The 72,089-nt window shown below is 42.2% G+C and overlaps 1 protein-coding gene and 1 long non-coding RNA gene across 4 annotated transcripts; one reads left to right on the forward strand and one right to left on the reverse strand.

Moving 5' to 3' along the window:
- Positions 13,980 to 44,780, forward strand: ADTRP (androgen dependent TFPI regulating protein). The gene is made up of 6 exons (XM_021388355.1): positions 13,980 to 14,295; positions 21,451 to 21,585; positions 22,894 to 22,995; positions 33,493 to 33,608; positions 38,322 to 38,473; positions 43,645 to 44,780. Exons 1-6 carry the CDS (start codon positions 14,143 to 14,145, stop codon positions 43,686 to 43,688), a joined length of 702 nt encoding a protein of 233 aa, XP_021244030.1. The 5' UTR covers positions 13,980 to 14,142; the 3' UTR covers positions 43,689 to 44,780.
- LOC110394475 lies at positions 17,988 to 43,651 on the reverse strand. 3 transcript variants are annotated; one of them, XR_002435646.1, is made up of 9 exons: positions 43,446 to 43,651; positions 40,730 to 40,847; positions 31,285 to 31,574; positions 26,408 to 26,508; positions 22,545 to 22,607; positions 22,366 to 22,456; positions 21,446 to 21,596; positions 21,086 to 21,239; positions 17,988 to 20,593 (listed from the first exon to the last, which is right to left on the reverse strand). It is a non-coding gene; the product is annotated as an uncharacterized LOC110394475 (long non-coding RNA). The 3 variants fall into 3 exon arrangements; XR_002435645.1 differs by having other exon boundaries at positions 21,446 to 22,456; XR_002435647.1 differs by lacking the exon at positions 31,285 to 31,574 and having other exon boundaries at positions 21,446 to 22,456.

Here is a 72,089-nt window from a genome sequence, read left to right on the forward strand (position 1 = left end):
TGCTAGGTGATCTTGTCTTGTGTTACACTTTTGTTTGCCCCATACTTAATTCTTCATTGAAAAGACAGCGCAAGTTTAACAGCCCAAAATAAATGTGCTTGCTCAGTCTGAAAACCGAAAACCCTATTAATAAAGAAAAAATATTAAGCAAAATGTGTTTGACTGATGCCATCTTATACTTTTCATTTCTTGCACCTTTCTCAAACTGGATAATTAAGTTAATTTCATCTTTGTTCATGGTTCAGTTTCACAGATTCAATTGCAAAGGCAGAAACAGGGAGGGGACAGAGCTGTGGATGAAAAACAGCTGCTGACAATGGAACTTCTTAAAAAAAAATAGGAGACATTTTCTGCAATTCTTTCCCTATCATTGCCTAATTTGTGGCAAATCAGAAACACATTCCGGGGGATGAAGATGATGACAGTGTCAGAAAATTCTCATTGTTCTAGAGGTCACAGGAAGATGATAATGATAGCAATGGGAGAGACCAGGGTCTCTCTACAAAAGGATTTCTAGTTTGTTGGGATTTATTATTATTATTATTTTAGGATTTGTCCTTAATAAAAACCTTGAGTGAAATTTAGTTTGATAAAATCTACTTCAATTTAATATTTTGGCAAATATACTGTATATGTTATTAATTCCTACCATATACATTTAATTGCTGTGTCAGGCTGTTTTGAGGTTCTTTCCACAATTACAAATTGTGCCAAAATAAGAAAGCCTTAATTAGCCACGCGGGCTATTGTGTAAGCAGTCCAAGCCCAAAACACAATATTAGTCTTTTCCTTAACCCTATAAAATTCATTAGAAAGTCTGAATTTGCATGTTTCAAGCTAGCTCATGCTCCCATGGAGTTTGGGCTGTAATATGTTGGCACCAAATACAAGATGACCCTTTCTGCATGATGCCACCCCACAAAGGGGCACAGGCTAACAAAACAACCACCACCCATAAACAAGAAGGAAATAGCATCAACAGCCAGCTGGGAGCCCCACACATTCAAGAGGCATCTTCTTCCAGTGAGAGCACAGACATGACCTGTACCAATCATATCTCAGTAGTGCTAAGGTGCTTCCCTCCAAGGCACACCCAGAACTTTTCAGTGAGAGAAGGCTCCCTCGTGGACGTACATCAACAGGCATTGCAGAAAAGCTAAGAACTGTAGACCTCACAATCAAGCTCAGAAATGAATAAACCGTTCTTAGGAAACTATTGCCTGTATTCCTTCACACCCGCCTCAGTTGCAGATTGCCCACCAGCAGACGCCAACCTCTGGATATATGCTGTTGAAATAATTAATCAGATAACTATCTGCATGATTTGACATGTAGATCAGTTGTGAACAGATTCCATAAGCATCTAATATTCAAAATTCAGACTGTGCTGATTAGTCTTGATTGAACACAAATCGAGCAGTCTTGCATTATTTGAATGATTAACTCCAGTTTTTGGGGAAAAAAATGCTTATGTTTATTATTAATTCAGAATTTGCTTTTTGGGGACACTACTGTGTGACATTTGCCTTTTCTTTTTTTTTAAAAAAAATCCACAGCACTCTCACCAATAAGTCAATTTATGGAAAGTAGACAGAAAAGGTAGATGTACTCCAGTAGCTTCTTGCAGAAATTGGATTTTTTTTTTTTTTTAACAAAAGTTTTCTGCAATGCTTGCTCTGACCTCTGGTTCTTCAGACAAGTAATGAGTCCATGCTGATGAGCTGTGGACAATTTGCTGACACAGAAAGTCACAGTGTTCTGAAGTGAACTTTTTTGGTCTGTCTTGCCTAAGATCAGATCAATGGATACAAAAAGCTACAGACTTGGGGTCTTCCATTTAGCTATTTTCAGAAGAATATCTTGAAGATGTCCTCTCTGTTTCTTAAGATGAAAAGCCTTTTGAACTCCATTGTCACTTCAGTGGCAGTAATGAGATCAAAATGAAGGGTTTCTTGCTTGTTATACCTCCAACCAGTGTAAGCCTGGAGGCATATCAGAGACTGTCTGATATTCTCCATTCCCTTTGTTTTCCCTGGTGGCAGATATCCTCTTCACCCTCGGACACTGCTGTCCTCTGAAGTATTTGTAAACCCAGTGCCAAGGAAGAATGCTCTAGAAAAGAAACCTGCTAGATTGCAAGCAACAGCTTAAATATCCTATCACTAGCCAAATTTGTAGCCAACTGCACTGTATCATAACAGCAAAACACACATCAGATCCCACTGATGTTGAAAGTATCCACTGTAGGAAAACCACCATGGGGAGAGCATGAGATCCCTTGGAAAATGGCATTCCAGCAAAATCAAAGCAGAACAAAGTCATGTCAAGATGTCAACATTCACTCATCATTTCTTTTGGAAATAACGTCGGCATTGACAATGTTGGCTTTCTAAGAAGAGACCTGACTGTATTTTATGGTTTCCTTTTGCTCAAACAGCATTGGTGTTCTCTCTTCAAAACAATCTCTGCTTCGCTTTTCAGTGTTGCAATCCCTATCTACACCCACAAGAAAAAGAGTGGGATGGAAATGCCTGGGCCATTTTTGTTATTATCTCAGTTAATAATTGTGCAATTTGGGTACGTTATTCCAAACAAGCAGGAACCATTCAGAGTAACATCCCCAGAAATGTTGGTGGGTATGTGGGAGAGGGATAAGCAAACAGGGCAGCTGCTTCTGGGGAGAGGGCTGATGTCTCCTACCATGGCCTCTGCAAGGGATTCTCCAGCAGCTGTAGCACCACTCCAAACAGAGGAAAGGGGACACAGGAAAATGTTGGCAAATTGACGCTGGGAGGATCTGCTCTGGTTTCTGCTTCAGATAGGGAAACCAACTGAAGCTCTTCTGCTTCTGCTCTTCAAGCAGCTGTGCTCCATATATACACACTCTGTGTGTATTTCATTTCACGTGTCCAGGAGGAGGACAGGGAAAGAGGAACATACCACTTACAGATATACAAAGCCTGTGTTTTCTTCACGAGAAGAGCGAGACAAAGTCAGGCAAGGAAAAGAACAACAACAAAAAAACAAAATTGGCAGAGCAGAAGGACAGCACCATGTGAGCACGCTCCCACTCACCAAAACACAGCTGGCCAGAGTTATTTTTAGGCTTGTTCCAACAGGGTCCCTTTAAATTTCACTGGCTTTTGTCAGCCTGGACCACAGAGCTAGCATTGTTTAAGGGCGGTGTATTATTTTTGGCCACGAATCACAGCACTCACTCAGGAGCCTTTTCACGCAAGCCATCAAGAGGCTCTGTTTTCATGGCAGCAGATTATTGCTGAAAAGCTAATCACCAGGTACGGCCACGGGCTTCAAGACCTGCACGTCAGGAGTAAGCTATCAAATGGCTTCCTGGAGCTGTCAGCCGTGCAACCTCATTGCTGCTAATGAGAGTTTATGCTGCTAAATCATCTCTTTTCTATAGGTGTACATGTATACAAGCACAGTGCAGTGCCTTGCATCTGCAGGCTGACACAGGCTGGGCTGCTTTGTGCCACGTGGGGTGTCCCTGGTGGTACACTGCTAAACACGGGCATCCCTGGGGAACGGCAGCAGTAATCGCGGGCTGCGGCTGGGAGGGAGATGCTGGCAGAGGAGCTGCGGGAGCATCGCGAGGGAGGGCGAAGCACCAGGGGACTGCTAAGCAGGAGGGGAAAAAAAAATGAAAGGAGAGCAGTTTGTTTTTCAGCTGTATTCCCAAGGACGCCCGCTCTCTAAAGACAAATTGCCTCGTCCTGAACAGCTGTGAGCATCCCCAGGCCTGGATGGGCTTACCTATAAGGCAGCCCTGGAGCACCGCAACCCCTGGGACTGAGCACCTTGCAACACTTGGAGAAGCAAAGAAAAGCCATGCTCAGCATTGGCTGGGGATGGGTTTAGGAGATGATTTGCAGTTGTTGCACAAGAGCAGGAACCTCTGCAGGCACCAGCCCCTTCCAAGCACCCAGAGGAGGGGAAGACAAAGCCCCGAGGAGGGCCTGGCTCTGTGAAACCAAATCCTCACGCTGAGCAGTCCCCATCGTCTTTGGCTTCCCTCAGTTGTGCACACTCAAGAACAGCCATTGCAGAACCACAGGAATACCCAAACCATGACATATGTATGAAAATGAAACAAATGCAGAGGGTTTTTTTTGTTTGTTTTTATTGGGTCTGGGGATTCTCCTTTGCTCTGAGTAAAAACAGAGAAGTGAAAGGGGAAAAAAAAGTACATGGCCTGTTTTTCTGATGTTGGCATAAAGTGACGCATTTGCTCATTCTCACTGGGGAACTCCATGCTCTTCCTCTTTCTGCAGGATCAACCCTAATGTCACAACGCCTCCAGATACAGCTCCTCTCCATATGCCTTGTGGGCTGACAACATCACCCGAGCATCCCCAACCCAAAAGTCCCAAGAGATGGGGCAGGAAGCAAGCAGCATGACCAGCACCAGGCTCCAAATGCCATCAGCTCTAGGAGGGAAGCCCAGCAGGTGCTTGAGGAGGACTCAAAGCTAAAGCAGAGAGAGGTCAGATGGTTGTTACTTTCTCTGGTGCAAAGATTTCTGCATTGTTCACCCCCTCATGACACTTCTTCACCCACTGCAGCATCCTCTCTTTAAAATTTATCATCTTCTGGGACCTCTGGATAGCTGACCCACTTAAAAACTTATACTGCATGTAACTACCACTAAGTCAATAAGGAACATTCTCTCCAAAATAAACACAACAGGCCGATAAGCTTTGAGCAGCTTCCAAGCAAGGTTTACCAAAACTCAAATGAAATCCATGTGAAAAAATATGCCTATCTTCTGCTTTTCCCACTTCACCACTGCAGGAAAAAAAAAAAAAAAAGGGTTTGTACTCAATGGAAGATTCCACCAGAAGCAAGGAGAGATAGGATTACATTGAGAGAACAAAGACTCATTCATTAGGGGCAACAAAGTGATTTGTATAAAGAGAGAGGAAGAGCTTGATTACCATTAACTGCTAATTCACCTCAACAGTTGAGCAAGGAGAGTCATGAGTTTGCCATTGAGGGCTGTGACTGGGGAAAAAGGAATAAGTGCATTAATGCAAAGCAAGACTCCTCATGGTAGCTGGTAGGACAGCCTGATTTGGAGGAAGGACAGGACATGATAGGACAACAGTGACTCTCACAGCAGTTCTTTATAGCATGTTGTATCCCCAAGGAGCCCAGATCTCTTCCCCTAGTGCTTCACTCAAATCTAAAGCTGCTGGGCTATGCCTCTCTGCTCACTCACAGCAGATGAACACCACTGGAAACAACTTCCCCTACCTCTAAAAACCTAACTGGGTGGAAAATGAACAAGGCAAGAGGAAAGAAAGGTCTGCTAATGATCTCCCACGACTTTCTGACCAAGTCTGCACCGCTGATGCTTTGTGATTTTCATGGAAGACATACCAGTTATAAACACAGGTACTAAGCAGCACACTGGAGGTATGCTGGACTTACTCAACATTTGCATTCATCCTGCTTTAGGCAGTGCCAGAAATCTAAAATAAGCAACCTGCAAATTAAATGCAACTTGAGCCTGAAGAGTCCAATACCAGGGTCTCATATCAAAGTACAATTCAGAGAAACTCCTTCTTCCACCATAGATCTACTCTGTTGGAAAAGAAGCAACCCAGGTAAAGTCCATCAGCAGGTGGACAAAATAATACATGTATATACGTACATGTACTTAAATATTGGGATTTCAGAAGCCAGAATTCCCCTCCCTACTTCACCAAACCATTCTTTGATTCTAAACCAGCAACATTCACTGCATATCCTCCTTTAGGGAGAGCGCACCCAAAGGCAACAAGGCACTCATAACTGCTGCTGCTGACAGCTACCTGCTTGCACACATCAGCTGCTACGTTTGAAAAGCAGGACAGCTGGAAGAATCATACTCCAGCTTCCTGAAAGAAGCTGTGTGCTTTCTCTTCTTTCCATTCCTTCCTGTCTCTTTTCATCTGCATACCTTCTTCCCGCAGATTGTAGGATATTTTTCATTCCTCGCCTGCTAAACTTCTCTCCATGGCCTAAATGCAAAGCTAACCATTGAAGCTCACAAAGTGAAGGCGAATTCAGTGAGATCAATTAGAATGGAGGGCTTTTTTTTTTTTTTTTTGCCTCCACTGCAGAGATACATTCCAAATACATTTTTAAAAGTCTGCATGTGTCCCACAGACTGAGGTGGCCAGCCAGATTTGCAGCAGCAATCCCCAAAACCATCATTTAAAGATGCTAGGTCACTGCGCTACTGAAACAGTTCAAAGAGCTCACTTACATTTTTGTTCTCCCATGTTTTCACAGTGTTTGACTTTTTTTCCCCCTCACTATATATCTAGAACAAAGCACAAATAAGTAATCAGGGTATCCCATTTTCTGTGGGCTGTACACATTCAGAGTAGCCATACACTGAAGCACAAGGGTCCTGCTGCAGCCCTAAAGAAGGCCTTCTGTTCTCAGAGCTTGCCTGCTGCTTCCCACTGCACGAGGCTTGCCAGTGAGGGCTGTTGCCATACCTCTGCAAGCTGGAGGTGCTGCTGGAATGGCTTCTGCAAGTCCAATGTCAAAACAAGTGTTGTTGAGACACTGGCAAGCCACAGAGGTGAATTTTGAGGAAGAAACAGTTCTGGAATTTTAACGCCGCTCAGCTCAGCTTTTTTGATAACAGATTGCTCCACATTGATAACATTCCCAGTCAACTACAGCAAAGCCCTTGCATGCACTGGCTTTTCCATCCCTTCCTTGAATGAATAACCAAATAGCAAATGCAGCTGGTTATCATGCCTTCCTACAGCTGCCTGTGTTCTCCTCTGCTCAGTTCTTGGTTTCACCATGAAGCATGCACAAAGCAGGGTCTGATTTCATAAAGCAGAGCCCGCTCAGCTGAGAATGTCTCCTTTTCTTGAAGCCACAGTAGACTGAACCAGGATGCTTCACTCCACAGTGACTGCACATTTAACAGAAAAGCAACAGCATCTTGATTCACATCTATCGTACGACCCCCTCCACAGAGAGGAGGAAAGAAGCAGAGACATGCTTATGAACACCTGCACAAATAAGAGCTTCTGCCACCAAAGCCAGGGGAATCATGCCAAACGGAGCCCAAGAGCACAGGCAAGCTCCTGGCTTTGAGTATCAGTGCGCTCCACCTACGTTTTCCACTGTGCTTTCTGTACACATGCTGGGCTGAACTCCAGGGATTAATTTACCACCCACTACGCAGTTTTGCAGAGGAGGAAGGGATCAAAGGCTCGTTCAGCAGCATGAGGCTGTCACTAATGACGCAGAAGCCGATATTTCCTCTTGGCAGCCCAGGGCATAGAGAGAAGTGGCACTGGTGCCTCATTAGGTGGCACCAGCACTCCTCTCTGTGGGAGCTGGCACTGCCCAGCTTCAGCCTCAGCCAAATCCCAGCTGGGTTCAGACAAGGCTGGTGCTGATGGTACCCAGCAACAGTCTCCTCCAGGTCTGGGGGCCTCTTGAATTCATCGCCTGTTTCCTCCACCAGCTGTGGCCATCACCAGCAAGACACAACCACCTGCACCACCACTCACTCACGTGAATATAGGCAATGGCACTACAGCGGGGCATGGTTTGGCGAGAAAAGACAACTCAAAACTGTTGTCTTTTCACCAATTTCCACCTATTACTTTGGGATCAGAACTCCTGAACGGTTTGCCCAGGAGCTCAGGTTTCCTTCAAAGCAGGAGTCACAATGCTTCCCCCTTTTAAAGGGCTTCACAATGTGCAAGCAGAAAGCATTGCTGTGGATCACTCCCAAGTCTTAAATTAAACAACAGCAGAACACTTCTGATGAAAACAAGGAGGAAGCTCTGTCCTGCAGGCTGCAGATGAACTCAAACTCATTGCCAAATCCAGGAAGTTTTTAGCTACGTGAATGGCAAACAGTAGAATGAGCTGATAACCAGGATCTCAAATTTGGCAGAGGCAGGTTTCTTGATTTCTTCTCCACCCCACTTTCAGGAAGGAAGAATGCAAGAAAATTTCAAGTGTATGAAACAGGAAGCCAGCAGCAAACACCTTTGCCTCCCAACAGCTGGTCCAGGAGACAAAAATCTATGGACAACCTCAGTTTTCATTAGGAATCTAGAGCACATGGACCAAGAAATCCCAGGTCCCTCAAAAGCTGTCAGAGGACAGCAAGAAGAGTCATATCAGTACAAGAGTTTTGTAGCAAAGGGCCCTATCCCAAGCTCAGATTACTCACAGTTACATCTGATTATCTGACCAGTAACCAAGCAAAGTGTTGCAAAAGCTGGAGGCACTTTTACTCAGCCCTGAAAATAGCCATAAGGAACGGAAGCATGCCAATGTGTTCCATCTAACAAAGCCAACAGCAGCAACAACAAACACCTTAACAAAAAAGTTAAGGTGTTTTTTGTCAGTAAGGATGAATATGTATATATATATATATATTTGGTTTGTTTTCCCTCCTTTTCCCTAAACCAAGTCCATTCCGACATGAAATAACCTTAAAAAGTTATGGCAACAGCCTTGTTAGCAGCAACAGCAAGGTGCTCTTTGAGAAGCCACCCCTGCATTGACTCAATCTGCAGGACTGTAACACAGTGCAAGCAGCAGGCAGGTCCAGGCAGAAAGAGCTAAGTCCAGCTGTTCCCTCCTTCCCAAAGCTTGCTATCAGAGAGAGCAGGATTGAGGAGGGAGACTGCTATGGCAGTGTCACCCCAGCCACCTGTAGCATGGCTAACACCTATTCAGATCCTATGTCAAAACGTGGTACTGCCTATGACAACTATGTGGATAATGCAGGTTTTAACAGAGTATTTGGAGGAGGTAGGAAAAGCAACCCAGAGAGGAAGATGTGTGCAAATTAAAAACTACAGAGAGCAGCAGTATGTATGAGAGAGGAAGCTCAGGAAAGAGCTTCAGAAAGCCCCAGCATCTTCATTTGGGGTCAGTCCTGGAGAACAGGACAAGAAGAATCGTGGAAACATCTAGACTGGAGAGGACCCCCAACCCAAGTGCAATACCTTGCAGTTGGCCTTACAGTGGAAGGGATTTTAATCCCCTAACTCCTACCTAGAGGTTCCAAAACACGAGAGGAGTTGGAAGCCTGGCTGCCAGTGAAGACTGAGGCAAACAACTCATGGAGTACCTCAGCCTTCTCCATGTCTGTTGAAGCTAGTTCTCCCTTCTTATCTTTGCTGGAAATATTTCACTTTAATATCATAATTTTAATTCATTTAACATTGTCAGAAGTGTCAAGTTAGTTATTGTCATGCAGGAAGTTTTGTTCTGTATCACAGTGACATTTCGTTGAGCGTGAATAAATGCACAGTTTAAACACCAGTGCAGCTCACTGCGGGGCACAGACTGAAATCCACACAAATATGCCCACCTGCTGCTCCTGCCAGCACACCAATTGTCACCGCAGGACTGAAAAACCCCTCTGGACTTTGACAACTTAGAACAAGTTTTTGAAAACCATTCAGAAGAAGCCTATCAAGATGAGATAAATCACTTCTCGTCTTGGCCTTAAACTTCCATGTAAATAAAATCTCTCAGAAGATAAGGATGAGAGGCCCATGCAGCAGGATGCATGAGACGTCTTTCAGCAGTTGAACTTTTCTGCTTTCTATGAGCAGCAAGTAGCAGTTGCAGCACTCACCAAATTCGCAGAACGAGCAAAGTCTCAGGGCATTTTCTTTGTTTTTTTATTGGTTGTAGCTATCACTGCCGTGCAGCAAGGCAAAGCTCTTGGCCTGTATTAGCAGTGAGAGCATTTTTACATTTGTCACTCACACAGCTGCAAGGAAGAGCTGGAAAACTCAGACCCCTAGAAGCTACTAAAGCCCAAGACAAATAAAATCAGAAAGAATTAAGTCTCGTGAATTACACTAACCACATGATTTCTGGGAGCTTGCCTCAGGATTTGAGGATGCTTGGAGCAAACTACACCAGGCTTGCAATTTTGTCAATTATGCTTCATTTTGAATGTCAGAACAGTCACAGAATTGTTTCTGTAACCGTTATTACAAACATCCCCAAGGATATAAAGCTCAGGCAGAGTACTTCTACATGCTAAAAAGCTTTCTTGGCTAATGTTCATCAGACGGTGTATCTTTACACAAACCCCTACATCACCAGCAGCTACCAGAACGCAGTTGAGATATGCTCTATTAGCTCTGGAAATGCTCACCAAAAATACAAAAGATGCCATAGAAGGGCAGCTGTGGGTCCTGCTTTAGGAGATGCCACCCTCAACACAAGCCAGCTTATGGCAGCAATAAATTAACAATGAACGGTTTACAACATTCAAGCCTAGGATAATAGAATTGCATTGAGGATAAAAACAGGCATCAGAAAATTAGAAGAAAAACTGTACTTACCTTGTTCTTTATGCTTTGCTCATCCAGTAAGATCCATCTGATAGAAACAAGTTCCATTTTCGCATCACTCACAGATTCTTAGAGCTTGCCTAGGAAAGAAGCTAGGCACAAAGACCCAGCTTGGCTTTCACACCCCCCCCCCCAGAGCCTCTTCTGTGCAGCTTGCTTGCCTTTGAGTCCTTCCCTCCCACCTGCCCTTGGTGGCAGCCACCTGCCAGCAATTTCCTGCTTAGCCCTGTTTTGCCATCACTGGAGGCAGCTCTGGCAGAAAGCAAATCTTGCCAGCATAAAGGATAAAAGAATAGCGAAAAGGCACCTCACCAGTCTCTAAGCAAATTGCTAGCCCATGAGAAAGCAGGAATATTTGTTTCTATCAGCACAGGCAGCTTCCAAGTCCCTGGACAGAGCCTTTTCTGTGCATTACGCCTTGCAGCCCATTTGAGTACATGGTCACACACACACATCATGGGGATGAGAGCTTATCACTCCCTTTTTCACTCTCATTAGAGGCAGGCTGAAGGTGTGAACCAAGCACTGCGTGGTAAAGATGTGCTTAATACAGGGAGTGCTGGGGAGCCTGGAAGAACTGTGCCAACCATTGGAGACACACTGTTGCATCTCAAACAGACACGTTGGTCTATGATAGTACCGACTCTGTACCTGAACCATACTAATCATAGAATCACAGAATGGTTTGGGTAGTAGGGAACCCTAAAACCCACCCAGTTCCAATCCCCTGCCTTGGGCAGGACTGCCCCCCACCAGCTCAGGCTGCCCAGGGCCGCAACCAACCTGGCCTTGAGTGCATCCAGGGATGGAGCACCCACAGCTTCTCTGGGCAGCCTGTGCCACTGCCTCACCGCCCTCTGAGTAAAGAATTTCTAGGGAGTGATTGAGGACCATTTCACAGCAAAGCTAGGGAGTGATTGAGGACCATTTCACAGCAAAGCTAGCTGAACTGGCTTAACTCTCCCCCCTAGAAGAGAATATGAGCCGAGGACTTTTTGCATATGTAAGGTGTTTTACAGCTCCAGATAGTCATTTCTGTCCTTCAGTCGAACTACATTAACGGACCAAGTGGGAGCCCCCAGTTTGCTTTAGCACAAACTCAGCTGTCACTGCTCAAATCGGACAAGCCCCTGCAGCAAACTGGGAGCGTTAATACATTCATGTAGTTCAGCTGCACACATGAGCTGGGATGTGGTACTAAAGCAGATGGATAATGGGATATCCTCTGCCCATCCTGTTTGCTCTGCAGCATTGCTAGATCTGCCTACATCCTGACGTGCTCCCTCTCCTTCCTCTTCAACCCTTGCAAAAAAAAAAAAAAAAGTTTTGGGTTAAATTTTCTGTTCCACTGAAGCTTGAATAGACATTTATCACAATGGGGAGAAGGCATAATGTACTGCTTTCCCAGTGTATTTCCTCCCTGCATCGCAATGGCAGCACAAGAAGGGCTCTGTGAATCATGGCATGTGAGACTTCAGACATACCTGGCACTCATCCTTCCTTTGCAATTTTTCCACATCTGAACTTCATTCCTTAGCTAGGCTGAAGGATGCGTATCCTGCTTCTTGTAGATGGGAAAACAAAGCAGATGGTCTCAGTCTGTGGGACAGGTGTCCACATCAAAAAACTGTCACCATACTTGACACCTTCTCAGCCCTACCGGCCACGATCCTCCAGAAAAGAGAAACATACCTTTCAATTTTGCATATATTTACATTTTTTTGCATGAATTCAGGAACCTGCTGAGCACAAGCACACGCCTTCCTGTTTTTAAAGTTGCACTGTAGCAAATCCATCAAAAAGACTGGTGTGAAGATAACTTGTTAAGTGCTGAATGCCAGGTGCCTTTGATATGCAAATCAATAATAAAAAGGGCCCCTCCATGCCATACTCCTATTCTGCTCCTGCCTTTTGTTGCAGGGATGAGTCTTAATACGTCTTAATGAGCTTCAGAGCTCCTGAATCATAAAATCATTAAGGTTGGAAAAGACCACTGAGATTATCAAGTCCAACCACCAACCCATCCCACCATGCCCTCTAACCACGTCCCTCTGTGTCACATCCACATGTTTTTTGGACACCTCCAGGGACAGTGACTCCACCACCTCCCTGGGCAGCCTGTGCCAGTGCCTCATCACTCTTCTGAGAATAATTTTTTTCCTAATATCCAACCTGAGGGATGTAACTTGAAGCTGTTACCTCTCATCCCACACTGCTCCTCATTAGACTGTCTGTGAAGGCAACTGAACGCTGTTTTCTGCTGGATTTCCTTGGAAATGGCCAATGGCCTTGTCAGCATCGAAAAACATATTCCTTTTTCTTTTCCTACACTATTTTTTTCAGGTTTTCTCCTCCAACCTCAAACAACCACAAAAACATCGACATCTACATCTTCCCAAATGAGTCAGAAATACCTTATTTGGGCTGGAATGCTTGGGGTATTGGGATGTGGGTAGGCTGAACTAGGGGAGAAGTCAATGAAGTCCTATTGAGAGGGCTGTTTCCCAACATACTTGCAAATTGCTGCCTGAGTTCATAGCAAATCAACCCACATGGAGTCTTATGTCCAGTATCAGGGGGAAAAGAAAAAAAAAAAAACAACTCAAAACACAGCAGATTGCTCAGTGCTCCCTCTAGGGCAACTGGAAGTACAAAAAGACATAATTTCATGCAATGTGCTTGGCCAAAGCCAAGCTCTGCCCAACGAAAGCCTTTGCAGGGGTGAGAGGAGCACCCCATTGCCACATGCTGCAGGGCCTGAGCATGATAAAACACCCACATGGCAATTACTGCTGGCAGCACTGCGATTACAGGGGCCCAGATAGCAAGTGCTGGGTGTAATATCCAGCGCTAATCAGGGCATTTTGGTAAGACAAGAGGAGAAGGAAAAAATGAGCATTTCCATGAGATCTCCAGTCTGGGGTATGGTGAGTGCCAGTTCTGCTCCCCTTTACCCTGGCTGGTTGCATTGTGGAAGAGGCTGTCTGGAGGTGGATGGCAGCACATAGGAGAAACAGATGGGCAAGGAGCCCTTCTCAGTGCTCTGGGGCTCTCACACACGCCCTTGCCCCATGTCTCCATCTCCGCCTAGGTTTCATTTGTGAAGGGCTCCAGCTGCACATGGCAGCGTGGAAGAGGCTGAGCCTTTTCCCATAAAAAATGTCAACACTCTGTTTTTCAACTCAGAGAACCTTTGCCTACTAATCCTTGCGGCTTCCCTCCCACCTCCCCAGCCTATTAACAACTCGGTTTCTCTTTCACTGAGCACTGTGCTTCCCTTTGGCAGAAGGGAAAGCAGTCACAAAGGCTGCTCAAAATGAGCCAGAGATGTGCCTACACCTGGAGCGACAAGCGAACAGAATGATGCTTGTTTTCACTCACTTGTTTGCACCACATTCAGTTACACAAAATCAGTAGCAAAGCTCCCTCCAGACTTTTGCATTAAAAAAAAAAAAACACAAAAAAACTTATGTAACTCTGCAACTAATCTTTGCTAATCTTGAGCAAGGCATTTAAATCCAGGGAGTAAGCCTATTCTTCCTCCTGCTCCGTCCCCCTCCAGCCTCTCTTTGCAGTAAAAAGGGGAAAAAACAGAAGCAAGGTTCACAGCTTTGTGCATATTCCTACCAACGCGATAAAGTGGCACAGGAGCCCGAGTCTGCTCAGAGGCAACAATCCCTCCCGCCCTGCTGCCTCCCATGCACAGCCACTGAGGGCCTTAAAAGCAAAGCTGCTTTCAGACCGATTACCACTTGCTTTTTGCTAAAGCATGGAAATCTCTACTCTCGCAGCATACCATTGCCTTGTTCTTGTCTGGTATTTTTTTGTCCTCTATTCACTCACACATCTAAGAACAGAAGAGCGGCCATCTGAAGTGTTCCTTTATGGCGGGCAGTGGAAATATTTGACAGTCCTCAATCTGGTAAGCAAATTGTGTTGTACAGTGATACCAATATGTCTATTTGTTTGTCTGCCGTCTGTGCCTCAAGACATATGCAGCTGGTGGATTTGCTGCTGTTAAACTGCTTCCTTTAACGGTTTATAGCCCAAAGGGAGCTCAGTGAGTGCCTGTGCTTGTGCAGTGAAATGTAGTCACAGGTTTTATGCAGAAGGAGCATTGGCTGGCAAGCTGCTTGGCTTCCGAAGAGTAAGTACTCCACAGCAAGCTGCCTCTTTGTGAAAGATGAGCTACCAGAGAGAAGGGGGGCACGAAGTAGAGTATGTCCAGCCAGGACATGCAGGACTGATGCACGCAATCTAACTCTTCATTAACAGTTAAGCAGCAGCAATGCACGTTATCATGCTGCTTGCAATTTTACTTCCACTCTTTAGTAGGTTGCATTTCCTGTAAATTCAAGAAAGGGCGAAACAAAGCATGGCGTGGTGCTAATTCAAGCATTCAGAGTTTGAGAATCGGTTTAGAACATAAGAGGAAGAAATTCCAGCCTACAGAGAGGTGCTTGTGACATTATTACATGTGTTTTAATAGTGCTGTCAACTGTTTGCTGCATTTCCTAAAATGACACTGAAAAATGTAGGCTATAACGTGTTCTGGTTCTCCTATTATGCTAACAATATATGAGGTAGACATCAAATGAAAGTGCATGAGATATTTTGAGGTTAAGCACTTGTTCACAGTCCAAGAGGTTCACCAATGACTCGTGGTGATAGTGGCAGTGGGGTGGAAAAAGCCAAGCACAGGGAGAGGGTTCCTGCAAGTGACAGATTTCAGCTAACCTGAAGGTGACCGAGGGGATGGAGGTCCCTTTGGTCTTTTGTCCATTCTGTGTGACCGTCAGAGTAAAATATCGGTGGGAAGCCTGGTCCTGGGTGTATTTATATTTAATTTTACTCTTCAGAAGGAGACACCCCACTAAAGAGTTCATTGGAAGCCTATGGTGTCCCCAGCTCCAAGCAGGGCCTTTGGACACCCTCAGAGATTTGGGAAATTTAGGTCCCTTCCAGCCTCACCCTTTCTGCTATTCAAGGAAATATTTGCAATCAAGTGAATGGCTCACAAAGTGGCTGACACCAGCCTGGGCTTCAAGGAGCCACAGCATCCTTGTCAGTGGGCAAGCACCAAGTGGAAGGCTGAGGGCATATGTATTGTTTCTGTCAGGACGACATACACATGGTTTGTTGCTGACTTCATGTCAGTACACTTAGGCTTTTTGTGAAACTTTCTATTTATATTATTTTATTTTATGTTTATTTATTTATTTATTTTTCCTGAAATGCCAGCATTCAAATGGTCAGGATTCAACTACCTTATGGATACTCAGTATCTCATGCTGGGACATCTATCTGTCAGTAGACTAAAACATCTCTAGTCAAGTCCTGGACAAGCTGCTCCCTGTGTGCCCAGCTCCTCTCTGTGGTTTTTTGGAGTAAAGCTGTCCCCAGTAAAGCAACAGCCATGCCGTCAGTCAAAACAGCACATCCATCCTGCATCCCCAGGCACAGTTATAATGAGATCTACCACCCAGTATGCCACAAAGCCCTAAAGCATCAGATTCAGAGGAGAAAACAAGTGCCTCTCTCCCAGCATTTAGGGAAGCAGAAATATCCATTGGAATGACTGTTTAGCTTCCCTTGAACTTAGCATCCAGTGGTTGACCACAGAAAGGCTACATGCGCAAAGACAAGACTATGTGTAGGTGCAAAATGATCTTTCCACACTTCTGCCCTCTCAGCTTGCATTCCAATGGCATTCAGGCTTACCTAACCAGAAGGTAAACCCAGGCTGAGATAGCTAGTACTTATTCAAAGCCTACCTTTCATCTGTATAAACAAAAATTATACCTGTTTATACTTCTAGTAGCTTCCATGTCCCATGGCAGTGAGTTCCACAATACAACGGTGCCTTGTGTGAAAGAGCAATTCATTTTGAAAGAGCTTTTCATTTTCACCGTGAATCAGGTGCCCATTTACTGCTATGTTACAATTTAATTGTCCATCCTTGTTCGCTTTCTCTTTGCTACTCATTACAGACCTCTACGAGATTTCTTCCCCCCCCCCCCGGTTATTCATTTCTTCAAGCTGAAAGTGTCGGTCTTTTTCATCTCTCTTCACAAAGGGCCACTTCTTTCATTAAAGCTTCCTTGTTGCCCTTCTCCTTACACTTTGTAGTTCTAGGAAATGGTAAGTAGGACAGGCTGCAGTGGTCGAGCTCTGAGCATATTGCACACATTTATACGGTGGCCTAAAGGTGTTTCCCAGCCTGTTTGTTTCTTAAAAAGCCTTGGCTTTCCATTTCTTTTTCTGATGACCATTGAGCAAGGAGCCAGCAGTGTAAGGCAGCTGTCCACACTGAGCCCCAAGTTTCTTCCCTGACCAGCCATAGCTAATTTAGAGTTCACCATTTCAAAACATATAACTGAAGGTGTTTTTGTCTTCGAATGCTCTGCACTGCATTTACCAACACTGATTTTTGCCTTTCTATTTGATCTCTCAGGCACTCAGTGTCCTGAGGTTCTTTGGCAAATTCAGTCAGGATTAGCTTCGACAGTAGAAAAAAAAGACTTACAAAGCTTTGCCATCTCCACATTCACTCCCTTCCCCAGCTCCTTTATGAATCTGCTGAGCAGCTCAGGTCCCACTAAATCTCTGTGAGTGGAGACCCTTGCTCCGCTTCTCCAGTCTTTCATCTCCTGTCTTTAACCACACACTGATCTGGTAGAACTCTACGATGAAGCTGTCAGCCAGCAGGGAGGTAGTGAGGAGCCTTGCTCTGACACAGAAAACGTGGCAATAGTGCAGGGAGCAAAAAATTCTTCTTCATGGTTGACAGCCCTCCTGCCCCAGAGACACCCCAACTCTGCTGCATGGGATGGCGCCCACCTCTCAGGTGCACGTCCCCAGCACTGCATTTCCTCACATCCCCTGAAACTCAATGATTGCTCAGATAGCTCCTTCTCTACACCAGTGCCCATAAACAACCACTGTGCTGTGTTCCTGCATGACTGGGAATAGGCCCAGCAGTGCCTCGGGGTGCCAGAAAGCACAGTGCCATGGAAGAGGTGAGAGGCTTTCCAGCATGCTGTGCTGATGCAGAGGAGCCACCATGCTGAGCTGTACCCTTGAAGCTTTCCCCAGAGCCATGAAGAGCACTGGTTCAGCTCTTCTATCTCTTTCCTGCCAGGCTGTGGTTGCCTGGCTTCTGGCACCACTTGGAAACTTTCCCAAAAAATTTCTCCTAGCAGTTTGGAATTGCGTCTTAAAAAGGCAATAAATTCAATCCAGCAGAAAGCTGCTGTGGCCAGCTCGCTCTGATCCAAAATGGAAATACAGGGCAACATGATGATTTCCAGGAGATGGGAATGCAGTTTCACTCCCAGCTCTGCTGGAGGAATGCTGAAGGAGTTTCTTCTAGATACGATCCTCTTCAAGTGCTGCACACAGTGCCTTGCCAGCCACGTGGTCCTCCCAGGAGAGCTGCAGCTCTGACGTTCCTTCACTTTCATTTATCTATTTAGTGATCATAGCAATCAAGATTCAGAAAGGAAACAATATTTTCGTAGAAAGAAAAAAAGAAAAGTAGATTTTGTACCAAGGAGTTAATTGACTGACTATTGAACAAGCAGAAATATTAGATAAAAGCAGTACTGTATTTATTTGTCTGTGATACAAAAGAATACAAACAGAATCATTCACCGCCTGAAATAGCTGAGCTCATGAAAATCTGCTCTCTGCCATAAATCTATCAGGAAAGCACTGAACAATGAGCACACTGCACCTTTGAAAACTATTAATTGCATTCCTGCCCCATTTTACTCCTTGTGCTTTTGCCTCATGTAACTGAAATATTTTCAATTCTTCTGAAAGTTGATTTTTTAACATATTACCAAATAGACCTCCCATTTAGTTCACCTATTTTTCAGATTGTTATCCTGTGAAGGCACGTATGTCTACACTAAATGTTGACTGTTGTATCTAATAGGTCACTTCAAATTATTAGATTTATTCCCCCTTCAGGGCAGAGTTTGGAGCCCAGTTTATTTCTACAAGTTTGAGAATCCAATACATACGTATGGCTGATCTGACATGTGAAAGTGAATCATGCCGGGTCAGTTAAACAGAAACACCCCTTTGATCAGGGAAGCAGATAAAAATTATGGTTTTCCTTTGTCACAATGACCCTTAGTTTGGAAAATCGATGTGGCAAATGAAGGGTTTCTACAGCACCTAGCACCATGGAGTTGTGCAGGGTCTGCAGAGGAAAGTAACATCTCTCCAACGGGGATAGTCATATCCATACTCTCCCCCTTGGGTAAGTTGTTAGCTTTCTGAATGCTTTCAGTCTTTGGGAAATTCACAGGACATCTGGAATAATTTCATGTTTTCATGTCAATTTTTTTTTTTTTAATCTCAACATTTTCCCAATGTTTCTCAACATTTTTTCAACATTTGTAGAATTATTTGAGCTGGAAGGGCCTTTAAAGTTCATCTAGCCCATTAGTGAAGGGCTGCAAGATTCGGATACACCTTCTTACAATAATAAGACCAACTTTGGAAGATTGCAAGCTGGGAGCTCTGATTCAAGCCACTGTTGGCTCACCATGCCAGAGGAATGGTTCTTGCTAGGTTCAATTTTCTGGTCTGCAAATTATTTGTATGTCCTTCCATTGCTCCTGAAAATACAGGGTGATCACAAAGTGACTGAAAACCCTTTGAATCCACACCGATGGACATGGGTTGAGCTGTGAGCAGTGCGTAAAATGAGCTGCTGAGACGGAATTCAAACTTCTTCAGGAGATGCTCTTAGTGCTCAGCTAGAGAAATGGATCAGATTACATACTTGGATAAGTACTTTCCATTCAGAAGATAACATTCTTCTCCCCTAAGTAAGACAGAATATTTAACAGATTGACGTGGCTGTTTTGGAACTCTCTGGTTCTTTCAAGATATGTTTGTTTTAATCAACTTTGAAGGGTCATGGGGAGGGAGAAGCCTATCTCTGTCCCATGACTAATATAAGGCTGAACATGAACAAGATAATAATAGCCCCATCCTCTGGGAACCATGCCTTTCCCTAACTGCTTTATTGGTCATTAGTCACTATGTGTCACCAGACTGTCACCACCCCCATGCTCATTTTTCAGGCTTTTTACAGGAAGTTACTGCAGGCTCTACAAAGGATAACAAGAGCTTCTGTTTATTACCAGGCTTTTCTTAGCTCTTCAAGGACTTGGTTTTGGTGTCTTGGTGAGGCCAACCACTTGGACATGTGTTTGGGTTGAGCGTGTGTGGGGCTTTAAGCACACTACACCCTGGCACGTACGTCTGTGAACCAGAACCGTGACTTGGAGGGCTGAATCCCCAAGTGGATTCAGATTCATGGCCAGAGAACCTGTGGATGCCCCATCCCTGGAGGCATTTAAGACCAGGATGGATGGGGCCCTGGCTGACACTGAGTGGCAATCCTGTCTATGGCAGGGGATTGGAACTGGGTGATCTCTAAGGTCCCTTGCTACCCAAGCCATTCTATGATTCTATGAAGTTGTGCTGGGAACCACAGAGGCTAACTGTAGTAATAGAGAGAGTGTGGAAAGAGAAAGCCACATTTAAAGAGCTGGTTTGGACACCTTGGAGTTGAACAAAACCATGTGTGTATTTTTATATAAAAAATGCAGCTGTGTTTGCCTCATGCTCTAGAGGGGAAACGTGAGGTTTTGCAGCTGAACCAGGTGATATGTGGCCTCATCCTGAGTGGCCACATGTAAGGCAGCTTGGTCTCTAAAACATTCTATCAAAGCTTGCAGATGTCCTAGTGTGAAGATGGGTATGGTGAAATCAGACCTTCCTTCCCTCAATCCTTTTCATAACAGAGATTTTGGAAGGAGAAGTGTTGCACTAATTCTGTCCCCTCCCAAGCACCACCCTTCTCAGCTCCTTCACAAACCAATGAAGTAATCAGCAACAACTTCAGATACTATTCTTGAAATAAACACTGATTCAGAATAAGCTCATGGCAAAATAGATCTCATCCTGAAAGCTGTAACACGGCATTTGAGCATCAGTAGCTGCTCCAGAATTCGCAGTAGGCTGATTTTCCCATGTTGCATCACTTTGGTCCACTCTAGCCTTAAAGATGAGGCCACTCCATGAATTAACGGAACCAAACTAGACTCAGCTGTCTGAACGTGAGATAGCAGGAGATTTTTTTCTGTTAGGCTTTGTGTGTCTGACACATCTGGTTCAGCATGAGCTGCTGTGTAGCACTGTGAGAGAAAACAAAGTAATCAGAAATAGCAGTATTGGCTTAAACCACAATATTCTGACAATTTCATACACAATTTCACACACAATTTCACACACGATTTGCAGAATTCTGTTTTGTCACATTGCACTTACCTGATCGTTTACAAAGTCCTCCTACCACCTTCCCTACACAGCCCCACACTCATAACGTGCATATGATTTATAAGAAAAATCCCACACGCACTCCGAAGTTCATTAGTTATAAATGGTTTAATGTACTCAGTGTTAGTAAAGACTGGATCTCTGCTTCCAAGCACTTGAAATCCTTCCTTGAATCCCCTTGAGTTAAGCAACAGAGGTTCAGGTTTTGTAACCTCTGCAGCTGATTTTCATACTGGAGCATTCTGAACTCCTCGGCTCATATGGCCCTGGGGTCGGCTGCACTGTGAGTCCCAGAGAAAAGGCTCTGCATCGACTAAACCATAGGAGAAGCTATCGAGCAATTCCCTTACCGGAAACATCTCCTGGCATATTCCAAATTTTGTTTACTTCTGTTCCTCCTCAGATACACTGAACATAACGATTAACATATAAGGCGCGATGGAGCTGCTTTCAACATGTCCTTCCATTCCTCGATCCGAATCACATGACACATCTCTGTTTAGTCTGTTAAACGAGATACCGTTAAAGTTATCTCCCAAACTACTTTATTTAATCACTTTCAGTTAGTAAAAAAGATTTAGCCCAAAGCTATTTCCCTCACGCGGGCTTGCAGCTCGTGAACAAAACAGCTCCCTGAAGAGCAAGAACGGAGTTCAGTGAGGAACATGCTAATTAAAGCTGGATGAGTTTCCCTCATTAGATGTAATTACTTTAGTTTTTGCAGGCTGTCTTCTATGGGGTGTCCTTCCTGGCTGATGTGTTGAGGCTAATTAAGGAACTGCGATGTGCTAAGTGTGTAATTTCCAGCAGAGACCTTCTTTTCAGTGTCCTGGCTTTCCCAGTGTCCACAGTAAGTAACCTCTGTACATAAAAATAACATTTGCATAGATGTGAATAGCAAAACATGCACATATGTTAAATAAATAAGGATCGTAGACCTTCTTTTACCATTTGAAAATGGATTTGGACCATCTAGAAGAGGAGACAGTGTTCAGATCTTTGTGTAAGCCTTTAGCATCCATGATTGAATACAAAGCCTCTTTTGAAAACTTTAAGGTTGCTGTCCCCGAATGAACAGAGATTGACCCCAAAGGGTGAAGTATAACCCCTCTGTTAATCTTATGTTCCAAATAGCTTTGGAGTGATCCACTTAGGGCATTTCTCAAAAGGGCAGCATGGGCCAGGAGGACATGAGAGGGTGCCTGGTAGACAACACCACCTCACACCTCCTTCTCTGACTCCAGCGTGACTTTAAATATGCACTGGAGAGATACAGCTTCACAGGACATTAATTATAGTTGTAGCCTACATCAGATTCACCGTGGACCACCTACTCCCTCACAGACGGTACTGTTTATCTGGTGCTGGGTGTTGGAACCCATGGGTTTCTTTAACATGTGGGTTCCACTGTGTGCGAGTGAAGCCTGCAGTCACCTATGAATCTCACAGAGCTGAGAAATGCTGCTTAAATCTTGTCCCCAAGCAGCTCAGCCAGCTGGCTCACTAAAGAATTCCGCCAGGGATGGAGGTGGTGGGATGGGCTAATTTATCTTCCCTGCACAGAGGTATTCACCACGTGCGGTCCTATCCCCCATGCACCCCCACCAGGACAGAGGCACAAGGTAGTCACATTCTCCAAGAGTTTGTTTCCTCCCTTTCAGTTCTCCCACTGTAAATCCTCCTCTATTGGAAAAGATGGGTGCCCATCACGTTGCTTGCACCTGAAAGTTAGAAATTAGGCTTATGAGTTGTGAAGGTAGAGTAAATTTTGGTGAACTGCCTCAAGAAGGTCTGTTTTTACTTCATTACCGAGCAGTGTGGCTTGATAGCCAATCCCTCAAAGAGAACTTCTGGACCATCAAAAAATCCCATCTGCAGAGGAAAAAAACATTTAAAGTTAATCACACATTCCACAGAAATGTCAGCGCTGTCAGTTTATAAAAGGAGTTTTCTCACATTATCAGCACAGAACACTGTACCTCAATGTAAATTCTTTTCTTTATGTTGTAACATGCGAGATACATGAGACTATCTGGCAGTATCACCATTTTTCATATGGGAGATATTTTACCTTCTCAGAAAGGAAAGCACTATCCAAATCCCATCAGCTCAATTTCTCTCATTTTGAAACGTCTTTCCTTTTGTGTTTTGTTTCCAGTTTGTTTCTATATCCTTTTGGATCCTGTATACCTACAACCGAGAGCTGGTTTACCCCAAAAGCCTTGATGGAGTCATTCCATCCTGGTTAAATCACACCATGGTGAGTAACAAACACTCCTGCCTCTTGCACAGCAGAGAGCCTTGGCAATGCACATCCCACCATTGCGCTGGGCAGCTTTCCAGAAAAGTTTTACAGCTTCTTCTTTCTCACCTCCTCCTTCCTGCTTATCTGACGTTGATGTTGAGCTGTACACAACAAACAGATGCATGTGCTTGAAGTTGCCTCGAGAAGCCTTTTAGCACACCAGGAATGTCAGTGAATCATTGCTTGTCAAACCTCTGAAGCCAATGAAATGATGTGCAGTCACAGGGAAAAAAAAACCTTCTGTGTTTATTGTAGCTCAAAAAAGAAATTGTTTCTGCAAACAGAAGTCTATGAAATACAAAATGGCTGGGAGTATAACAAAGTGTTTCTTAATTTTATTTTAAAAAGGTGAAAGAACCAAAGAACTTCTGACAGCTCAACAGCTAATAAGCTAATGTGAGCCCAGCTTTGAATAGCTGAATTGAAATGATTGTTTACAGATTTCTAAAAATACTTTCCAGATTTCTCCTTCATTTGCTCTGGCTGTTTTTATGATGTGTTAAATAATCACATATTTCTCATCAGTCAAGTGTAAGGAGGATGACAGTAACATGGAAACCGTGGGCGGATTGTAAGGTCAGGGAGGCCTCATGGGGCTCATGGGAAGGGGGAGTGAAGGGAGAGGTTCAGTGCTAGACTGCATTGGAGGAGCCAGAAAGTACGAAATAAGCACACAGAAGTCTCAGCTTCACTTCTCTCCGGACTTCATTTCTTAAGTGCAACCCTTCTCAACCCACTGCAGCAGCCCTCGCTGAGTTCTGAAGGTAAATTTGTTAAGAGTTTTGAATAGCCCACTGGTTGAGTTATGTGTTTTTGAATATATGTGCCTGGAATCCAAACACACATAGGCACACATAACACGTCCGCACTGCTGATATCCGACTGATGAACAGCGGCCATCATGCACTTTTAACCTTATCACCTGCTCTCTGCTCACCAATCTATCTCCACTGGGGCTCTTAAGCAGCAGTGCAAACCTCCAAATAGATGGAAAAAAGGCACCGTTCTTTCTTAAAACCAGAGAAGGCTCCTTTTCTCTTCAATATCATACTGGCTTCAGGTCCAGAATTTAGTATTGGTGACCGGTTGAATGTTAAAAACTTCACAGTAGAAGATGTACTGGGGAAGGGGAGGGCAAAGGACAGTGGTGAGGGGAGACAGGCTCTGCTTCTTGTTTTAATCCCAGTGCACAGCTGAGAATTTGCCCTTTCCATTTCCACATTTGTTTATGACACGGAAGGTTAGGAGCTGCAAGAACTCACAGTTTTATTTCATGAGGTAGAACTATTTGCAGGAACTCCTAAAATGTATTCGTTATAACATCTTCCTTACCCTACCTACATCTACATTTCATAACAGAGTCATTTTGACAACAACAAAAAGCTTTTCCATTTCAGAAATGTCAGAAACGAGTGTTAAAAAAGGAAAACAATTCTTCCTCAAAATTATTTTGACGAGAGAAACTTCACATAAAGCAAACCTCTATCACAACCTAGTATTTTATTTCTAAAGCTCTTAATACACTGCAGACATCTTGTGCTTGACAGTTTCTGGGTGGTAAATTTTCCTTCCCTTAGCTATTGAGTATAAGACATCTGCCATGAGTGCAGACTGATCCCTGCTATTGACAATCTGTGTGTTTTGGGACACTTTTTCATCGTGGGGCCTCTTAGAAATCATCTGTACACCATTCACCACTGCACTACCCAGCTTGGAACAAACCTGATAAGCCCTCCAAAAGTATTTGATAGAACTACCACTTCTTCCTCACTGTGGAAGCAGGTGAGGCGTGTAGCAAAGTTCTTTTTGCTGAAGGCAAAGATTCTAATAATGCAGTGATAAAGATTTGGAAATAAATCCTCAGTGCCCTTCAGAAAGAAGCTCTCTTTTAGCATTACAAAAAACTTTATTTCCAGCCCAACAGCATCCAGGTCTTCAGTCTTAGCTGAGGTATTTCTTTCTTCCAATCCAAAATACTCACTGGGAAGATCTGGGGAGCTACCAGCATTTTAAGGGGCAATTTCCCAGGTACTGACTGCCAAACAGAGCTTTTTCTTTGGGTTCACTTTCTTGCACATTGCTATGCTTTATCACTCTGAGATTACAGACATTTGACAGCAGATTGAGGCAGCATCTATCTGGCTTTGGTGGAAAAAGGCATCGGTGTATCAGCAGTATACGTCAGCGTTGTATCATTTGCAGTGGGAGTTTATCTCAGCCTATTTTAACATGGTAAATAGGGAAAGCATATGTTGTTATGTAACTAAAGAGTGAGCCGAAAAAACAAGCATACAAAATCACTTCAGGAATATGAAGCTTCTTGAGTCCACAGTGATGCTTCAGCACTTTCCCTGCAAAAATGAACTAGCCACTTATTTTTCTCACCATTCCCTGCTCTCAGAGTGGGAAGGTGTCAGCGCCTTCCCACCAGGTAGCCAGAATCATCCAGAGTTTCCATTTTAGGCATGTTTTAGCAGTCTCAGTTGAAACATTTCCTATTCTGCAGAAAAGAATCTTGTTAATAACTGAGGGAAGCCAAATACTTCAAGCTACCTGGGGTTCTCTTATAGCCTTTCTACTGAGTTTACCTCAAAGGCTGTGCCTCAGTTCCATTTTCTGTTTGGCTGGGATAACAATGCTGCTTTTGTACAAAGCTTTGAGATGCACAGAAGAAGAAAAAAACTACTACTTATGTCTCCAAGAAAATAATTGTATTTGAACAAGATTTTTTACTACAGCAAGATGGCTGGGTCAAAAGATACACTGGTCCATTCGTCAAGCAAAATTGTTTATTTCTTTCCCAGTTATCTCTTTTCAAGCAATATCTGGATATTCTCCAGAAGACCACTAACCGCTGGAGACAGCTTGGATTAAATCATATGCATGTATTATTCAACTTAATGGTAGTTTAGGGGAATGCCACATTTTGAAGGGGCTGACGGAATTGGATGCTAAACAAAAAAGGGCAATGGTGGGTCAGAAGAGATCACTCAAAAATATGTCAATGTTGACCAGATGCATTTCCAAAAATGGAAATACTATAGTTGTCTTTCCATAGAGGAGGTTTGTATTTTTTTTTGTCTATAAGTCACAATTCCTGTAAAATGCAAATTTTCTTTAAAAAAAATACTCTTTTATTTTTAGGATGTGGCAAAGTTTAGCTTAGCTGTCTTTTTCCTACATTATTCTGTAGCCATAATACTCCCTCTCCTTGAAAAAAAAAAACAACCACCAGGATTTTAGTATCCTAGGGATTTTAATGACAAGTATTTATGAATAGTTCCTGTTCTGAAGATCTTGTAAGCTTAATAGCTAAGAATTAAAAAGGAGCAATGATAAATGGATGCAAAGAAAAAAAATCACTTACCTGGCAGACTCTCAGCAAAGTAGACAAGAGAAGCCACATCATCTGAGCCTTTCAAGCACCTTTGAACTTTGCTCTGATAAAGCTAACATGCCAAGGAGAACCTGAAAGTAAAAAGGAAATGCAGGGGAGTCAAAGAACAACTTGGGTGCCCTGACAGTAAGAATAATAGCAAGATTTGAAATCTTCTCATCTTGGAGCTTCTTGGTATCTACAAGCTGTTTGTACCTAGCTAAACCATTGCTTTCCCTATGTGGACACAGCTAGACCAACAAAATTGTTGTGCTGGAACAGTATAGTTTACCTCCATCTGGAAAAGAAAATGAGGTGTACGAATACAATTCACTCTTACTCATGTATGAGGTTGTCTGTGTGGATGATTATATCTTTCTATACTTGAGGAAGCTGCTGTGACACTGAGCAGCCGAGGAGGTGCAAAACCACTGTGTAGAGCAGAACCTGCTTGTCCAAGTCAATCCAACTAGACTCCTGCTCCCAGTATGTACACAAGAACAGTTTCATTTTTAGCCATCCCAAACGATTCTTCTTGCAACTGGTATTTAACATTTAATAATTCTTTTTACTTACACAAGAGGCAAACATTTCAGTTTGTTTGCATTTCACAGTATCTCAATTTTAAGCTGTCTGGCAACTACGGACGTTCATAGGCTTCCAATTACATTCAGCTTTTGGCAAAGAAGAAGAATGTGTGCGTGAGGGATATGGCACATTAAATTAATCACCCCATACAGTTTAAGTGCAAAGATGCTTTGCTTTCCCCAGCACTACATACATTTTTTTGAAGTTTCCGTTTTTGTTGACATAAGCTCATTTCCTCAGGGAGAAAGTATGTGTTTCACAGACACATGTTATGGCAGGGAATCCTCCCTGGCTGCTGCTACTCTGGCGTGCACAGGTGCAGTCCCCATATCCCACCCCGAGAAGGAACATCTGGATAAAAGTATTCTACAACGAAGGATGTCATCTCAGACCCATGTCAGCTTCCAGCTGCAGTGCAACATCAGCTCCTAGACTATGCATCTAATGCCAGGCAGAAACGCAATTAAAATTCTGTCTTTGACACTGATATAAAACATTTGCTAGTAAGCATTCAGATTTTCAGCCAGGACCTTGTTTGCAAAAATGCCTACAGGAAATGTCACCTCTGATGCTGCTTTACCTTTGATCATACAGTTGGTCTGATGTTTCATCCATTTTCCCAAACATGCTCCCAAACTACCTACGCACCTTTGAAAACACGGAAAAAAAGTAATGCCTTTAAGACAAGCATGAATAGACTTGGGAAAGGCAGATGTAGACAGTAGCTGAAGTTCAGTGCAGAGTGCTGCTGGACTTAAACTGAGCAGCAGCTTCCCAATTAATTTGGTACCGCGTCTGCTCAGTAATAGGGCTCCTTGTACTTCCAATTCTGTCTATACAAGTTTGAATAGTTTGTGAGTTCCTGAGCGTGCACTGATAGCTAAGATTGTCAGAGACAGCTGGCAACTCTGAGAGAAAATTAGTTGTGTCGCTAAATATCTTAATGAATATCTTAACGAACAATGCTGCTTAAATCTTCCCCACTCCAAAAAAAAAGGTTCAGAGAAGAATTAAATATGGATGAGGACAAACTATAAAATACAATTTTAACGGACGCATTTGAATGAAGAGAGTACCATAGCAAAATAAATCCAAAGAGGGAATTTATCTCAAGATGAAGCCAAGAAAGGAGAGGACATGCTGGGATCCAGAAAGTTATGAGGAGTATAAAACTAAATAGTGTCTACGGTGACAGGAAGCCATTTAGTTTTATTATGAGAAGATACAAACACGGTTATCTACCATGAATGGTTTTCAGCACACAAGCACTGTTGGGAATTTGTCTGAAAAAAAGACGGGCAATTTTTCAAAAGCACTTAATGGTGTCCAACTGAGCCCAATTAAATTTAGTTTGGCCAGTGGTAACTGTGAAAATCCCCTGCTAAAATCTTACATATTAATGGAAAGCAGACACAGAGGGTATGTAAATGCAGACAAATGAGGAACAAACAGCTATGGTCAGCCGTGGCATCATTTCCTTGACTCTGGAGTCAAACAGGGTCAAACTGAGTCAAACTGAAATGCACGCGTTAGGCGTACGAGTGATCTCAGCAGCTCTGGGGAGAATATTCATGCACTTAAAGCTCAGCATAGCTGGAACCTGCAGCTGAACAACAGCTCTAACCAGCCCTGTCTTCTTAGCCCCAGGAAACTTGCTTTTACTTATATTCTCAACAGCACAGCAAGTATATAATGTTGAATAAACAAACTCAAATTACTCAAAATAACATGTATTGGAAGTGAAAATTCCATGTGGTCTTACCCAACAGTGGAAATAACATCCAGTGAGGACTGTTTATCTCAGTTTAAACTCATGAACCTGAAATGTATCCTAGGAAACAACTGACAACATTGGGTAGGAAACAAAAGAAGAGAGAAACAGGAAAATGTTATAATTTCATCGTTCTCTGTAGGAGACAAGCTAACATGCCGATATTTCAGACAAAGTTCAACATACGCTTAAGAAACCTTTTGCCCTGTAGTCATATGCCAAAGTTCATGAGCAAAAAGAAGAATTTACAATTTTATAATTAGATCAGATTCACCTGAGTTTGTCAGAATAAGAGCAAAGAAATCAAATCCAGGCTGAATATCCTGAGCGACAAAAAGAGCCACAGAGGACTTTTGTAAAAAGAATTCAGAAAAATACATGTGTTTAGTTAATAAAATGATTATTTTGAAAGCCCGATAACCTTCATCTTTCCACTGTACAAATAAAATAATTGCCACTCAGAATGCTTCTATCCTCACTAACCTTGTAAGCCAAGAGCTTTCCTTGACAAACAGAGGTTGTTAGACAAGTAAATTAATACTTAAAAGAACTGAAAAATAAGTACTAACAGGTTTCCTACCAAGAGAAAAAATGTCTCTGTGATTCAGTTCAGTTCACTGACAGACAGACCAGTACACATCGCTATTGTTATACCCAGTTTTCCATACCTTGGAGTAAAATAGTTTATTCTCCAAGATAATTATTATCGACAGTTTCACTGTTTATACATGAAACTGAGAAACTCTTAATTGAAATAAGAAAACTGAGTCACTGTTTCCAGCAGTCTTTGCCAATGTTTTGATCTGTGTCAATCTGAGCTTAATTACTAAGTTTTCTTTAAAGAAAGAAGCAAAACTTTGTTTTTGAATTTGGCCCCATACAAACGCCATGCTATTTAGACAAAGCATACGTAAACAGGGTTGAAAGTTTGCTTAATGAAGAGTGGTAAAAATAATGAGAGGAAAAAAATACATCTTTTTTTGAGGAGGATGTGAAAAGACTTTAAAGCCTTTCAGCAGATATGATTAGCTATGATACACAGCCTATCGCTAATGATGCTGCCAAAGTCAGTGTCTAGCAGCTAGGAGAGGGAAGTCATCTGGAAAGCTAACGGAGTGTCATAGGCAAAGGGCACGCTCTGCGTTCTGTAGCCAGCTATGCGTTCCTCTGGTATCTGCTATATAAATATGCATCGTGAGGAACTCATCCGCTCTTGTAAACATGCTCTGTTATTCAGTAGAAATCCAACCGTGATTTTACCACTCATGGACAAACTGGCCTTGGCAGAAACACGGGAAGTCACCAGCAGACTCTCGGATAGCAGATACACATGGAAAGATTTCACCACACATTTTCCAAGCCAGCAATTGGTTTCTAGGTTGTATGTGTAAAGAAAAGAGAAACCTTATATCCAAAACCAAAAGGTTAAACATTATCATTCTGAATGTGCATGAAGTAACTGAGAGCTATCTGTCTTGAGAAGTTATCTGCATGACAATTTTAAATGGCCCTTGACAGAGCATCTAGTTAACACACACAGTGATCTTCTTGCTAGGAAAAGCTAAAAATACATTGTTATGTAAAATTGGGTTAATGTATGGCAAAATTTGTTTAGAAACCTACAATGATTTGTATAGAAAACACAGTGCATACATTAATAAATTCTCTACCAGCGTCATCGTTAGACCTCGAAGGAAAAAAGCCTTCCTACTCCGCAACAGATTTCTTTCTTTTTGTTTTATTTTTTTCTACTTTTTTCTCTTTCTCCTTTTTCATCTTCCAAATCAGGACAGATCCATGAGCTGAGCCGTTCACAAAACAAGAGGGAGGCAGCCCTACTCCTGAACAGTTTTCCTGCTCTTGGTGGTGGCAGTACTCTTCCAGTGAGAGAGAAACTCGGCTTCAAGCCCTTATAAATAAGGCGGAGCAGAAATTTGAACTGGTCTCTACCTCTAAACTCTTGTTTATTTCCAAAAGCACCCATATTTTCAGCTTTGCTAGTGACTTTCAATCTTCTTTTGATCTATGGTCCTCCGAGTCTTTTCTCTAACTCCTCTGACAGGGGATGACCCACCAAAAAGAGACTAGTTCAGCAAATCAGCATTTTCTAAATCAACACATAATAAAAAGCAGAGCTCCCAACCACCTCTCACAACCACTACTGATTTCCTAAACTCCCCCAGTGCCAACATGTGTGTTAGTGTAGTGGGCTTGCCTTTGCCACCCTGCGCTTGCTGCTATCTGTGAGTATATCAGAGAGCACTGCTCTGCTGTCTGATGTGGTCAAAGTGCTGCTGTGGGATGTCCTGAGCCATCACTTGACTGAAGCAGATGAGATAAATTGAGAAACTGCAAATGAGGTGCAAGGCTCTGCCTTCCTCTCCTCTTCCCCTTTTCCTGTAGGATCCCCATACTGTAAGACAGCACAAAGATGCATTAACTGAGAAAGAGAAGAGGATGGTTAAGCAAGTAGAGACACTAGTGGTCTTAGTCATCATTGCATTCTTACCAGAAAAGGAGACCCTCCTATTTCTCCATGCTTTCATCCTCCACTTCTGCATGTTCTTGCACCAGCCTTGGAGTCTGCAGATAGCCCTCGGTGAGCTGGTTCCATTCATTAAGTCAGAAGAAAACTGAACCTTGGCAGAATTACACTCAACTTTCTGTCTTAGCTTCTTCTCTAAAGCCATTGCCCAGCTGCCATAGGTGCTTGCTTCTCTGCTTGTCCTTATGAGGTGTTTCCCAGTTTAAAGCCAAATCTCTCTAGAGGGTAACTGAGCCAATCACTCTTGGTCCTACCTGTGATGGATATGGAGAAATCAATCATCACAGTCATTGCTGTATCAACATCTTAAGTCTTTAAAAGTCTCTCTCATTTTCCTTTTCTCTCAAGATTCAATAATGCATTTCTACTCGTCTTTGGACTGCTTTCCCATTCGTGTGTTCTCTAGTCATTTGTGCTGTTCTTTCTCTGGGTGAGTTCCAAATTATTTGCCCTTGTCAAAACGGGGTGCCCTTGATCAGAGGCAGAATGCAAGCCAAAAATCTCATTCATGTCAAATAGAGTAGAACAGTTACTTCCCAGCTCTTACACGCAATATTCCTGTTAATATTGTCCCAGAGCATCACATGCTTTTTCTATTAAAGCAGCATCATGCTGGTGAATTGTGCTTATTTAGCGTTCACTGTGAGAACAAAAAGCCCCAAATTAAGGAAAAAAGCGTATAAAATAACCCCTATCTGAAAACTGTCTGCTTCAACAAAGGATTATTTCACCAGGTCACTAGTACTAAATTCTTCTTAAAACAGCAAAAATACAGCTGGAGCAACTTGCTTATAGTTGTTACAAGTGTTTAAATTAATTAAAGGACTAGCAAGGACATTTCTTGTTACCCAAAGGAATTTTGCAGGCTGTTACGTGTCAGATGAAAACCAGGACTTATATCCTCTTTGCATAATGGACAAATCCACTGTGAATGGCTAAAGCCTAATTGTGAGGACTAAGAAGTTTTCTATTATTGCTGTCTTCCATGGGCATCTCATTTTTGTTTGAAGACAAACAGTTGCCCACTCATGGAAAAAACAAAACAAAATAAAAATAACCACCATTATGATGGCAGTATGCAGCCTAATGCATAGACTGAAAGACAGTACAAGAAATATATATGAAAAGAGAGTGTATGCACTGGAGGCATTTTTCTGGTTAAATTAGTGAAGGAATCATTTGTACTGATACAACTAGACCTCTCCCATCAACCATCAGGGTTGCAGAGCTGAAGAATAGCTTTGTGAAGCAGAACAGAAGAAAATATTGGTGCCAATAAGTGAGAGAAACTGGAAAATCAAGTAAATCTTTTCTCTCTGTTTTCTCTGAGAAATGATAACTGAGACAGATGGGTTGTTTTGGTAGTGCGACAGCCAGGTATGAATAGCAACTCCCAGGGGTGCACTGGGGGTCTTGAGGGAGTATGTACAGTCAGCTGTTACTTGGCAGTGACAGACAAAAATGGATGTCTGCCTCTTAAAGAAATAGATAAAGGATGTTTTCATCCATGCTGTACACATGTGCATTTAGAGATCAATGTGCATCTAAAGAATTTCATGTGTATTTGTGGTATCTCATATTACATACAGCAATAAATCTTTGATACCATCCTAACATATCTTATTCTCAGCACAGTTTCTGACAAACATACACATTGAAGGTAGTGGAACCACTTCCTTATACATCCAGTAGGTTGTGTCTTTACAGGGGAAACAAAAAATTGTTAGTTCAGTGTTTTTTGTTTAGTTACTAGGATTTGAACTGACTAGTTGGTGACAATCTTTCTAATGGTTTTCTCCTGTTGTACTTCACTGACTGTTTTTGCTCTGTTGTTCCCCAATGTTATTTGCACTTTCTGTTGCAGGCACTGAGATTTAAAACTATTGTTTGTTAGTACAGGGAAAAGATGTGAAAGGAAAGATCACCTTTTATAAAGTAACACAGATCTTTCCATAGGCGGACCTCGTTGTAATACTTTTTTTTTTTACAGCAAACTGACAAGAAAATGTCAGTGCTTGTTACTGTAGAGGTGCTTCTTCACTATGAAAAATGATGTGTGTTTGTATGCAATTACACCCAGCACTGTTAAACAGCCCTTTGCTCACATGCTGGCTCTCGAGCTTTGCAAGCAGCTCTGCAAGCACTCTGTGACACACTCTTTTTTCTCTGCAGCACACGGCTGTATTGCCACTTGCCCTCCTGGAAATCCTCGCCACACCACATCGCTACCCAGCAAAGAAGAAGGGACTGTTCCTATTAGGATGTGCCTCTTTTCTTTATGTCAGTTGGTAAGAGTCGTGTACTTTAAAACATATACTTCAGGTGATCTGCTTTGTAAAACAAGGCCAAACTCTACACATACACTAAGTTCTCTCTCAGACAACAATCTGGTCTGTGGATAAGTCATTTAAACACCAAGTGAGACCCATGAAGACCATCTCCAGATGCAGGCAGAGCAGGTTTCTTCCAAGCCAGTACAGCTCCTGAGGCCACACCTGGTATCCCTTGCTCTTCCACAGCCTCTTTCAAGAGGCTCTACGTTTTCAGAAATGTTGGGGCACTTTGAGTTATTTCTGCTGGGCTGGACTTCCCCTTTTATTTCTATCAGTACACCAAATTTACCCCTGCTTTCTGTCTTGCTTACTGCAAAAACACCAACTCTCAAAGTCTAGGAGCCAGGGGAGCAGGAAAGGAGCAGAACTCAGTTTGATGTTTCACAGGGGCACATGACTGGATTTAAAAACTTGAGTTAGAAAGTGATACTCAGAGGCAGGTGCAAAGTGACGGGCACTGAGGAGGCATCTGCCCCACTACCACCTCTGTCTCCACTGGTGGGCACCGCCTGTATTGCCAGCAACATGCCCGATCTTATCACCACCCTGTTGAGAGGGATCTTGAGAGAATAAAGGCCACCTAACAGGGCCTCACCCTGTCCATAGCCCTCCACACACCTCCTCTATGTGCTGCACAGCCCTGGAACTGGGTTTGCATCTATTCCTGCTCATAGCATCCAGGTTGTGGGCAGCTGCCAGCATTTCAGATCACTCTGAGACTCGGCTCTGGAGTGGATGTGCATAGTTTCAGGGTACGCTCACCCAAAGCTTTCTGAGAAGCAGCTGGAACCATGCAGGGATCCAGCCTTTCCACTTCCACCCACCCATTAGATGAGAGTAACCTCAGCCCACTGAATGAAACACAGGAACAGAAAACAAGCGGCACAGATGAAACAGTGCTGTGATGTGAGACCCGTAGGAGCAGCTTTGGAAGCAGCGGACTTTAGCTCTATGTTACGCAACCCCAGTTCAGAGCCATTTATCCTAATCCAGTCCTCAGCCTAATACTATTACAACTGTGAGAGACGTGTTTCCCTGCCAAGTCCTTTCCAGTCAGTCCCGCCTGATGCCCATGAGGAAGCCTAAAGCACACAGGACCACCGCCCCCCGGCTCTGCAGCGTGCACCCTGCCTCGGCCTTGTAGGCCACAGGTGGATGCAGAAGCAAACTGCCATGGGCCATGCCCACAGGACAACCCTTCCTGACCCTGATTTCCAGCCAGGGAATGTTAGTTGTGGGGGCAAGCTCTCGTGGGTCCCTTTCAGTCAGATACTGATCAGACTGCCTGTTTGGGTCCTTCCTCTATCTTCTTTGAATTGGCCTTGCATGGCGCTGGGCTCCTAGTCGCGTTTGTCCCGTGTCCCAGGGCCCTGGTACCTGGATACAGGCTTCTTAGGAGCACAGTGCTGTTGCTTTCTCTCCTTCTGAGACAGCGAGGAACCCCCATCTGCCTTCCTTATTCCTGAAGCCAGAGACAAAAGCTTTCAACTAACAGAAAAGGTTTTCAGTATGTGCACTTAACATGTGCACATATTTTACTGTTGGTGCTGCAGCCTGCTGATTAAATAGCCCCATTTGGGTGCCTTATGTTTCACAAGCAACACAGAGTGCTCCCTAAAAGCCTCTTTTTGAGTTGTCACTGTTGTCATCACACTGTCCCTCCTCTAGCATCGATGGGCTGAGAGCTGCCAGGTCCCTGCAAGGCAGTGAGAAATCAAACAGTTGGTGACTTCTTGCACCAGATACTTGCCTCTGATAGCTCGGAATACCCATAGTATTAAAAAGAAAAGACGGCTTCCAGCTATAGGACATCAGGGTAAAGAGATCTGCTCGGCGTGTTAATTCTTGCATGGATGGATCTTGCCTCTCCTGCCTTACTCCTGGAGCCATCACATTGAAAGCAGTGAAGAACATATAAATTTCAGAACTGTCATTTTAAATCTTAGAAAGGAGATAACAATAGCAAGCTCTTTACCATTTCAGTAGCAATATCAATTTAGCAATAAAGACCAGGATAAAACAAATCTTCCTCTTCACAACTGTGCATGTGTTTTTGGAGAAAAGATCAAACTACCAATGTAAGGGAATAAAAATGATTATAGATCACACACCATCTATAAGGACCTAGACTACAAAAAAAAAAAAAAAAATCAAATCTAGAGACTGATGGCTTTCTTAAAATATGCCCATATTTCACCCCTGTTAGGAATCAAAATGTTTTTCTTTTACTGCATGCTCATTTTCCATTCATAACCTTTTAATTTTTCGTTAACCACTGCGTCAGAAAACTCATATGTGGCCAATATGTTCTCCTTCTTTTCTGGATCTTCCCATTCAATAATTCCCTAGGGAATTATTATGTCTCTTTTTTATCTTTCCAACAGTGAAAGCGCTCCCATTAACTTTAATGGATGGATAACAAGAGGACAGGGTAAACCCCCCACTTGCATCAAGCTGCCGCGCATCACCTTCCTCCAGTATTTATACGTTGTCCTCAGTCCCACAGCAGTCATATCCAAATTGTTTTGTCAGTCTATATCTCCTCCATAATCTGAGCATTGTATAGTTCTAAATTATCACTGTAAAAGTTTGCTAACCATTGAAATTCAGTGAAACTAAATTTTCAGAATAATTAACCTCTGAATCCTGCGTTTATGTTTAACAGGTGATTGCCCACAAGAAAGAGGCAATGTGCATTTGCAAGTTGTTGGGTTGCATTTTATGAAATCCCTAGCAAAAAAAAAAAAAAAAACAACAACAAAAACCTGTCAACCATTCTGTGGTCAAAATGAATAAACTCAGGAACCTGAAGGTACGTCCCAAGATAAAAACCTAGCTACACACAGCTTCCACCAGGTCAGAAAGCTGAAAGTACTTTAGTGCTTCTGAACAGTCAAGTAATTTTTTAAGTTCAAAATTACCAGCTGAACTGCTTCCTATCAGAAACTCCAGCCAGCTAAATTAGATCAAGATAATCTAGTTCTTTATTACATAAGGCATTTTTCACTCTGTTTTACTGTTTGAGACTTATTAGGAAAACAGCAGCCCCAATACGGTGAAGAACGCGTGGGGACATTTGCACTGCACAGGCTCCAGTTTCCACCTGGTCTTCAATATTCCTACTCATCTTTCCCTGGCCTTTGCACAGGCCTTTTTCTCTTTATGGCTGTGTTGCAGACCAGATTGTCTGATGAGAGAACCTCTCTTGAATCTGGAAAACCATGGAATCGTTTGAGTTGGAAGGAATCCTTAAAGGCCATCTCGTCCAACTCTCCTGCACTGAATGGGGACACCTACAGCTGCATCAGGTTGCTCAGAGACCTGTCCAGCCTCACCTTGAACATCTCCAAGGAAGGGGCATCCACCACTTCTCTGGGCAAATGAATCTATACACTTCATGTCTTCACGCACAGACAGCTCCATCACTAACCCTCTTCATCTCTCCAGTTTTCCTCTTCCTTTTCTACTTGGAGAAACAAGAAGCCATCCTTTCAGCCATGTTTTATTCCTCAGCACTCTCTCATGTCTTAGTTTTGTGACATGATGGTGGGACAGCCTATTTCCATTTCTCTCTCTGAGGCATGATGCCCCCAGCAAGGCAAGGCACCTTCAGAGAGTGCCATGGTGTCCTCACGTCAGCACTGATGGTGGAAAGTACTCCATGGGTGCATTCTCCAGTCAATAATTAAATCTGTCAGGACTCTTTTGTCCTAGATGACCATTTTAGATAAGCTCTGCCCTATACTAGAAGGGCACAGCCTCACAGCAATCACTGGAGACCTGCCATATATTTTATATTCTTTACGTATTCCATTCATATATATATACTCTATATAGTTTTCTACAGTTTATATCTAGACACCATTTTTGTGTTCTTAGATCTAGGCACTGGCTGCCATCCTCTCTTATGAGCTGTAAGTAATGGAATAAATAGTGTCAGTGAACTGACAGCAGCCACAAGTCTCCTTTTGAGAGAAGAAAAAGGTAGAAAGAGAGGGCCTACATCAGACATAGTCATCCTCTTTTTCATTCTTCCCTCTTCCAAATCAATACCTTGCAATTGGTTCTGGAAAAAAAGGGCAAAGTGGGTACAAGTCTTTCCTACCCACTTGTTCCTCCTCTCCTAATTTTGGACTAAAAGAAAAGGTGCAAGAGAATAGTCCATGCCCTGTCATCTCCTGAAACCTCTCTTCTTGCTTTCCAAAACAGCATTCGACATCAGCAGGAAAGAGAGAGTGAGAAACAGCACCTCTGTCATCACTGACCCTCCAATTCTGGACAGGAACCGAAAAGCCACAGTAACTAAAGAGAAAGAACCTACTGAGAGCTTATTTGAACAAGCCTCACTTCTATAGCAAAGAGCACATCTGCATTTCTGAGCATTTTACTATTTTACTGTTGTTTTACTGCTGTAATAGCCAGTGCCACAAAGGTGACAGCAGAACATTGTGTGCATTTCAAGCTGCACCAAAATCCAGCTAATTTAGCAGTGATTCACGTGTGCTTCACTGCAAATAGCCCAAATGTCGAGGAGATGCATCAACAGCTGAGCTAATTTTCTCCGTATCAATACTGTTTTGATAACATGGCCCTTTAGAAGCTAGAAATCAATAAGTTGTTCTTCTAACTGAATGGTCCTAACCAAATGTTGTTTCTCCTCTCACTTAGGGTCCTGTGGATTTATTTTGTAACAGGAGAGTGGGTATACCCTCTCTTTGCTTCATTCAGCCCAGCTGGGCTAGGAGCCTTTTTCATCAGTAGCCTTGCCATCATCATCTGTTTCTACAACTTTGGAGAGTTCCTCAACCGTATGATATGGGGTCAGTCCAATTTTTTTTTTTATTTCTATTCATATGGAAAGAAAAAGACATTTAAAATGAATTCCTGTGATTACCAAGGCAGGTGGGGAGTGGGACACTCATGCACTGGGGCTGGCATTTGGATAGAGATTGCCAGGTCCTGAGTACTTAGTAACAAAGAGAACAAACCAGAGGAAGGTTGCCAACCCTACTAAACAAAAACAAATGTCTGGGCCAGCTTTCTCCAATGTGGCTTGAGAGGAGCCTCTCACCAGCATAATCACTGGATTTTGAATTCCTTCTCAAACAATGGTTCAGAGAAGCAAAATAGCTCTGGCTAGAACTCTTTTACCTTCATCATGTGATGTTTATCAGACTCAGGAATGGTTTACTAACAATTTATCGGAAAGCATTAGTCTACCAAGTGAAAGCTCTGTGAGTGCAGCAGCACTTTGGAAAGTTTTAATGGGCTGTTGAAACATCTCCCTTTGGCTTCAGTAGAGGCATGATCAGTAATGCTTTAAAGAAAATGAAAGTCAACCTCACTTGTATAAGTGAGCAGTTAGGAAAAACGATGTCTCTTAGAAGGACAGCAGCTGGAGGAGGAAAGAGGACTGATGAAGCTTGAGAGTCTGGCATGGGACTTTATTATTATTAATTATTTTCCCTTCTGGTTGCCTCTCTCGTTTTTCATTCAAGATTAAGTTTTTGAGGATGAAAGTGTTTCTGTCAAGAAAACGTGTGTATTTTATTTAGGACAAATGTGTGAACATTTGCAATTTCTTAAACTAGATTTCTGATGAAAGAAAAAGCCCTGCAGAAACACCTCTGAAAGTAAATAAGACAACCTCCCTCTGTTCTCAGGGAGCATTTGATGCCTGATCCATTTTGTGAAGTCTCACATGCCTGTCAAGCCAAAGTGGAGTGTCTGTAGCTAGTCTCTCACCAGCCGTACCCAGCTACCTCAGAGCAGCAGATTGAATTTCAAATGTGCTGAATAACCAAGTTCAGTGGTTCATACCTTTGCAAACAAGACACTTGCTCTACATACCAAGTTTGGAAATTTTGGCTGAATTCTATTCTTGCATAAATATGATGCATGATAAAGATTCTGAGTAACTGAAAACAGGCCTGCAGGCACTCTGCACTAGCTCTGGTTAAAGAGGCATCACATAAATAGCAACCATTACTATGAGTAATTTCTGACCTCTCTGTTCCATCAAACACTGTGACACAACCGCCACAAGATAGCATAGGTCTTGCATTAGATATCAGGTCTTATATTAGTTAAGAATCAGATTTTTTCATCAATGAGTAGGTAGCAATAATTTCAGGTCTAGAGTGTGTGTTAATGTAACCACAGAGAATATATATGAGCGCAGCATACATGATATTTTCTGCTGATGTCTGACGTGGTCTCACAAACCATGGAGGCCCTCTCTGCATGCTGAGTTGGTCTCTCCATCTATGCTTTGCATTCTTATTTCTTTACATGCATTCTCAACCGTTTACCTCCAGGACTGATGGCATTCCCTCAATTTGCCACACACTGATACAAAAAGCATCAAGCTACACCCCAATAGCTGGTCCCTCCATGGTATCTGAGCCTGCAGTATGATTACATGGAGGCTTTGGGAGCGATAACATCTCAATGAGCTCCTGCCTACCACCTCCAACTCTTTCCTACTCCACCATATGTGCCTGTTTCTTGTGAGCAGGGGTTGTTTTTAACTCAGATCATTTTGCCGATCCCTTTCCCAGCTGTGTCCACCCAAGAGAAAGGCAGGACTTCCACAAGCTGGTATTGATAACAAGATCCCAGTAGTGTTGATACACAGCCAGAGGGAAGGTATTCCAAATTACAGTGTGCCAGAGTCTTAACGTATTCCCGACTGAAACAAATCTTCGGCTCAACACTGCCAGAGTAAAAACAGCTGCAAATAGAATGAAGATGTAATTCCAACATACCTTACTTCTTGCAGCAAAAATGCCTCCATGTATATTTTTTCCATCCTCCCCTTTCCCATCTCACCTTCTCCTCGCAGTAAGAGATGACAAAGTTTAAATAAGCCCATGGAAAGAAACACACGCACACATGAAACAAACAAAAAAAACCCAACAACCCAAACCAACAAAGCAAAGCAATTTGCAGTGGGAATGGACAAAACCTGTCTGGGCTGCTGCTGGCTGAGATTGTGCCTAGAGCAATGGAGATAAGCTGTGCTTATTCAAAGAGGCAAGAAATGATTAGCAAATAGCTCAGCAAGAGCATCACACCTGCTTTCCTGGAGGACTCGCATCCTGTGGAGAACTGTAGGCTGCAAAACTGTCCCACAGTGCTGTGCTCCATAAGGACTCTGCCATGTTCCTTCGTAGCTTCAAGCCACCACCACTTCTGCCAAAACAAAGAGCATCAGCTACGTAAATGTTTACTGGTTTTTCCACCCATAAATGTATATTTAGTTCCAAATTATTCCGAAGTCCATGGATGACGACTTTCAGCTTTGAGCATGTCATTTCAAAGCTATGTCCTGTGCTCCACCAAAAAGATGCAGCATCATTTCTCAGAGCTAAAAATGCAGGCTGTTGAATAAGATAACCTTGTTTTTTCCTTTTCAGAGCAGCCAAAAGATGCCAGATCCTAAATTTGTTTTATTATTTATAGACAAACCATTTCATATAGTATTAGAGGCTTTAAAAATGTATTATTTCTCACTTGCCTTTCCCTCCACTTGCACAGTTGGATTCGTGGTAACTAAGGCAACCCAGCTGCACAGGCCGAGAGGCACAGAAAATAGTACCAAGTAATGACTTTTTCTTTGTCTTAAATCCCAGAGTTTCTGGAGTACTAGACAATGTTGTGCAATACAGAAACTCCAAAGAGAATAATTGGAAACAAAGGGATGATCCTTTCACTGCCATAAATTTACCTCGGCCCAAGAACTTGGCTGCAGGTTCTGGGTGCCAAAGATGAACTGTGTGATAGCTTCTCTCATACCCGACGGGTAGGAAACATCACGTAGGCAACTCTGACCTGCAAAACTAGAACCCTGAGCAGCAAAGCCAAGCAACCTTCCCTCAGGTTTTGCTCCAGCTGAAACAAACAGATCCTCAGGATCAAAGTTCTCCAATTCAGACAGAGCAACATTGCAGGCGATGTCTCTGGCACCAGCGTTTGAAGATGCAGAGGATTCATTTGCCTTTTTTCTAGCAGGTCTGATAAAACGTTCAGCAGCTGTTGCATTTTCATGTTGTGAAGTGCGGGTGAATAGGAGCAATAGGTGAGCAACTAGCAACAGCCTCAGGCATAGATGGATGTGCTCTTACAGAATCTGTAGGAGCTCCTGAATGTTTTGGAAAGTCTTAGCTGAAATACATTCACCCAAGGCTAAGCTAAAATTAGAGGGCAATCTTCTCTTTAACATATTTTCCCTCTTCTTTCTGAAGCACCTTTGCACAACATGTATCTTACAGAACTATACAACTTATTTTAGGAGCTGGGTTGTTTTCCCCGGTTTTTATTTTTGTTCTTATGTGCTTGTGAAGCCAAGCTCCGCTTAATACCAAATGTTCAGCTATTGGGATACCCGGCCTGAGTGATGGTAGAGGAACCTGTGCAATACAAAGTAATATCTCCATGCAATCAAAGTCATGATGCTCGCATTTTCCTGAGCAGCTACTGAGTTGAGATTGCAGAAATTCAAGTGTCAAATGAAGGGCTGCAAAACATAGCTGTGTGGGGTGAGACATTGTCCTACTGTTGCACTAGCATAGGCTCGCAAATAGCAGCTTTTGTATGAACCCTAAAATGCTGATGCTCTGTGGGTAATTGTCAGTCTAGAGACAGATCCCACCCTTCATTATGACAGTCCTCTTGCTTCTGTAGGGTTCAGCAGAGATTTTTAAATAGAGCCTCTTTTCTAGAATATATCTTCATTTCCTCTATCAAGAACATTTGTTCTACCAAGCCTTAATGAATGAAGAGTAACAGTCTGAGGTATACCCATTTATTTCAGTGAACGAATAGTGCTTTTGTCTCCAGTCCCACAGTATCGCCAGTGATGAATGGGACTCACGTTTAAGAGGGTTTAACAGACCAGAGTTTGCAAACCACATATGAATACTCGCTTTTGCCTCATCCATTCATCCTAGTTATGCCACAAACTTGTGATGGCATATTTATATCCATCATACTTGCCACTCCCCAGAGCTACAGATTACCTCTTGGTACAGGAGCTTAGCTGTTTAAAGGGAACCCACACCATCTGTCACATGCCCTGGTGGTGCTGACAGGTTTATCTGATGATCCGCTGGGGAGAGAGGGACACACAGTTGAAAGCTCTGGCAACCCAGGGCTTACGATTTCATCACCGGAGGGCAGAGACGAACAGGTGTTTGCTAATATGCTGTCTCTGGCCCCATTGGCTAGTCTGCTATTCCCCGCTGTCTTTGTACTGGTCAGCACTAAGTACTCAAAGAATCATTTAGGAAGGAAGAAACTGGACTTTGTTACTTATCAGGTCACCTGCCGCATGCTGTGCAGGCTGGAGATAAACAAAACGCAGCAATTACAGTGCTTCAGAGCCTCTGAGGTCTACAGACAAATACAGCACCTTTAAAAGGGGGCTCATTGTGAGTAAGTAATCATTAACACAGAGGAACAGGGGCTGAGACACGGCTTCAGATGATAAAGGTACCCCAACATACTTGCTTATTGCCTCTCTAGGCGCACACAGCAGCACAGCCAATCTCAAAAAGCCGTGGTTCAGTAGTAAGTCCTGTGCCCTCCTACAGATACCCCAGCTGCTCGGATTCATATCTGCTGCCTTTTCAGAGGAGCTTTATTTTGAAAGCTTCTCACGTATTGTTACAGTGAACCAGGCTGCTTGGGGGCAGATATATTTCCCACTAGCAAAGCGCCACTATTCTCAACCAAGGATGTGGTCCTTGGCAGATTGCAAGTCCCTCCTGTACAAACTGAGTAATCCCTTACTTGCCAGGGACATCCCAGGTTCCTCTGACTTCTGCAGGCAGCTGGTCCAAGGCATTTTGCTCCTAATCCCCACCAAGCTGAGTTCCAGGCTGAGGACGATTCACAGCCTCTTCCCAGCAACGAGCCTGATTTATCTGAGGACTTCTCTCTCTATTCTGCCTTTCTAAAAAACATTCTCTTTCCCTCTGCTTCGGAACAGGAGATTCAATAGTAATACTGGACTACAAACGGAAAGGCAAGTGAACGCTCCTCTTCAAGCCAAACAATCTCTCCATGAATGCTGAAGCCATGAAGTAGAGGAAAATAAATGCAGCTGTGATAAATCCTTTCTCCAATGCGTTGCAGCTTCTGGTGAAGCCATTATGTCATCAGACATATGGAAAACTGGTGGAAAATGTGAAATGTTTGCCTATTCCACGATAACTCCACGACTGCTATGAATCAGAAAGTTGTGTTCATCTGTTTACACAGATTTCTCATCTCTTGCACAATGTACGTCGGGATGCGTCCACGGTTAAAACCTGTCACTGGTAGATGAACTCCCTCACAAGTTGGCACCACTCCGTGAAGGACCCGCGCATGCAAGCCAGCTCTTGTTTGGATTGCCTTTCATCAAGTCTGGAAGAAATTAAGACGAGGGATAATTTTAACACTGCTGTGACTTCCAAGCTAGATAGATAACAAATTGGGCTAACAAGGACTGCAATTAGGAATGCTTGCTCAGAAAGTTCACCACGAAGCCAAATTCTTCTAATGAGAAACATTCTGGAATATCAGCGTTCAAAATATCTCCCCCTCCGCATTAATATGAAATCTGAACGCAACTTTTTTTTTTTTCTTTTTCTTGGTTTCAGTTAATCTTGTAGCAAAAGTAACCTAATTACACTGACTGTATGATTGCTTTGACAGAAAGCACGTTAATTTAAAGCACTGTTTAACATAAAGCCGCCTGCCGTATAATTACACTCCATTCACATGTTTACTAAACTCGCTCAATATAGTTGATTTCTGTTATTAGCCCCAACATCTTGTTAACATCTAAAACACTGGAGATGTGCTTTGTAAACTTCAATAAACAGACAAAACTGGCAGTGGTGTAAGCACTCCTTCATGGTCAATGTGAAAGGGAGAGATCTCTGTTATTAGCGTTGCGTTTAAATGAGGATTTGAAACCAGCTGCAATACTTCTGTCTTCATTGCCCAAAGCCATAGCTCAGTTACTGTGCACACAGTTCACCAGGGTGTTATTCTCATCTTCTTAATGCTGCTGTAGCTTAGTGAAAACGAAACACATTGTAAGCTGCCTGTGAGCAATAAAAAAATCATATGCGTTCATACAGTTGTTCTTCTCAGATGTTAAGCACCTGATTAAGTTCTAGTCTGGGTACTTCGCGCACTAGAACTAGCCTGCGAACTAGCTTAATGCAGTGAGATACATGTGCACATTCAACAGCTCACAGTCATTCTAGATAACACACTCCAGCTAACTTTGCTGGCAGAATATAGGAAATTATACACAGCTTTTCTGTTAAAGGAGAGCGTGGAGAGGGTTCAGCTGAAAGATGCTGGTCAGATGAAATATTTCAGAGAGGCAGGCAGAAGAAAGCCATGCAGTGAGTTAGGGAAGAGGAGAGCGTTCAGGATACTCCTTATATGGTCGAGTTTTTTTGTACTGATAACCGAATGCAAGCATTTTAAATGTCAGAAGCTCAATACAACGCCTAGGCCCTGACAACAGGACCGTTCTTTCCCTGCCCATAAGCCAGAGGATCTGAAGGGTAGACTGGGCTCCTGCTGTGACTTCTGAGACTGAACACCTCCCTGCCGGACTGCAAAAGCATGGGGGGGATCGCTTGCGTTCATTACTTGCTTTGGTAAGGACTCAAGGAAGGCTCTGCTCTCTGCCACATTCTGCATGCTGCCTTGAGGAGGGAGAGGCTGGGTCTGGGTTCTGTGCTTTGTGAGGGAGATCAGGAATGCTTATCTCTAAAACACAGATGCCAGGACCTCAGCTTTGCTCTTTTCTCTCTAATGCACACATGAAGCTGCATATGGAAGAAAGTGTACATTGTTGATCCCATATTCCCTATGATTTCAAAAGGCTTTACTAAGGAACACCAGTCTTTATGACATCTACACCAGTTTTTCCTTCCAGTCTCTTTCTCTCTCACACATATTTTGTTTTGAGTAAGCACACAAAGTCAGTCAGAACTGTTTATTTATAGCAGCAGATTTTCATGGCTGTATAAATTAGAAATTATTACTGAATGAGATGCCCGCCTACTCACACAGTGCAGCCGTACAGGAATCCTTTCATGCTGCTCAACAGTACGCAGTCTGGAATGGGAGGGAAATGACCTGCTCCCAGGTAAATGAAGGGGCTGCTGCATAAAGCCTTAGGCAAAAACACAGCAATTAATTTTTCCCCAGAACTATGTGCAGTATGACAACCACAATTACCTAATACTCCTTAGACCTGCCACTTTTGTTTGGCAGTGAGAAAATGAAGGTTTAAATTCACCAGAGGAAAAACGCATTAAAAAACCCATAACCTACCACCATAACCTAGCACTGGACCTACTTTTTACAAAATTAAGTTCTTGTTTTTCTGTTTTCTTTTGAGGAGGGAGCACTGGTAAATGTAAAAGGGGTTGTTATTTGCAGCAGAGTAGCACCAGAAGGACCTATCCCCTACACTCACCCCAAGCTATTTCCAGCAGCAGCAGCAGCTGGAAGACAATCTCCACCATGCTGAGGAGCTTCCATCCCAGCTCACGCCTTTGTCACAGTTTACTTCTGCAAAAAGCACAGACATGCTAATTTATTCCCTCCCGAATTTCCCACACAGATTTCTTGGTCTGGGTCCCCGTCAGAGTTTTAGGGTTAAAATTCAATCTCAACAACATAACTGAATGCTATTCATACAACCACAGAATTGCTTGAGTTGGAAGGGACCCCCTGAAGGTCACCTATAGCCCAACTCCTCTGCAATGAGAAGGGACAGCTACATCAGGATGCTCAGAGCCCTGTCCAGCCCGATCGTGAATGTTTTCAGGCATGGGGCATCCACCACTTCTCTGGGAAACCTGTTCCAGTGCCTCACCACCCTTACTGTAAAAAAACCATCCTTCTAAATATCCAATCTAAATCTCCCCTCTTTTAGTTTGAAATCATTTCCTCTTGTCCTATCACAACAGACCCTGCTAAAGAGTCTGTCCTCTTCTTTCCTATAGCACCCGTCAAACCCATATCTTTCTAATTTGGAGAGAAGATTGTTACTGGGGACCACATCTAAGGCCTTACTGAAGTCCAGATAGATGAGGTCAGTGGTTATTCCCTTGTTCACTAACAGAGTTACATCATCGTAGAAAGCAACAAGGCTGGTCGGGCAGGAGTTGCCTTTGGTAAAGTCACTCTGGTTCTCCCGTATCACCTCTGTCTCTTCCATGTGCCTTAGTACAGCTTCCAGAAGGATCTCCTCCATGATTTTCCCCAGCACAGAGATAAGGCTGACAGGTCAGTAGTTCCCTGGGTCCTCCTTTCCATCCCTCTTAAAAAACAGGTACAGCATTGCCTTTTCTTCATTCACTACAGACTTCACCTAACTGTCAAGACTTTGCAAATATCATTGAGAATGGCTTAGTCTCTACATCAGTTTCCTCTGGACTCTGGGATGAATCTCTCAGGACCCATAGGATGCTCAGGTTCCTCAGGTGGTTGTGAACCTGATCTTTACTTACAGTGGGAGGGACACTGCTCCCCCAGTCCCCACCTTCTGCTATAGGAGTGCATGAAGAATAATAGCCAGTGAAGGCTGAAGCAAAAAAGCTGCAGAGTACGTCAGCCTTCTCCTTGTCCACTGTTACCAGCCTGCCTGTTCCAAGCCTTCAGTGAAACTTGCTGAAGATTCACTGTGATGGATGTAGGACTGGAATCTGACATGCACACAAATATGCATTTGTGTCCTACCAACGCATCGAAAATAGTTGTCCACGGAGGTTCAAATACAATTGGAGAACTTGCCTTCACTGAGCAGAGCACATAATTAAATACTTTGTGCCACAAAATTACTCAGAGACCCTCCGGGGTATTGGGAAGAGAAGGCTCAGAGTCATCCATGAAAGCCAAACACACACTCATTTCCCAGGCAAGGTATTCAACAAATATTGGAATAAAGCTGTTGTATTCATATGCGGGTTCATAATCCTTTTTGTTGGTGTTTATCCTCGCTGATTAACCACCCACCCCATAGGTAGACGCTACTGGCTGCCTGGTTCTTGAGCTAAAGCCGCCTTCTCACTGTAACAAGAGCACACGCAACAGCTCTTCAGTAGCCGCCCCAGCAAAAAGAACTAGAGCTGAGCCCCTTAGCTTCACGGTAGAACGTGACGCTGTGATTTTTGGGGGGATTTTCCAATTTCCAGAGGCCTAGGCAGGCAGAGGGCAGGAGCATCCCGACCCGCGGCTGCGAGGCGCCACAGCGCCACCTGGCGGTCGGCCTCGGAGCAGCGCCGCCCTGGGAGAGGCCGCGCCTGGGCTCCTCACCCACATCCAGCGTTACCCACCGCGCTCACACGCGCCGCAGATGCGTATCTTAAAATGGATCACGGCCTTCTAAGGAACAGTCCCCCCATCTGGCTCTAAGCTGCCACCTCGCTAAAGCAGCCTCCTTGTTGCTAGCTGCCAAACAGCAGCCATTGTTCCCAGAGCATCCCACCAAAAATAATACAGAATGTGACTGTTTCTGCTCATGTCTTTGCAAAAGCACTTATTTCCAGAGTTGGCTATGGATGGTGCGCAGCACAAATAAACCAGAAAGAAGCAGAACAACTTGAAACATGTAGAAACATTGGGAGCGTCTGGAGCAGGAATAAGAAAATAACAGGGGATGCAAGAGGGAAAAACACTATGAGGAAGAGTTCACATTAAAAGCTTACAGAGTTTTAAGGGGCTGTCTTGTGTTGCTGCCTCATGTAGGTGAGAGCAGAACACAAGTATTTAGGTACCACATCCGTGTGCTTATACCTTTCAGAATTTTATGTTATGCTTGAGCATAAATACACACGCACAATTAGTTCTACTTTTATGCGGCTCTGATTTCACAGAGAAAATTACTTTCAAAGAGGGGAAGACAAAGAAAGCTGAGGCAGTTTTCTCCTACAGCTTCTTTAACTTTTCCTATGGAAAGCTTTTTTAAAAAACCTTTGCCAGTATTAGTTCTCAAGGCACAAACTTGAATGACTGCGAGGAGCCATAAAACAGACACCAGTCCTGGCTGGGGAAAAATGATGTTTGAAGATAAAATATCTGGAAACCATAGGCATCACAGAATCTCCTCCTTAGCAACTGAATTTATTTTCTACCTGTAGCCCAAAAAGTGAAGGATCAGCTTGGCTTTTCTGCTGTCAACAGCACAAGTCATGGCTGAGGCATCTTCATCAACCAGGAGAAATCCACATTGTTGTTTTCTGCGTATTTCTGGATATTAAATAAAGGTGACAGTTTCTAGACTCTTGGTCATTCACTCTGTAGTTTTACATTTATCTCACCAATAACACCCTGAAAGAAAGGAAAAATCCACATATACACATACAATTCATGGTGTGAAAATGCAACTTCCAAGTTTTCATTCGTATCTTGTCATCAGACCTCTCAGTCATCCAGAGCCTGAGTTCTGGACTCCGATCAAACAGAGCCCTGAACTTTAACCTAAGTTCTGAATCATAAGTGTAGGAAAACCGTAATGGGCCAAAAATATCACCTCAGCTATCTCAGATGACAGCTATTCTCTAGTTTTTATTTTTAAAGTACAACTTGAGTATCTGGCAAACACTGAAGCTGATTTCCATGTAATGCTACCCAATTACACGATATTTACTAACCGCAGCATATTTGTTGCTGGCAAAATGCTGCAGTGTGCTTGCTGTAATGGGCCTCTGTTTGGCCATTGCTGGGTATTTGATGAATGATCTGTGATGTTACAAGGTCACAGAAGAATAGCAGAGAAACACTGAAGAACAAAAAATAAAAAGGGGGAAAAAAAAGTCAGGCCCCGAGCGGCCAATGAGACCAGACAGCGAGAGAGACTCAGTTATGCTCTCCTTAAATGTGAACATACCTTATAAGGGAGAAAAATACCAACACATTTAAAGCACTATAGGCAAAGCCTGTGCCATTCGGCAGCCCTGTCCCTTTCAGAGCAACCTTTGCATAAGCAGCCCTAGACAGTTCCTCTTGATACCTTGCTGCCCAGGCAAGCTCAAAGGTTGGACATTCATGCCTCAAACCTTGCAGAGGGGGAATTGCATGAAGAGGAATTGTCTAGGGCTGAATATACAAATGTTGCTCTGAAAGTAACGCCTCCTATTTATTTCCATGGAAACGACAGCAGATACAAAGAACAAAATAACACTAATTAGTAGACAATAACACTAATTATTAGAGCAAATTCTCAGCTACAAAACACTATTTTTCAATATAGTCACCACTGTTAGCTGTGCATTTTTGCCAACAATGAACAAGAGCCTGCATGCTGCACTCATTTGCACCAGTGGAGATGACCCGCTGTCACCTCTGCTGAAACACACCATCCACCATCTCACTGTGCTCACATCCACTGTTTGGTCTCCATGAACGTTCAGCAAGCATCGATGAATGTCTGTGGGTGCTGTTTTTAACCCCCAAATTCAAAATTCGATGACACACCTTTGCTCCATCTGCACTTCCATGTCAGACACCAGTCTGTCAGAGTGCCCCTCTGCTGCCATCCGTCACACAGCAACAAAATGTAATGGAATACTACTGGGAACGTTCAACTTCTACTGCCACACCACCAGCACCCGCCTCCAATGCTGTGGGCCAACATATTGAAATAGAAGGCATTACTTTCAGAGCAGCCCTCATAGCATATATAAAATATAGTTAATGAATGTAAGTAACAAAACTTATTTTAATCTTTAATGTATTTATGTTGACTGAAAATAGAGTAAATAAAAAATAAATAAATTGACTGGCAGTCTTGGAACCTATTCTCATGTTACTGTATCAGAACAGAAAGCACAGCTGCATATTTTTCACTGTTCACAGGACCATGTTTAGCCAACGTACCACAACACACACAATTATTTGCCACCACTTGAGTCAGCACTGCACTGCACCCTCCCCATGTCCTGGTTTCAGCCCAGAGAGTGCTGATTGCACACTGATGCATGGTTGCTGTGAGTGATGGGTGCACGCTTGGGCCAGGCCGGGCTGCTTGGTGGGGCAGAGCCACTGCCATGATGGCACGGGGTAGGGGGTGGCTGAGAGACAGGCTGGGCCAGGCCACAAGTGGCCCACAGGTTGGACATGCCTGCCCCAGAGGAATGTGTGTATGCTCATCATAAAGGTATGTTCCACGCATGGGAGCAGCAACATCCTCACTGGGAGCCCAGCATCCATGTGTGTGGGAGAAAAAGCATGTGGGTGCAGGTCTGGTCAGCTGAGGTGACACAGTGCAACCGCCTTCCAGAGCTGGAGGAAAGGAAAGGAAACAAAACAACCCACAGGAAACGTTCAGGACACAGTTGCACAAGTGCACTGTTGTCATCATCTGGGGAGGGAAAAAAAAAAGAAAAACAGTCACAGCAGGAATGAGATTGATATGGTGAATACACTGACAGAAAAAAATGCATTTCCTTTTAACTGTTGAGGTGGTGCCTTTTAGGAGTTTTGGGTTTGTTTTGTTTAGTTATTGGAGTTTGGAGTTGTCTAGTCATCAGAGCATTCACCAAGTACTCCCACATTTTTTGCCTGTGCATGCGAGTGCTGTCTCCTGCCCCCAGAGGAGAAAGAAATTTGTAGCTAATTGATAAGGCACAATTTTCCCATGCAGTTGCTATCGGGCAATCGAAGCACTCCATGGCATGTTAGAAATGAAAAATGTGCTCGTGCTCTTTTCAGCTTGCACTTGCCTTCAGGTTCCTCCCTCCTTGTCATCTCAGGGTCAGACCAAGATAGGCAAACATCTCCCAGACCACAGCACTTGCACCGCTGCACTGCTCCAGGAAATGCCAGACGTGCTCCCTTGCCTTGGATTCTTGATCCTTCTGCACACCTATCTTAACTGATGGGAATGTTCAGTCAAATAGAAAACAACAACAACAAATCAAACAGCAGCTGAGAAAATTAAAATTAACTATGTATTAGAAGATTAGTATCAAGCTTGTGAAATTATTGCGTACTGCCCTGTATACTTTGAAGAGCGATAAACAACGCAAGGTTTCCCTCAGACAGGCTTGAATTACTAGAACAAACTGAGGATATCTGAGAATCAGACTTGTGATGCATTCCTATAGCAGTGCTCATGCAGGAGGATTTCCCACTGGGCAGAGGGGAATTCACTGCTTGCTAACGTGTGACCACATGAAGCGCACACAGCTTCCCACTCCCAAAGAGTTACAGAGGTGATTCAAGTTCAGTCACAGAATAATGCCCACTGGTTACCGAGGGGTTCCTGCCGTTTAGCCCTGTTGGCGTTCGGTCAACTTTCGGTTCTCCACAGTGCGGGGAACAACCATGGCCTTCTGGGCAGTGTGGAGCGGCAGATGGCAGGCAGAGCTTCCAGCACCCTACTGCCGAAGGCAGGCAGCCACCACAGCCGGCTCAAGGACCACGCTTCCTGCTATTGTTGTCCCAGCAGCCTTGGAATTTCATCCGAATGGATCTGACCCCTTTGCTAAGCAGCCAGCACATATTTCCCTGATTAGGGTATTCCTGCGTGAGGGGGGGGGGGGGCTGGGAGGAGAGCAGCTTGCTCCGCTTGTGCCGAAGTGACACGAGCACACTGTTATGCGCTGGACTCCTCGTGTTGCTTTCTGAGGAACAACAGCTCACCCAGCAATGCTGATCTGTGCAGCCAGGGTGTGTTTCTGCAGCAGTGTCTGCAGGAGAGAGGAAATAACAAAGGATGCAGTTGTTCTCTCGTTTTGCACGTACTTGTAATCGAAGTTCTGCTGGTGCCACTTAGGGCTGGTGGGTTAGGAAGATTCTGTTATTTCAGATTTTTAGGTGTGAAACATGTTGTGCTTTCTTACAGTTCAGCCATTGGCCTGCCATCATGCTTCATTGCGCTTGCACATAGTTCTTATTTCTGCACATATTTTACTTTGATTTTGTACAGCATTCCTCTGCACAAAGAGCTGGTCTTTGTTTCTGCCTATGACATAGCCTCTCTTTACAAACTTTTTTTTTTTTGCAGGAGAGATTACCCTTCCCTTTCCCTTCTCCCTTTCCTCCATCACTTCCATAACAGTTCACAGCCACTGAGCCTCTGACATCTCAGATGATGCTCCGGTCCTCACCTACGCATATACATCTGTCAACGGTTTACGGGCGTTAGGCCCGATTCCGTGACGAAGGGGACGGGGGACCCACAGGCCCACGTCCCAGGAAAAGGGGAAAGGGGAAAAGGGTAGGGAGATGGCCCTGAGAGCAAAGAACAGCGGCAACAATCTGAGGAGAAACAAACTAATTTACTAAATAAGATATCGGAATGCAAAACAACACACTATGGTACAATATAATTACAATTTAAGCTGATAAATCCAATACAGAGAGAGAGAATGTCCCAAAATCAAGGTAGGCCTTACTCTACTACCGACGATAAGACGGCTGGAGAGCGAGGTGCTGCCAAGACGAGAGACGGCGGAAAAAGGGACGAGGTCTCGTGATCTGCAAGTTTTTATACTGTGAGCTTTTATCTTTTCCCTCCAGCTGGAAAATGGTAACAAAGGAGCAAAGTGCCGTGGGGAATGTAGTAGTCCTTCTCTTCTGAGAACCAGGTACATTCACTACATGATGTTAGGATGTGGAGTACCAATAACCGAAAATCATAAAACCATGACAACATCCCAGCAGTCTTTGCCTTATGAACTGATGGCTGTAGCCACCCCAAAGACAACTGCTGTTTTTATCTTTTTCTGAGCCCCAGAAACAGCTGTCTTATTCCCAAACATCTCCCTTCTTTTCCCCCTTTCTATTTGTTCCAGAATATACTCTACTATAATTCCCTTTGCCATACTTTTAACAAGGCCTCAAAACATGACAACACTTCGTATAACCCAGAAAAATCACCAATTAATATGACAACCTGCTTCCAGCTGCCCCATTTAGTTGCTCTCCATTCTGTTCTCCCAGCTTTCCTTACAAGAGAAACTTCACAGTTTCTTCCTTGACAAGGCTGCTCTTATCCAAAAAAGTAATTGTCACCACTTCAACCTCTATTATACAATCTGTCCCCCTCTGCTGACTCTTGAAAGCATTTCTAAAAGCTAAATATTGAAGAACGCGTTTAAATTTGAATCCAAGCTTTGCCTTTGTAGCTCTTCTCAGTTTCTCCTCCAGGGCATACTCTTGTTACCTGGAGGAGCTGGAAACATTAGGACCACCTCTCTTCCCTTCTGTCATTCAAACTTTCCTTGTCTGCCTTAAACAGATTATTCTGAGTTAACAGAAAGCCTTCTTTCTTCTTTTTATCTCTCCTTTCCCCCTCCTCCATTGCAAACTTGGCTCCCTGGCAGATGCCAGTCACCACTCTCTACAAAGAATCTTTTTCCTTCTCTAAGATTCCTTCCTCCTTCCCCTCAGGACCTCACCGAAACTCTGAATCTCCTAACTCTCTGGTTCTAAACTTCTGCACTGAGACAGGTGTGGTAATATCATAAAACATTCTTAACCCTAGCTAATGAAGAGCTTTTGAGAGACAAGTTTATAGTTTGCTAGGTATTAATAGAGTTTTTGATATCCCAGAGCAATGTCTTCCTTGCAGCTTTAAGTGTGACTGAATGTCAGAGGATAATGATCGTAAGTCCTCCTTCAGCAGTTTGACCTTCCTCCTAAGAGCATATTAAACAATAATTTGTTTGAATAGATCTGCAGTTACTTTAGGTAGGATCTTCAGTCGGGTGTCAGCACAGCTCTATCTGAAGTTAGTAGCAGCAAATTAGTCCACATTTAGAGTCACTAACCTGGCATAATTCTTTCACTTAAAATTATCAAAATAATCCTAAGATATTAACTAAACCTGAAAATGGGGTGTAGGCTTTATATCACATATTGCAATTGCAAGCAGGGAAACGGTCTTGAGAATACAAGACCTAGGAACTTGATGATATTCACTGCTTCTGGATGGAAGTGTGTGAGAAAACACATCTAGACTGAATTTCCAGTACGGCTCAGCACAACAAATGGAAGGGGAAATGTTTGCCTTACAGTACTGTTGATGGCTATGCCATAGGGGTCTTGTACTGCCTGTATTACCCTGACTTAGAAAAGCACATAAACCATAGGCTACTTCCACACCATTTGCAGCTAGAAGGTCTCTCCAGAACACTGCAGGCTTAACAGAAGAGGCCTTCCAGCTCCCAGCACAAGACCACTATTTTATTCCCTTCATTTATACTGGTCTTTGGATCAATGCTAGCAAAATTGTTTCTTCTGCATCAGGTTTTAACTTTGGCCATCCACACAACTACGCATTCCCACATGATCACATACTATTGTTATGGTTTTAACTAGCAAACATTACAAAACTTTATCTATTGTTTCAGTAAAGTTTTGGCCACAAAGTTGACATGGTCACACCAAAATGAAAAGTAAACCTATCAAGTAATCATGCTAAGTTCTTCTATCACAATTACAGCTCCATATTTGTTTTTTTTCCCCCACACACTCACCTTCCCCTCTGTCCTCTCTTCCTACTGCCAGCGCAGCAGCTCAGAGCAGCTTATCCTTACTTTGCTGTGATCAGTATCTCTGTATCATGCAGACAGTTGAAGAAAGTCTTATCTTTGTACCAATCTGAACTGATATTTTGACAGGGGCATGCTTTGGCAACAACGTGGCAGTAAACAAGGTTACAGTAAAGAGACACCACTTGATCTGACAAAGTACACTGCAGCTGTGCAGCACTGAGTTCAACCTCAAGCCAGGCTGCTCATAGCCAGTGGTTTCTAATATAATGAAATTCCTGCACAAAAGCAATATTGAGAAAGAAAAAGTGGACTGAAGTTTCTTCTCCTTTAACTCTTATCTAGACTTCAAACAAACAACTTCATCACATACCCCTACGATCAGGCATTTTCAAGTAACAGTGCACATGGACAAGTGAAATGATGGCTCAGATTCAGTTCTTAGCTGCACTGACAACAGTCACATGTAACCTACATAAAAATTTCAACCCTTGCCATTTTAGAAAGCTTTCCTCTTCTGTTTGGAAAAAGGGATGTCTGATAATCTATACAAAGTAATTTTTAACTGACACTTCAGTCCATGTGGCTGTTTTCTTGTTTACATTTCACATAAGTTGGACTGCATTACTGAGTGGTCCACTGTATGTTTATATTCAGTCTTCTTTTGTTGCTCTCAGCTTTTCTATATAGAGAAGATGTTTAGTAGCTGCTCTTGTGTTCTTTAGCTCAGGATGAAAGAAAGCTAACTACCCCTACATCCGGCAGCATTCCCTTTCTCAAAACCTGTTTAACTCAAAGTTTATTTATAGACCATGCATAGCTAACAAGCTCACTGTGCGCAAAATATTTCATGGTTGGATCACGGTTATCATCTTCATGAATGCAACCAGAAAGCTTTCTCCCCAGAGAATCACATTCAGTTTAATTAAATGAAAACGCTTACCCTTTTGTCGGCTTGAGTTGTTCCAAATGAGATGACAAAAGCAGACTTCTACAGATCAGTCAGCATCTCAGAACAGATGAAGCCAAGTCCATAGAGTTAACTATTCTTGGAATCCCCCAGACCATGAAGGAAAAAGACACAAGCAATTCTCTGATAAGAGACCACAGGTCAGGTGTGATACAGCACAGACATTTTTGATCCTTCTCAAAACATAAGGGGAACAATCTGCTCAGGATTTCTGAAAATGGAAAGTGCAATAACTAAATTGCATGGGCAACAAAATGGTAATTAATATTCCTGTCCTTTTTGTTTTCTTCAGTAATTTTTTTTAAGCATAGTATTGGTAAGCTTTCATTTAATCCAAGTTTGCTTGTGAATACTCAATCACCATGAGGAGGACTTTTCCTCCCTAGATGGAACAAGAAGCAATATCCTTTTAGAGCATCGTGTGTCAAGCAGTACTATGATTTTTACCTGAAATTTGACGTTTCAGAAATGAAAAAAGAAAATATTATTTATTCTTAATATTAGTAATAAATTAATCTTTCTTATTACTTTAATTCTCTCCCTAACTTTTGTACGAATAAAGTAGATATCTAAACTAGGCAGCTAACAGAGACACAAAGAATTGATTCACAGTTGTAAGACCTATATTTTGTTTAACTCAGTGTGACTGGAACATCACCTCCTTTGCACATCCTAAGAAACCTTCTTGCTTCCTTTAAAGCACAGAACAGTTTGCATATTGTTAGAAATAGTGTAACTAATGAAAGAAATGAACGCTACTCATGAAGCATAATTTCTAATACAATTCGTCTGTCACTGTATCAAATTCACATCAGAATGAAGAATGAGTGGCATAGATTAGTTTTGTGCTGGAGACTTGTCATTATCTATTTCATTGCTGTACTCAGACAATGCTCGTAATTAACTATGACAGGCACAAGAAATAGTTTAACATTAGGCTAGTACAACACAGAGCTCCAGAGGAAGGACAGAACATCAGATATTCCTATTTCAGTCTTCTTTTGCTTCTCGGTGAACAGTGACAGGAGTACATTATTGCACAAGTAATGTTTACTTAATGAATCTAGACTCTGATTGAGTCTGCCCTAACATTAGGCATTCAGTTAACACAAGGCTCTGCAGCAACGAGAAAGGTGACATGGGAATGGTGGAGGAGGTGTCTCAGTATGAGGACAAGAAGCGCACCCAGCGTGTGATAGAAAATGAAGTCAGACCTTCCCTGGCAGCACACAAAGCATAGCAGCAGATCAGTCAAAGAAACGTAGAATAACCCTAGTTGGAAAGGATCCACATTGTTCACACATCATACCACTGGACATTTTGGACAATGTACACTGGACATTTTGTCTTGAAGGATTCTAAGGATACTATGAGAACAGTATCAAAACTTTTACTAAAATTATAAAACATTACATATACTGGATTCCCATAGTCAACTAGATTGGTAATCTTGTCCTAAAGGGAACTGAGTTTGATTTATACGGTCAGAAAACAAACAAAGACTACTCTGTTGCCACCAACTACGTGAGAGGACTCCGGGTGTGGGATGAGGATGGGGGATGGAGCTGAGGACAAGCGAGGGGAGGTGGAGGGCAGGTCCAACTCCAGAAAGGAAGCCTTCCACTCTGGCCAGCAAAATGGCTTGGTGGAGCCACTCCAAAGCAAAAGGCCCTCAATGTGGCCACTCTTCGACCTGTTAATGACCACAGAGGTGGTGGTCATTCCACCTTGTGGTGCCCTTCTCCTGGCCACGTCTCATCCGTTAGGACAAGGCAGGATACTGTGATGAGGACATAGAGAAGTCCACTAGTCCAGTCATCTCATCAAACCAAGGCTCATCTCGGTCCTGGTGATGCTGTACTGGTTGCTCCCAGAGGTCATCTTGCCCATTGTGTGCCTCACATGGATCCTCTGACCAAAATCTTTACTTGCAGATCTGGCTTCATTTGATATGCATTTGTTCATGTGGCAAACTTGACTTTAAGGCCAGGACAGCATAAGAGTTTCCAGGGGAAAAAATGAGCAAATACAGTACAATAAAATGTCACATCATGCTGAGCTCTGAACCCAATGTCTACTCAGGGATAGAGCTAATGCATGATGTGATTAAGCAGGAAGTTGTTCATGACAGAACAAGCTCAAAATTCAGTAGACTTATGGAATTTTTAGGCGACTATCAGATGGTAAGAGTAACCGTAGCAAAGAAAAATAAGAAATCATCATTACAAAGACCATTCTTCAGGTCTATATGATGCAAAACAATCTCCCTAGAAATGAGTAGCTGAATCATCTTGAGTCACTTGAAAATTGATTTAAACAAAGCTTTGGAAATATTATTTCCTATTAAAAATGAAAACAAAACACAGAAGTGTATTGGCTGGGGAAAAGACATGGTGATCCAAAGGGTCTTTTCTATCTCTAATTATCATGACCTCAGCTGGACATACCCCAAAACTGTCAGACAGGAATGCATGTTAACACTTACATGAGGACATGGGCCGCTGGGGAGACAACTGCCTAACTGCTGCAAAGAAACATCATCTAACAAGTCAGGAATGTAAAGATACTGCACACAGAGCCACTACTAGTCTAGTTGAGCAATTTCTTGGTTGTTTTTTTTTTTCCTGTTTGTTGTATTTATTGTTTTATTACCCTCAGCTGTCTTTCTGTGTCATTCAGATGATTGATTTCAGCTAGTATTTTTATCCCAGTTACCAATTAATCTCACAAATTTCAGATAAACTGAAATTCTGGTCATGCTATTCAATGTATATATTTTTAATTGCATTACTAATACATAAGCAGGAATTCATTTAGGAAAGATGGCAGTATGTTTCAGGTACTCTCTTCACCAAATATACCTGTCCACAAGAATCAATAACTGTACTAATAATTAAGGCAGACAATTCTTATTGCTAGCACCATTTAAATCAAAAGACATTTTCAAGCAGGATGAAAGTACTTACATGCTGCATTCCAAAAATTTTTCAGTTGAAGAAAAGCTTTTGGAAAAAATATTTCAGTTTTTGCTTAATTCTAAAATAGTAAACACTTTTTTGAAATATCAGAATTGTTGCCAAAGGTTTTCAGTCACATTATACTCAAGCTTTCTGATTAGTTTTCTATTCATCAAGAACAAAAATGGCCTGGGACTAAAAAACAATATTCTTCAAACCACATCCATTAAACACGTCCTGAGAAGAAAAAAGGAATTACTGACAATTTTATAGGTTTATTTTCAATAACAGAGAAGTAGAACTGCTTTGTTTGAGTAGCAAGTTCTGAGTACCTGTCAGAACGAACATTACCAAGTACTAAAATGCAGACAGCTGACTGCAGATAGATACAACCTAAAGAGCTTATTCTATACTCATTGTAAATCTCCGTAGTTAAACCAAATCAAAAGGCTAACACAAAAACACTCACATGAGCATGCAACCACGCCACACTGCACACATACTACATCACTCCTTTTTAGTATCCAAGGTAAAGGTCAGGGAATGATATGAAGAAGAGAGTTAAAGGCTGAGAGTGCTCACAGCTACAGCTTTGCACAGAGCAACAGCAGAACGCTCTCTAGCTCTGAAGCTGAGGAAAGCTTCTGTAGTGCTAAGGTCTTCCCCCATCCCTAAAATACCCATCTCCATCAAGATGGCATTTAGCCCTAAAACTTACTGAGACACAGAACTGGAAAAGTACATGCCTGAGGGCATTAGCCTCTGACTTTTGGTATCAGCTTTGTCAGCATTGATAACAAATATCTGAAGGGAATAAAATTTACAGTTATGAATTTTTCAAGCATTAAAATGATAAGGGAAAGCCTTCCTGCTCAGTGCTCTATGTGATAAGACCATTTGGTCAGTCTCTGCTAACATTCAAATTGCATTACAAACTATGATGGGAAAGGCTGTATTTGGAAGCAAGGTCGGGGTATGAACTTCTACCTAATCTCTCAGGAACAAGGATTTATTATTATTATTATTACTGTATTATTGTTTTGAGATTAGCCTTAATGACAAGCACTATTTTTGAAACTGAAACATGAACAAAAAATGCTTGAGTAGCAAGCCAGAGTTTAGTAGGGCACTGTTCGTTAGCTGGACTTCTAAACGTTCTAGAAAAATGAATATATATTTTAAATAAAATAAAGGAACAAACTCTTAACTGCACCGTGATGGCTCTCAGTAAGGTCAGAGACCTGCTAAACCATGCTGTTTTAGAGTCACTAACCTATTTAAGAGCACCTCTATTTCCAGATATGCAGCCCAGAGAGGGGAGTTACACACAGGAGAGCAATAGATAGAATAAACTGTTCCTTTGCTTTATTCTCTATTACGTTGCTCAGCCTATACTCATTAAAAATATATTTAGACATATTTTAAGTGAGCATAGGTCTATATGCTGAGAGACTTCATGTGCGTAAAGCATGTAGACACATATTCTAAAAGATGCCATACACAAGCATGCACTCCCTACAAATAGGGTTTCCATATAAGCAATGCTCTTAGGCTCAGCTAGATTGCATTTCTTAAAAATAGCAAACTGATTATACTGCACAAGATAGACACTTCAGCAAGGAATTTAAGTACCAACTCCACCGTTAACTCACTGAAAACAGCACATGTACAGCTGAATATGCACTTCACTACCTAGATGGATTGGGAACCATGACATTTGCTAGGAACTAGTACAAAATAAATCAGGAAATGTAATTTTGCTTATTGTTCCATTTGCTAAAGCAGGAGTGCGTGGGCAGTTTGGAATGACATCTTAATGAACATAAGATAAAAATAAATGTTTTTTTCTGAGTCCAGACTAAAAATTCTCGTGGCTGAAAAATTATAATTGGCATACTTATTTCTGAGACGCTTGAAAATAAGAGCTTTTCCTATCACAAGAATGAGTCTTGCAGGGGGTCACTCCTCCATGCAGAGGAGACAGTGAGTACATGTTTCCAAATACATAACATAGCTTCACCTGTGTACTCCATTAAGATAGTGTCCATTGAATTAAAAATGTTGTTCTACAAGGATCCTGCGAAGCCCACAAATGTCTTCATCAAGACCTACAGTATTTCTATTCCAGAACTGCAAGAAACCTTGACAGTTTGGCAGTGCATTCCCAAAAAGGGAATTTTCTTCATCTCAAAACCGAATTCCTTAAAAAACCTGAAGTGAAAAGACATACACACACACACACAAAAAAAAGACAAAGCACCACAACACTACACTGGCATCTCTCTAAATGTATGCTGGAAATAAGCGTTTTGGAAGTTGGGGCTTTATGTGTTGGTTTTTTTTTTTTTTTTTTTTTTTTTTTTTTATGTGCCACAGCATTCTTCTACACCTGTATTAATAGAGAAAAATTCAAAATATGTACAGTTTATCAATTCAAAGACAGGAACATAAACACTGCTGTTTTTCCTGAGATGACTTTTAGTATGTATGTGTTTGCATCACTGAAACTCCAGCACTGTTTTCACTTGCCAGACACCACTGTGCGTCTTCCTGAACAGCAGGCATTCTTTCAATAGCAACTCAGGGCAGCTAATGGAGAATAGAAGGTCAGTTTCTAAGACAGGATGCCAAGAGGACAGGAATTGAATGGTGCTGGCTAGTGAGGAGACGCCATGTAAATCAAGAATGCAGCGTGGTCCCCAGGGAAATAGTTCATGAGCCTGCAGTATATGATAAACCTGCAGCTAAAGCCTCTTAGGCAACTGTGATAACAATGTGTCACATTCCTGAGGAGTCAAAAAACAAAGGCTGCAGAAGTCCTTGCAAAGCAGGGCTCCCTTAGACATCTGTGCTTTCAAGGAAAAGGAAAGATTTAGCAAGTTCTGTCACTTCTGGCTTTTATCTGAAAACAAAACTGAACAGCTAGGGTTTTTGAGAGGGTCTAAACTTAAAGTGACAGCAGCAAGTGTCTGTAAGACTTTTTAAGCAGTTTTAAAAAGTACACAGAAAAAAACCATACACATTCAAGATGGATTGAAAATAAAGTAATGCCACAGTTCGGAGTTGGTAAACAAATTGTTCCATTGTACATTAGAAATAACTACTTGTCTAGATGTAGCATTAACTACCAGTTAGGAAGATTAAACCCAACTCTCCAAATTGGGCTTCTTACTCTTTTCATTTAGCCATTGCACCGCCCTTTATAGTTTAGTCCCTTCACTGCTGCTCATAAATAGAGTACAGTCTGAGGTACTCATTCTTTTATTATTTGCCACTGTTTAGGGACCAGTCTGTGCTAATAAACATCATGAAACAGCTACAGCAAGTATCTGTTATTCATTGTTAGTTATTGATGCTGGCTTACTGACCAACTACCATAGGCTGAGGGAAAAGCGGTGGATGGAGTGGGAGACTAAACAGAACACCCATGCTAGGGTAGCAGACATAATTCTAGTATGTGTGTATGAAATATGGGCTGCGGTATGATATTTAACTGGAGTACAGCTCACGGTGTCCTTCTGGGAACTGAGGAAGGAAGATCAAGAGCATCCCAGAACTCATAAAGCAAGTACGTTGCACTTTTGTGAATCAGAGCAAGCTTACTACCTCACCTTACTTTCAATTAGTGCTGGAAACAGCAAATCTCAAGCTCATCTCTGATGTGAAGCACTCAGATATTCTCTGCCAGCAGCAGTACAAATAACACAGATCTCTATGGTGTTGCTTTGTTAAAAATTCTTTGGCATCAAAGATCGCTTCCCCATAGCAGAGTATTGCAGTGCAATTCACAACGCTTCCACAGTGGGATGAAGGCCTTCCTGTCAACTAGCTGAATTGCAGCAAATTAGTCACCGCTCATACAACACACATCCACAGCAAAAACAACAAAAACAAAACACCTCCCTCCCACAAACCAAACAACACCAAAATACAAAACACCCATCTACTGTGCAAGGGTGTGAAACCACAGGACCACAAAACCATCAAAGAGCAAACACAGGTTGGTGTCCTATGTGATAGTTTTCATTTTTGGCACTGTTGCTTAATGCATTTTTGTGGCAGTGTCATTTGTGGATATTGTACTGATGCATATTCCAAGCTTTATTTCTGGCTTCGTCTGCACGACAGATCTCTCATAGACCTCACAGGACGCTGCTTAGATCACCATATCTTAAAAATTAAATAGAAGATTTACATGTTAACAGTAATTGTCATTTTGCAAGGACTGAAAATGGTCCTCAAGCACTCCAGCAGGTTCTAGTTGAGAATAATTCAAGCATCAACCTGATCAAAGAAAGCACTAAAAGGCTATTTAGAATCACAGAATCCTAGAATCCTTGGAGTTGGAAGGGACCCCTTTGAAGGCCATCTAGTCCAACTCCTCTGCAATGAACAGGGACATGCACAGCTACATCAGGTTACCCAGGGCTTGATCCAGCCTCACCTTAAAAGTCTCTTATGCAATTTTTCTGCATAACTATCTCCTGAAGAAGCACCCAAAGGCTGAGATTAATTTCACTTTGCTTTCAAAAGTACATGAAAGATCAGTCCATTGTTTCACCGGCAATCTACATACAGGCAAAGCTTTCTCAATTACATCTGCACCCCAATCCATGAGTCTAAAGAAATGTAAAGCAGCAGGGTCTGTGGTGACAGAACAAGGGGAAATGGTTTCAAACTCTAAGAGCATAGGTTTAGGTTACACATAAGGAAAAAATCTTTTACAGAGGGTGGTGAGGCACTGGAACAGGTTGCCCAGTGATGTGGTTGATGCTCCATCCCTGGAGACTTTCAAGGTGAGGCTGGATAAGGCTTAAGAGAAGAAAAAGGATTCTGGGTTTGGATTTACAGTCTGAATTTTCCCAAGCATTCAGAGTTGCTCAGATTTTATTTTCCAATTCAGAGACGCTAGTGGAGGTTAATATATTTGGTAAAAACAAGAATAGCATATTAGAACAATAAAACAACTGCAAAAATAATATCAACATTCTATTTAGGCACCACTTGGAGTTGAATGTATGTATTCATCACAATTCTATTATAGACCTGACTCTTGCTTTCAATTTCCTCACCCCCAGAAACCTCCTACACAATTATTTCCTATATGATTCTTTCCTTCCTAACCTCCCCAGGCACAGCCATTCCTGGCTGCATGCCAGTTAGGTTACTGTTAAAAGGAGAAAAAACAGAATCTATCCCAAGAACTGACTCCGGAAAAGCCTAATGTAAAACGTTAAGTTTAAGAGAAGCGAGATGGCCAAGCAGGGCCATTAAAACTAATATAGCACGAAAAGCCACATGCATCACCCTTCATTCCACATCATTTGCACTGATGGAGCTGGAAGCCCTGGAAGCAGAGAAAGCTAATTCAAGGAAGTTAAAGATGCACACTCTGACCTGTGATTAACCTCCAGGCAGGTGATTAGGATGTTGCCCCAGGCCGTGCTATGAAGCTTGAGAACTAAAAGGGGAGGGAGCTTTCAATCACCAGCAGATGCAGTGCTTCCCTCCCACAGAACCCCAACACAAAGCTGAGGATTTTCTCTATTTATACAGTTTGTGAAATAGTTTGACTAGGCAGCTAGCTTGCCCAGAGGATAACCTACTGCTTTTTCAAAACCACCTGCAAAATAAAGCTGAATAACGAAGCTCTGATCATTTGTACCAACTGGAGACTTCAACCTCTCCCCAAAATCATCACCTCTGCAAAAAAAATTTCAGTGTCTGAATTTCACAGTTGTCCTTTCAGCTTACAAGATGAAATCTTGCTGCTTGGTCTTAATGTTGTATCTTTTATAAGAAGAGAAGAAGCTGCTACATGGAAATGAATTAGCCTTCATTCAAAACATGTTTTGCAAAAGGCTTGACTTATTCAGTGACAGCCAGAGACAGACAGTGATCTTATTATCCGTGCTGGATCTACTGTTTGGGCAATATCAGCTAATTATTAGACTTCCCATTTCTGTTATTACAGATCCTTAATTCTTTTCCTAACACAAAGTGTTTAAAAGTGTTTTCCAAAGAAAGCAGAAGACGTTTGTATTCATTCTAATTGGTCACCTCCTTCCCCCCCAGGCAATTAGCTTGAGATACCTTGCTTCTCACTTCCAGAACCAGCCTGTAACATCTCTTTCTCTCCCCCTAAATCACCAGCAGTTCATTTACTTCTTTCCAGTCCCACATCACTCAGCAACTTTTTCCACTGACATTTCCTCTCACCAGATGCTTATTTGCCCAGAGAAACCATATCCTAATGGATACACTGAAGTTGGTTCTCCAGATAGCAGCATAGCACACTACTGCTGATGCACGTGTGCATGCACAGCATGCCACCATACACTGCAGGCACAAACAGTAGAAAGTAAATAGGCAGCACATGGAACAACTGCTTCTTCATTTTCACTGGATTTTTTTTTTTTTTTTTAGAAATATCATGATTGTGGTGAAAAGAATGAATGAAAAGTTTTAGGACTCTGTCACCAGTGCTTTGTCTAGTAATGAAAGTAATCAAACATTTTCTGGAAGTAGTTAGAGTTTTTAGATTATTTCTGTTAGCATTGTGAGACACATGAATTATATCTTCCATATGATGATGTTTAACACATCGGTCTTAGAGGCTTGTTGTAACATCATTTGTCTATACATTATCTAGGTAAGCCGTTTCCATTTAACTGTGTATGTGGGCTCTCCTACCACAGAATTCCACCTTTATTTCATTTTATGGAAAACATCCACAGTAGCCAAGCCCTACCCATTATTTTGCCAACTCCTGTTTTTTCAAATATCTGAGATTTTGTCTGTCTTTATGTAGACTGAGTATGCTATCACAAGAGGAATAATTTAAAAGTAAATTGACCCTTTCTCTTGACACTGGATCAACACACCCATGAAATGTACAGCAACAAAGAATTGTGGGTGAGAAGTGTTTACTAATTTATGCCTTCCTTTTATAGCTGCTTCAGCAAAACACGGAGTGCTTACTTACAAAAATAAGTGGCATGAAACAGCTACCCAAAATATTTCTATGAAAATAAATCAGAGCACGCTTAAAATAACAGTAATTCTCCTGAAGGACTTAACATTTCTACTCATTCAGTACTGTGACAGGGAATATTCACTCAACTCCTAATTCGCACTTCACAAAGCCACCATAGGATTTGATATTCTCCTTTCCCACCCCTTCAGCCCTTCTCTCATGATACCGCTACCCCAGGGACACATTGAACACTTATAGGAAGAAAACTGCTCGACCCTAAGCCCATTCAATCCAAGTCACCTTTTACAAAGCAGTAATACTTTGTTAAAATAGTATTTGCAATACAGTCCTTTGCAAAGGATGAAACATCAATATATTTCATTTGTTTGTTTTTAATGTCTTTCAGCTTAGAAAAACAGAGATCTTAGATTATGCAGCTTATCAAAAGTAAACTTCAAACATTGCATGATCTCTAACTAAAGCTGCGGTAGTCCTCTTCTAGCTAGGGAATACTGTTAACCTAAGCTGTTCTCCTTGGCTTGCTGTTTACTAAAGCAACCACAATTCTCAACCTAAAGGATGTTACTATGTCAATACAGCTTTTCTTCTTTATCCACTCTGTCTGCAACACAATTTTCTCATGGCAAAAAAGCAAAGGAGCAACTAAATGCTGTAATGTAGACACACTTAAAAAATTTCACACATCTTCAGCTTGATTTTCCCTGCAGCTCCCTGGAGATAGTTCCTTGGTACTCCCGGAAAGGCAAAGAGGAGAGAAGATTTTTTTACATTACACACCTGTATGATTCTCCAGTCTCTTAAAAACCAAGAACTGCATTCTATGTGCTGATGTCATCCTGCCTAACGTAAATCAGCCATCACATTTCTTTCATACAGCTGAAAGCAAATCAGACATGCTGTAACTGGTTAGGATGGCAGGGGTTAGGGAACCAGACAACAAGTGCTCAGTGCCACTGTCCATAGTTAACAATTCTGCTTGTCCCTACTATGGTAGAATTTTTTCTTTTAGTTCATACTTCTCATAGATTTAAAAATAGATATTTTTAGCCTACTTAATATCTATCACAAAATGCATAAAGGAAAAGTTCACTTTTCCATAGTCCATGTAAAGAATCCAGCCAACAAGATGCAGACTGAAGCAAATCCCAGAGAAAAGGAACATGACATTGTTCATGCGTAGCATCATATTTTTAATACCAACTGTCCCAGGCAATTAAAGGCAAATGATTTTGGATATTTTGAAGTGAGTTCTAGCAGGGGGAGTGGTGCCAAGACATACAAAAGCAGCTGTCATTTAACATCAGAATATAAACCAAACCATTAAAATCATCTTAATTAAAAAGTGGGAGATCAGAGAGAAATCCTCAGCAGAAATTAAGAGCAATCTGGAATGAAGTAATCTTCGCTGAAAAGAGGGCTTAGATTTAACATAGGTACAAACAAACATACAGCATAAATATGATCTGGCAGACAGCTGAGATTTAGAAACCCATAAAAACCTCCTAAGAGCAATAGGAGAATAGAGTAGTGAATTGCAAGACCAGCACACACTAGGAATTATGCCTTCACTCCAGCTTGTATTATCTTAGTAAGTATGCATATGAGGCAGTACATGCCTACAGGACTTACTTTTTGTACCAGAATACCTCAGCAGACTACAGTAATGAAAGAAATACATTCCATGTTTTTGCTTAATATCATACTCACTGTAACAAGCAAATTACAAGAGGCCAGGGGAAACAGAAGGGAGTGGAGATAAGTGTATGTAAATTACAGCCTTTCAGCAGAGTGCTGCTGCAAAAACCACATCAACAACCTGTAAATGACAAGGTAGTAGAGTAGCACCTATTAGGGATTTGGAAAAAAAAACAAGCTACTCCTACAGCTGTTCACACCTATATCAGCCTTAGAACAAATTACAACTCCACACGCTATTTATATAAAAGCAGAGACTGTGTAAGCACTTGGGAGATCTCACAGAATGTTCACTGCTGTAGATAGAAGAAAAACTAACATCAAGTTCACTTTCTGCACAGATCTTTTACACTATGGTCTAGCTGCTAATGTTATGACCCTTCAACCCTCATCCCTAAATGGTGCATGCTCTTACATAAGACACAGAAGCTCTCAGCCTTTACTTCCATGTAACAATACAAGCCAAGCAATTCAACCAAGCTCCTATTAAATCACATGTTTGTGAAACTGAGCCTGGAAAGAGAAATTTCCTGGCACTTATAGAAGTAGAAAAGATCGATTGATATAACTTGGTCATTATTCAGAAGAAGTAATTAAGTTGATAGTGTTACAATCACTAATAGTTTTACACAGGTGCTGCACTATCTGCTCTTGTGGACATCGGGTTATTAAATATCCAGACTTAAATCACTGATTTGGGTATAGGATGAAATCAGCGGGCTGAATCTTTTTGAGCCAAGGGAGAAGGATGTCAAACGCTTCGAGGAAGATCAGCCAAAGAGAAGCCTGAAGAAGCCTTGCAGTAGGCTGCACCTTGCAAAAGTGTACATTAAAATTTTTAATAGCCACTTTACCAAACAGCAAAGGCACTTTAAAGCCTCATATACACACAGCCACAGTCAGATAAGGCTCACAGTTTAGCTAACTCTGAGACTTCACCAACAGAGATCATCTCCTTCCCTCACATTCGCACCCAAAGTCAGGGGCAGCAGTCAGTCAGCAATAGCTACACATCCTCATCCAGATCACAGTACTGATCAGTACGGGGTTTTCAGAGGGGTCACACTGCACTGTTTGGTCTCAGAAGGAAGATAGCCACCAGCACACATTCCTCTTACACTTTCAGAATTCAGTCTGACTTTTTAATTATTTTTTTTGAATGAGGGCATTATTTCTTCAAAATTCACAGCTCTACAAGTTCCAAGTTCAAAGCTGGAAGTGTTTGAATGTATGCAGTGAATCTTCCAGCACTTCTAAGTTAGTGTTTTGACAGCAGGAACAATAGCCCATCACGCAATTTCTGGCATTTAATAAATGTTTTCTTTACCCTTTTTGTTCAATTATTGGAATAATAAATCTCATACAAAGTTTATTTAAACTATCTTTCAGACACACGATACACACACTATGTTGTATGCTCTCAGAGGCCTCTCAGCAAAGGCAGACACATTAAACTAATGCACTGCAAGCTTACCAGAAAACTCGCCATCCCTCAAGATCTATGGTAAAGGTCAGAATATTACTGTTATTAGCATAGAAAGTCTGTAACAGGGACTCACCATTTATTTTTCAAGTGGAACTTTCCACTGGATATCTCAATGATGTTTATAATTTAGATGCGACAGATTTTTCCCTACTCAAGTGATTAGCTGGCAGATGCACTCCAAAGACTAAAAAGATAAGTTTAGCCAGGTTAGAAAAAAGCATAACACCTACAAAAAAAGACCTTTTTGATTTTTGATTTTGGTATTAACGTTCTTGAAATCTCTACTCATGTGCTGATAAAGTAGAAGCACCTTTCTGATGCAAAAAGAGTTCATATTAAACTGCTAGGAGGGGGTCTCTAAAGACTGAAGTCCTTTCTTTCCTCTGTTTCATCACACAATAATACATTTTTATTTAAAAAATGAATAAAAACAGTATTAAACAGCACACAAGTTTATGGTATATTATAAAATGCTTCTCAATCAAGATGTAAATTGTCAAATATGGAAAGTAATGCAAGTGCTGCTATTTTTATGGTAATAGTGCCAGAAAATTTCAAAAAAAGAGATTCCATTACTTAAAACGTAATGAAAGAACACTTGATAAAAAGCCCCCTCTGCATTAGTTCACCCAGCATTCATTCCTCTATCCAAAATAGCACTGCATTTCCCCCGTTCCGTAACACTGCATTCTCAAATCAGCATATTTTTCTGAAATAAGTCTCCCAAAGTGATCATCCAGTCTGGAAAATAATATTTATCAAATCCAAGGCATGCCATGAACAGCATTGTTCAAAATGTCTGTTTCTAAAGGACCTTGTGGAAAGTGGAGTCAGGTTTGAAGATAAAGCTTAAATATGAAAAAGAGTAGCTTAACTCCAGGCCTAAACAATCACAGTGATTATGTGACTGGTTAAGCAAATAAGTGAAAATACGGTTGTATCTTATTTATTTTTAAATGTTTACCCCAGGAATTTCAGGCACTTTCCTTTCACATTGTAGTTACTGATGGAGTTGAAGTTCACTACAGGACAGTTTGGGATATGAGGTCCTGTATAACAGCTCTGTTTCCAGAATCAATAGGTTTCTCTCTCAGTCAATTCCAATCTAATTTTCACTGACCTCATCTTTTGCAAGGTTGATCTTCATGAAGCAGGCCAGTCAGAACATCAGTTGACCTGGATCCTGTTCGTCAGCAAAGAAATTACTCAGATGGGTAGTCATTTGTAAAGACTAACATGCAAGGCCCTGTCTTGGTACTAAAGTGCCTCCTTCTCAAGTACCTAAGCGTATAAAGCAGAACTCCTGAACTTCTAGAGGCAAAAAGAAAGAAAGAATGAACCATAGAAGAAAATACACAAAAAACTCACTATGGTTATTTCTAGATTTTTCTTCCTTTTTGCCACCAATTTATGTAGCATTAAACAAAATAATCTCTATTGCCACCTACAAAATGATAGAAACAGAAGAACACGGGAGAAGAGTTTCTTTACTGCTACATAATGTAGTAATTAACTGACAGGTGATTAGCTCTATTTCCACATGCGAGAGCTAGGGAGAAGAATACTAATAGCAAGAAGACTTTTGGTACATCAGTGACTCTGGTAGACACATACAGTCAAAAATGCCAGCATGGTCACATTGGATATGCAAGACCCAGGAATGGAATTTTCTAAAGCAAAGTGTTCAAAGAACATTTAGCTAGACGTTCAACAGAAGGACAAAAGGGTTAGAGCTATAGCTTGAAAAATTTCTTCTAGTTTCTAAACTTTTTGTTCATGTTTCTTTGTGCAGCAAGCTGATTGCTAGTATACCCACAAAACGAAGAAATGAGAAAGAAAAGTTTCATGTAAATGTTTTAATACCTCTGAAATCTTCATTTTGGAAATGCATTTCATATTTAGAAGCAAAGGAACCTGACCAAGGAGAATGCCAAAGGGAATTTCACTTTCCAAAACACATGATGGAATAACAGTTTTAATGGAATGGCATTGCACTGACCCAAGTGAGCCTAAAGCTGGGCTACGCAAGACTGTGTTTGTTAGTGCAAGAAGACAAAAAACATCATGTTTAGTAAACTAATGAAAAAGTCCCAGCTTGTCACTGGATGTCTCTAAACAGGCAGAATTAGATCTGCACCACACGGAATGAAAGAAGGTAAAATAAAAAAGACACATGCTGTAAGAAGACAAATAAAGTTTCAAGGAAAGATTTGCTTCTGTACCAGTTCGGCAACTCCTCTCAGTTTTACACCAGTCAAAAGTTCCGTATCCTGGGCTCCAAAATCAAGACAGTACTGTTCCACTCCTCTATTTAAAAGAAAACAATCAGCTGTGTCACCTGCTAGCCATATAAAGAATAATCCAGTATTCACCTAAGCATTCCAGCTCTGTGTTTTCTTATCTGTTTTGGTAGCTTTTGAGTTTTAAAAGCATTCATGTTATACAGCACAATGCTAACTCATAAGAACAATACCGGTCATAAAGAATAATTAATGACTTGAGTACTGGACATCATATACAAAGATAAAATTGGGAAGAGATTCTGAAACAGCTTAAAACTGAACTGGAGGTAAGGATTATTGTTTTGCTCACTATCTAGAAGTGCAGTATGGGAATAACATGGGAGAGAAGAAAGCATGCAAAGGCCAAGATCACCATCTAGTGACAGAGTGTGTGCTTTACAAAAGATGTACTTGAGTATTAGTAAGTTTTTGTCTCCGAGAAATAAACTACCTAATCCTTTTACAGTTATAGTCTTCTAAAACAAAGCCTGTATCTTCATTCAGGAGTAGGAAAAGATTCAGAGCATA

Source organism: Numida meleagris, chromosome 2, assembly GCF_002078875.1.
Source record: "Numida meleagris isolate 19003 breed g44 Domestic line chromosome 2, NumMel1.0, whole genome shotgun sequence".
Classification (NCBI taxonomy): Eukaryota; Metazoa; Chordata; class Aves; order Galliformes; family Numididae; genus Numida; species Numida meleagris.

Excerpts from the sequence above, each read along its gene's own strand:
- ADTRP (XM_021388355.1), top strand. The coding sequence starts at position 14,143 with ATGGAAATCTCTACTCTCGCAGCATACCATTGCCTTGTTCTTGTCTGG. Across the intron at positions 22,996-33,492 it reads CCTGGTTAAATCACACCATG|CACACGGCTGTATTGCCACT; the intron begins GTGAGTAACAAA and ends TTTTCTCTGCAG. Across the intron at positions 38,474-43,644 it reads CCTCAACCGTATGATATGGG|GAGATTCAATAGTAATACTG; the intron begins GTCAGTCCAATT and ends GCTTCGGAACAG.